Raw genomic sequence first — 72,089 nt, 5'->3', positions numbered from 1 at the left:
CATACTTGTGTGACAGGACATGATTTTCCCCCTCCTAATGTATTATTTTTGTATAAAATTGAAATCAATCCTAAAATCATTATTTATACTTTCTGAGAAAATGTTGATATTTCAAGTAAAAGTTTTTTTTTCCTAAATGAATTTGTCATGGTTTATTTCTATGCTGGGATGAACTATTAACCTGACGCTGCCAGATGGATGGAGGTTGTTTCACTTCCATACTTCTCGTCGTCTGGTGTAATCCAAGTGTGAGATGCCAAATTGACTTGAAAACACATCATTTAGACCCTGTTTTTAGCTGAAATCGTCACTGTAGCCACATGCTCAAGGATAAAGGGGGACTGCTACAGTGAAGATTTCAGCTAAAAACTGTAAATGACGTATTTTCAAGTTCAAACTTCACCCGACCTTCCACCGGCATGGGGGTGAGTAAATAATGACAGAATTTTCATTTTTGGGTGAACTTGTCATGTGTTTATTTCAGCAGACTGGGGACAGCACATTTTGTCCATGTCAAATGTCAGAGGAGAACATAATGATAATTGTTTTCTTAGTGTTTGTGTGTGTATGTCTGAGTGACAGATAAAGAGAGTGAGAATAGGTGAAAGATATACAGAGAGAGAGAGCGAGAGAGAGAGTTCCTTGCCAGTAGAGACATAATGAAGGACACAATGCACATAACCTTTGAGGCGGGCCGTGCGGTGAGCTGTGTTGGTAAATCTCTCTTTATAGCGCTCTAAAGATTTGTGCTATTGCTGCTGTGATAAGAGGAGAGCTTCTTTGAAGTTGGTGGATCTAAAGTGCATGGTGCCTTTCCAACATCAGGCACCTACGCTAAGCAATCACTCACGCTCTGTGGCAACTATAGGTCTGAAACCAAGTTCATTGAACCTAACATGTTGATAGGAGAATGCATTTCAGGCTTTATCTGGTGATGATGTTTTGCACACACAAAAAATGAGAGTTTTTAAGTTAAGGTAAAAGGCATATTTAAGTTAAATTAAAGTTGTACCCGTTTAATTCCAACAGCATATGGCCAGCTACGCATTTAATTGCTCATTTCATTATAATTTCTAAAAGCTGATTCAGTATACCTTCAGTAGGCAGTGTGGTGGTGTTGTTTGTGTGTGTGTGTGTGTGTGTGTGTGTGTGTGTGTGTGTGTGTGTGTGTGTGTGTGTGTGTGTGTGTGTGTGTGTGTGCGTGCATGCGTGCGTGCGTGCGTGCGTGCGTGCATGCATGCGTGCGTGCGTGCATGTAAGAATGTGTGTTGTGGGGACTCCATCCAGGAGAATTTCTCTTGTAGCTTATATTTTCATAAATAGTTAAACATGTTTTGGAGAGAGAAAAATATAACATCTTCCCCCCCAACAATATAGTGCTGTGTGACACACTGTGTGACACACTCAAAGATGCCTTTTATAGGTAGTTAAATTGTAGGTTGATAGGTTTAATTTTAGGTTGATACAGCCAAGACGGAAATTTATCAGCAGTTACTATATGTCTAGGCAGATTTCAATGGCCAAAGTCCACACCTTAAAACAGTAGCTCTCATACTGGGGTCCAGATTCCTAAGCAAAATAAGGAAGTTTCCGGGATATAATTCTTCTCTAAGTCATTTCTAACAATAGCAATCTCCCCAGATTGGGCTGCTTGAGGCTTTATATTATTAAATGGGGTTCCGTGGTCTAATAAAGTTTTGGAATGCCTGCCTTAAATCATCTGGGCTTATATCTGAAAAATATGTAAAAGAAACTTTTCCTTATTTAAAATTGGTCCAGAGTTACAGTAGGGCTATGTAGCAGGATGTATGAGCATATCTTGAAAACATATATTTCCTTCTTTAAAATCCAAGTTAAAACTACTACATGTATATTTATAAACTTCAAGCTCCAGTGACACAAGCATGATTTCACTCTGACACTCCTGAAAGTCATCATAGTTTCAACCAGTAACACATGCCAGGCAAAAATAACAGAACGGGGAATCAAATTCACACTGACTTTAGACCAACTTTGACTAAACAAATCTTGGCTAGATAATGAATTTTAGTTCAATTTGGTTGGTTTCAGTTGGTGTATTTCCTGCACGAGAAGGCAGAAAGTGAATGAAAGCAGTACCATACCGCTGATGTTTTAGAGCAGGCTTATAGAAATGAAGGGAAGGTGAGAGACTAGAATCCAGCTGGAATCAGAAGTGTTTGAATTCGACAACACAAGTCATGTACAATGAATTTAATCTGAGTTAATCCCCCCCACCCCCCATACATTTCAACAGGATTGATACACTATTATAGGTGCAGTGCAGCACATAAGAGGACGTCACATACTTTTGAGAGTAGATACACAAACATACCACAAGTGCAAAAGGAGTAACGCACACCAATAGTAGTGTGCCTCCTCCACCCCCCACCACCAGCACCACCACTGCCCCAGTATCTCACTGCTGAACGGAGGCAGTACCCCTCAGCACCACAGACAGTGCCGTGTTCCCACTGTAAAGCAGATACAGTACTTGACTGGGGAAGATAAGTGATGTATGTAATCAGTCCAGTTACTTTTTAGATCCCACCTTGAAAGTTATTTCAACACGATCTGTGATTGCATTGACTGAAGTGCAGAACCAATTGTTTTGATGTCATCTATACACTTCTACATAGTTAGGCTATAGGAGCAAGTCGGGAGAGTGGAGGACCTTGTTGTCTGGAACAACATGGGACATACCTCCTTCAAGAAAAACTTAATGACTAGAGATATGTGGCTTATGTCAGTGGTTCTCAAACTTGCTCACGTCAAGGACCCCTAAACTGACACAAATTAGACCACGGAACCTCATTTGATAAGATTTCGTTGCAGGGTCCCCCATCTTTGCTTTTAGATGCTTTATTGCAGAAAGTGTTTGAAACCCATGACCAAAATAGTCATACTTTCTGTCATTGTGTTACTTATGGACGGAACTATAGTGCAAATAAATTATTCCCATTTTTTCTGGGGACCCCCGCTCATACCCTGTTCTCACTCCTCCCTTCCAAAAAACGCTACCGGAGCATCAAATCACACACCACCCGTCTCAGTAACAGCTTTTTCCCTCAGGCAGTCAGGCTGCTGAACAGTTGACTCACACACACTGCAACGCACTGTCACTTTGTTGTTCACCATTACTGTACTGTATTGTATTGTGGTTTGTGTTATGTCTACACGTACTGTGTACAGACATGTCTGTATCACGTGTAGCCTACATAGTTATGTAGGTCTACACCCTTTTTCTGTCGGTCTTTGTGACCATGTCCCTGTGTATGTAAGGCTGAGGGTGCTCAAAGCATAAAGAATTTCATTGTATTATACATTGTATTATACATATGACAATAAACTACTTGAACTTGAACTTGAACTTGGAGGGTTGCCTCTGATCTTACTTAGAAGGTAGGTGGCTCAGTGGTTAACACTGTTGCCTCACAGCAAGAAGGTCCCGGGTTCGAACCCCGGTCCGTCCCAGGTCCTTTCTGTGTGGAGTTTGCATGTTCTCCCCGTGTCCGTGTGGGTTTTCTCCGGGTGCTCCAGTTTCCTCCCACCATCAAGAAAGACATGTATGTTAGGGTTAATACTCCTGTCAGTGCCCCTGACCAAGGTACTGGCAAAAGAACTGGAGTTGGTCCCCGGGCGCTGCACAGTGGCTGCCCACTGCTCCTAGTTCTAGGAAGGTTCCTAGAGGATGGGTCAAATGCAGAGGATGAATTTCCCCAAGGGGATAAATAAAGGATAACTTAACTTAACTTAGAATAGCAAGTTGTAATCTACTCATGCTTTCCGCAGAAAGTGTGTGTGTGTGTGTGTGTGTGTGTGTGTGTGTGTGTGTGTGTGTGTGTGTGTGTGTGTGTGTGTGAGAGAGAGAGAGAGAGAGTGTGTGTGTGTGTGTGTGTGTGTATGATGATAGCATTCTTCTTGTTCCGCTCCATCACCTTCAAGATTTTCCTAAAACTTTACTTTTGCTTTTTCAGATGACAACACAGCCACAAATTAAAAAAAGGGCAGAAGGGCAACATGATTAGCAACCCAAACAATACAGTGTCCCGTAAGGTAATGGGACAGTAAAGTCATATAATTACGCATTGTAGGCTGCCCAATAATAGACAAAGGGGCAGATAGGGGTTGTTAAACAATAGTGATGACCGCTGATAAGAAAGGACATCCATTCTGAACTTAAAGTTTGCACCATGTGAAACAAATATGAACTACAAAGCTGCACTGTTGGGGTTATCTCACGTGAACAGGTTTTGTAAGGAGTAACATGATTGTGCTTTACATGACATCACTGTTCTACATGAAGCGCTCTGGGGTTGCCAGCCTCCAATAGAGAGCCCCTGCTGAGGAAACCCTTGTAATCCAATGATGTTGCTCTATTTGGTTATCAATGAGCTCTTTGATTTGAGACCCAGGAAGCCTCAAAAGATCTGACCACTTCTCCTTTACTACTTTTCTCTAAAAGAAACAGAAATGTTGGGAGACTCATTTGCATGTGTTTTGGAGTGTAGAGTTCACAATACAATACGACACCCACGAAAACATCAAGTTTAATTGAAGTGTGAATGGATTACAGTACAGTATGTATAACAAATTGGTGCATTAGCAGCTTCTCAAGAACAAACAGAGGAATCATTCAGCGGGAAAGAGTTTGTTTGTTGATCAATGACTGATGATGATAGTAGTTTTGAGAGATCACTTTGTGTAGCTACCACACATACTACTACTATTTGTTTTTGTAAAGCTCAGCCTCAGACAATGAATTTGAGAGTGAAACTAATGTTTTCAATATAGGCTAATGATCATTCTGTACACAAAGAAAGTGATGGGGCAAATGTGTTTCAACAGGGGGCACCGTCATGCAATCACAGATGGATGTATTTCCCCATAGTCTATATTTCATAACAGGTTACAGCACTGATACTGCTTAATGAGAAAACACAAAATACACATTATTTATTCAAATAAGTACTATTATTTCGGTTATGTTAAGAATTTATATTTCCACTGGTTGGCTATGCAGAGATTTTACTTTTAAATCAAACTGGTGCAATTTTTTTTGTTGAATTTTAAAATCCAGCTTTGATTTAGCCCCCCCCCCCCCCCCCCCCAGAAACACATGTGTGAACCAATTAAGGGGGACATTGATGCCTGATCACCAAGAGTAATTTTAATCAATCAATCAATCAATCAATCAATCAATCAATCAGTCAATCAATCACATTTTATTTAAAGTGCAGAATCACCATGAAGCACCATTTTAGTGTTTGACGACTCAACAATCAGAATTAAGTTGTTCAAATTCCTGGCAGCCATGGTCTCCCAGGCCAGGACCTCATCAGAATCACAATCACTTTTATTGCCACGATATGCAAGATTACATACGAGGAATTTGTCCTAGTATAAGTATGCAGCGTAGCGCTCATATCAATATTCAGAAATACTGTAAATGTTGGACACTCGTGTTGGACAACCAAGGAGACCCAGCAATTGATTTGCTTCGTGCAGTGACTGAAGAACTTCAGCCGGTTTGCAGGACATTACTGGCTTAATTCTATTCTACTAGGATCAATCATCACCTCCTCCATAACTGTCTGGTTCCTCGCTCCATCTGTCCCATCAAAGAGCAAACTATCCGGGGGAACAGAGAAGATCATTGACTGTCACCTCACCTCTCTTGAGGATGAGCGTGGCTCCAGGGCAAAGGAGCATACAGGGAAGGTCATGGCTGATCCCCCACGCCACCAACAGGACATGATCCAGAAACTAACGCTGACCAAACCAAACAGCGTCAGTCAAATCACCATGATGCCACCAGGAAAGTTTCATTCTGCTGTGCTGTGTGGCCCACAACCAGCCACCACGAGGCACACGAGTCGACCACCATACCCAGCAGTTACCTCTGGACTAGTCTGTCACTTTGGAAGTTCAGATTTTAATTTTCTTATATTTGATCTCTACTGAACATTTACATGTGCAAAGCCTCTGAAACAGCATTAAAACAACAGAACAGTAAAACTCTCCATGGAAACCCAAGATACTACTACAATTACTGCTACTACTGCTACTACTACTACTACTACTACTACTACTACTACTAGGCCTACTAATATACATTATTCATGCACACTTGTCTGCAATCTGATCGAAAATATCACATTAGAAACAACTCAAATAAAGAGGTTGCCATAACTACTGTAGTGGATTGTGTTTACTATGGTAAATATATTGCCTCTTACTATGTGCATTGTGTCTGTTAATATCTGATTACTTTGCTATGTTTATAGGCTACCGCTACAACTCACCAACTCACCAAGGCAAATTAAGTACGTAGTTGTACCTGGTGATTACACTGCATGCATAATTACATTTCTGATTGTCATTAGTTTTTCACAACAAGCAATATGTAGTATAACTAATAAAAGCAACATTTTATTATAAGTAGATTTAATATAAGTAATTACTGGTATTGATTGGTAGGTATGTGATCAATTACTTTTTGGACGTAACGTCCCAGTGTACCACCAATCAAGCTGCAATTATCTTTCTTTCCATGTGAATATGAGTTAGAGTATCAATGTGAAAATGGTAGCACTGGTTTGAAAGATTGTGCTCTTGTTAGATGTAGGAATAAGATGATAGAGGAAGAAATGGAAATGTAAGAAGTCCAAAGAGTGGTAAACTGTTGGGGATGCTGAGTATAACTATACAAGGGAACAGCCAAGCAGCATTTTGGTAAACAAACCGCGTCACTGGGTGGCAACGGCAATGTATGGAGCCTGAGCTTGCGTGTCTGACTCTAGCCGGCTGACCCTGTTTAAAAACTGCGACAGTTTACACAACTTTAACACGACATGCATATATTATACATCAAACTCTTGAGCTACTTCTGCTCTCACTCAGAATGTCAAAAATATAAGCGATGTGATGTACAGTTTTTGAGATATTAACGTTTGTTTGGAACGACTCATACTAGTGAACTGTTGTGGGGTTCCACATTTCTGGGAGGCTGTGACGTCACGCTGATTCGTCCTATAGAGGTAGAGTGTTGGAGATGCTGAGTAGAACTTATGTGTGTGCTGCTGCGGTGTGTGGGGATGATGCAAACGGATCTACAGATGCGGGGCAGTTGAGGACAGAAGAGGTCAACACGAGGAGCGAGCTGGCACACAGGGAATAGAGGGAAGGGACAAAAAGACAGAAAGTGGAAGCTGCAGGGTGAATGTGGCCGTGTGTTTAGCAGTCGCAGAAGAATGGATACTACATCAACTCCAGCTGGGACCCAAGGGGTTAATGGATAAGACTACCCAGCAGGGGTCAAGGGTCAGGAGGCCACTCTCTGCCAGGGCTAATTGGTCACTGCGAACAGAGTTTACGCCAACCTTCTATGGAGAAATACATACACATGTATGGAGCTGCTTTGACAGAGGAGTCTTCCATCAAAACCCCTGATGAAGGGATCTTCTGTTGTGCTCTTGCACAGTCATGGAGATCAGTCAGGCCTCGGCCGCAACAATCAGGAGCCTTCACCGTACATCGCCACCATGCCACCTACAGTGACAGCTAGGTCAGACAGTTGAAGAGATAGGTGGCCTTTGATCTTCACTTATTTTATTCAATTGCCTTCAATTCATTAGCCTTCACATTTTTGGGGGTTGAACATGAACATAAAAAGGGTGTCTGTAGTCTACATGTACATAGATCAACAAATCTTTGCATACTTCTGCATGATAATGTCTTGAGTATTCATGAGTATTCGAATACTTCTTGAGTTTGTGACAGAAGAACCTATGATTAAAGGTTTAACATGATGATGATGATGATGATGATTATTATGCTATAGTACAGTAGTAGTAGTAGTAGTAGTAGTAGTACTAGTAGTAGTAGTAGTAGTAGCAGCAGCAGCATTATTACTACTAGAAATATTGCATGATTCATGTGCTCATTTCTAGCTCACAAGCTAATTTCCAGCTCGCACACTCATTTCCAGCTCGCACGCTAATTTCTAGCTCCGCGCACATGCGGAGTTGAGCGATTATGCCGCGCGCGGATCCCCTCCGCCTTATTATAGTAGTGAGATTATTAGTATTTGTATAGCACTTACCACACTTACAAGGTGCATAGGACATAGGATTAAGTAAAACAAAAAAAGATAAACATGCATAAACATAAGCTCAAAGACATGACTGAAATTTAAGTCAATAAAGAGTAAAGAGTTGATCCTGTGATATAGCTTGGTGCCTGCTGACCCATCCTTCTGTTTAGAGGTCATCTTTAAAGGTTATATGGAGGAAATTCACTTTTTACTGCCCAAGGAAATCAGTTTCACAACAAGATGGAATAAAACACAAGAAGCAGTCTTGTTTTTGTTTCTCTGGGAGTTTGCTTTCCCTTTTATTCACAGTAGCTATTCCCATGATGTCACATGCATTTCCTACCAACATGCTGCATTACCATAATACAGCTCACTGGCTGTGACTGTCATTGGATTATAATCACCTGTTAATTTATTACAGTCACCTGTTATTTTCCTACCAATATGGCCGCCTGTTGACGTAACAGAATGCTATGAAGAATACCAGCAAGGAATGGTTCAGTATAGGCTATGAGCATGAAATTATTCTGGTAAACTAAAGATTAGGGCAAGGGTTACAAGTGAAACCCAACAAGACAAAAGTGCAAGTGTATTTTCATTGGCCTGGGTCTCAGGATGAGTCTAATGTGCTCTATTTGCATCCCGTCCCCGGCTGGAAAAGTTTAAGAAGCCCTGGTATAGAGGAATCTTGACAGATTGATGCTGTCATGCTGATGCTGTCACAGGTTCGGTGCTGGAGGGGTTAATGATTTATGGGGGATAGTGGGATGCCCAGAATGGGACCTGGGTTAATGTTCACCTTTCTCGCTGGACCTCCTCTGGGGTCTGCCCACAGTCAGTCCAGATCCAAGCATTGGGGGGACGTGAGTGACTCGGCTGGCCTCCAGCTAAACCCGGTACACACAGCAGGGTGGGGACCCACGCTCCCCTCTTAAAGGCCTGTGAATGGATTCAAAGAGCTGCGGAGAAGAGGAGGGATACGGAGAGTGACGAGGCCTAATAGTCTTTCACGAGTGTCAATAGAAGCAATCAACAGCAGTAAAAAATAATCCCAACAGTTTCCATGTGCTTGCATAAACAACCTCAAACACAATTGATAATAATTATGTGACATTTTAAAGGACTTATACACAGCCCACTCACACTGTTCGACACTGATTGTGACTACTATGCAGTTATGAAAGTGAATTAGGACTAGCCGCCCAGTAGCTGATGTAGGATGGTGGAATACATGCAAAATTCAAAAATAGGTTGGTGGCAGTTTGTCAGTCTGCATTGCTGCCTCTGTCATGGATATGGACTCTGGACCATTATGTTGAGCAGACCTCCAGTATAGAAAGGGCTGAGGGCAAAGCAGGTGATGGATAGCAGTGAGGCTTGTCATCTACTCTCATTAAGCTGTAAATCTTTCACAACACCCAGTCAGACAATGGGAGAAGGGCTGATCAGTGTAACCCCACCTTGTCATTGGTGTAACAATGAAATTGCCAGCTGAATCCATTTATGCCAGTCAGGCAACACAATGGCATCAATACTGCAAGCAACCAGTAAAAATGTTGGACACATTACTAGGGGATTAATGCAGGTGCCATGCAATACAACAAGCAATTAAAATATAAATGTATGTAACATATTAATGATTGCAATTCAAAGAGACACATCTGATGACAAAGCTCAAATAAACTGAGCAAGAAAGGGGGATAAAACAGACAGCATGTGCAGCACGGCACAGACAGTGGGCCAGGTGCATAAAGATGCTGCCTGTTTGACAGGGGAAGATGCTGAATAGGCTACTTTGCATTGTTGTTATTATGACCTGAAAAGCTCATAGATAAATAGATCTTTCAGTGCCGTGTTTTTATGTTTGCCATGGACAGTCAATTTATATTAAACATTTGTTACTACATTCCCTATAATTGCAAAATCTAAAGATATATGGCACAGAAAATTAAAAGTTATATATTCGCTGTGCCCTATAAAGAGATGTCCTATGTGTTACCTAACGTTATAGGTCTATGTACAGGGCCTCCTAATTGAAGCTGACACATAGGTTTGTCACTATTGTTTTTTGTGTGCTTTCATACTGTATGTACTAGGCCTAGGCTCAGCCGCTGTGCGGCCTCGCCCGCAGCTTGGCTGCTGCATGGCCTTGCCTGCCCTATTGGTGTGCGCGGGCGTGTGTGTGTGTGTGTGTGTGTGTGTGTATGTGTGTGTGTGTTGCTTACTAAATGTTATTGCATCAGTGATGTCACAATGCCTCCTTGTGTGTGTGTGCCCCATTATGATATCACTGATGACATCATCAGTATGTGTGTGTGTGTGTGTGTGTGTGTGTGTGTGTGTGTGTGCCCCCTATGACATCACTGATCACTCTTGTCACGATGTCTCCTTGTGTGTGTGTGTGTGTGTGTGTGACATCACTGATCAGTCTTGTCACAATGTCTCCTTGTGTGTGTGTGTGTGTGTGTGTGTGTGTGTGTGTTTGTGTGTGTCCGCACCCTTATGACATCACTTTTGACATCATCACTGATGACATAATCACTGATGACATCACATCATTAGCTAATTAGCCTAATTAAAAAATCCAGCTCCGTCAGGTCACCCACACGGGTGCCCTTTACACACCCTGAAGGTCAGTCCAATCGCACGTAAAACGACATAGCTGTGGCCGAACACAGAACTTGAAACAAACGGAGCCCACATACTCGTTGTATAATATAGATTACTGACACTTATGTTGCACAGCCTTGCATCATTGTTTACTTCTTTCCATTAGACTTTTATCCCTTTTATTCAGGCCGGGCATTAGATACCAAGCAGGCCAGGCCGATACGGGCCGACGTGCGTGCTGGCGTCCGAAGGGCGGCGGCGAAAAATTTGGGCCGTCTGAAGCCCAATTTGGGCCGTTTGAAGCCCAATTTGGGCCGAGTCCCATTTTACAATGAGATGCACTCACTTTAACCCTGAATAAAGTAATAAAACCACTAGTAAACCAGTAGGCGGCGCCTGGCTTGCTGTTCAGTGAGTGGCCTGACTGCAGGCATTTTTTTTTTTTTTTTTTTGCAGGCCAGGCCAGGCCAGGCCACCGGGCATTTGCCCGACGTGCCCGATTATGCAGTCCGCGCCTGTTTCCAAGATGCTGCTGTGGAAAAGCGGCTACAAAACCATGTAGTTTACTGACACCCTCTACTACTGACATGCAGATAATCAGTTCCTATGCATGCTCCTGGTAGAAACTGCCTCCTAACAAGTCTCTGAAATACTAGTAACTATGTACTTTCCAGAGGACGTATGCGTATTATTATCAGACTGCAGTGCAGACATAAACAATGCATAGTTTTGTCCTTGGGAAGAGTCTCCTTGTGTGGATCAATGAGTGAGTCCAGATTGATGAGTGAGCCCATGGCTCGTAGCTACAACAACACTGACATCTGCTGGCCGCGGACGCGCATTGCAGTAAACCGGAAGAGTAGGGTAATAACTGGCGTCACGGGCGTCACCGCTGACGACATCTTTCTACTAGTGACTGCTGTTTATCAAGATGGCGCTACGGCCAGGATCTGGGGGAGGCAGCAGGTATTTTAGTCTTTTAACGTGAAATGTGTCGAAAATTGTGCTTATTCATTAAATAGCTGTTTATGACACCCACTTAGCGACACGGTGAGTGCCCAGAACGATGTCAAAGACAGTAGGAAGGGCTGCTTTGTTGTCGAGGCAGGGTGATGAGATGGCTGGTAGTCAGGTGTCAGAGCTGCTTGTGAAGCTAGCTAGCTGCTTCTGCTGCTAGTGTGTGTGTCGGGGGGGGCATAGCTGACTCCCCCAGCAAGCTTACCTGTCCATGTTGTGTCCACTTACCCACGCTGTAACGATCCAGATGTTGATAAATTATACGATGACCAGTATACAGTGATTGTCATTGCAGCTAACGGTAGCCAGTGTATGACATGGTATTTGCAGAATAGAAATGCACTTCATATAGTAAGCATTCAGCTAACCCATTTCACGACTGTCACTCGGTTGGATTCAGCCTTTCCCTCAGGCTCTTCCCATATAGTCAACAACTAACGTTAGCAACTGTAGCAAGCACCAATACAGGCCTTTGGACGCCTGGTGGTGTCAGGCTGTTTTCACAATGGCCTTATCAATCCTTACTAAGAGGATTTGTTTCGGATGGTATTTAGTAGCGTGTTAGTGCTGTCAGGATTTCAGAAGGTGGTGATGATGGCACTTGAATCTGCTCTCATCTAAAATTGTCTCTCATACTCCAGCTGATGATTTCATTGCCCAATGCAAGGTAACCTGTAAGGTGTTTCAGGCTGCACTCTGCAGCACCACTCTTTCTCGACTGCTTTTAGTGAAACAGTTTACTCACACGCCATCCCTACCAGACATACTCGACTACATCCCAGGCCAGCAACTTCAGTAAATCCCAAAACTCATGTTGCTGTTATTGAAACAGTCATGAAGTGCAGGCCCCAGAGTAGATGAAAAGGCCAGGCTCATGATTCTTTCACAAGCTGAGCTTTAGCTTGGCCTGAGAGTTTGAATAATAAATATGTTCTGGCTCGACTGGCCAGGTGATACTGATACTACTACAGCTGAAACTAAAGAAGCGAAGACTGTAGATTTAGTATTACCTGAGTGTGTGACTTTGGCAAAACTGCCTGGAAGACAAAGAGTGTGATGTAAATAGATTCAAATGATATATATATATACATATATTTGGCTGCTGAGCATACTGTAGATGTCTGATCGGCAGTTGTTGACTAAGTTGTGCTTTAATGTGTCTGGCTCAAGTCAGGTGTGTTGACCTGTGTTATGTGGACCGAATGCTTATTGCCTATAAAGTTTATCTGCCTTAAAAAACAAACTTACTTGAAAACTGATACCGAAGGCCGATCAAATCCATTGCCTTTACAGGATCTTGGACAAATGTGATTAAAATATGTTATAGCATAATTAGATATATAATATCCTTCCTTAATGTTTAAAAATGCATAATGAAAACATTTGTGGCAGAGCACCTGCTGCCACCCAAATTTTTTTTTAAGCACGCATGCTTGATGAATATGCTTTGCTTTGTTTGACTTTTTGATGTGTGAAGAGTGAACACATAGTTTTGCATGAGATTGGTAGCCTCTTGCCTGATACAAATACCACATTTTAGCCTGGTCGATCTGTTCTCTCCAACACATCTGTTTTCATCATGCTTTCCTAAATATTGCATCTTTGATATGGTACAGAATGAACAATCCCATGAGAAAAAGGTTCAGGTAATGGTATAAACTAAACGGTGTCTGCACTGCAGGCCAGAGTGGAACGCCAGGAGGTGGAGCAATAGTGCAGTGTACAAAAGCCCTCCACACCTAGCTTGTAGACTACAGCTGTAGTAAACCTTGCAGCTGTTTGGACACTTAAGATAGGTTTTGTGCTAAATTGACCTAATAAATCCTGGTAAAGTAACATTGAAAACTAAAGCTGTTAAATCACAGTTGCAGTGGCTGGCTGTATTTTCCCGCTGGAGTCTGTGACAGAGATGTATGGTATATCAGTCCTGTTTGGCCAACTGGTGGCTCCAGGCAGCTCACTCTTCAGACCAGGCGACAATATCTGAACTTCATGTCAAATGAGCTTCTGAAAAACATCCTCCTTGTCAACAGTGTCTCAATATTGCAGTGTGTGTTGCACAACTGGTACCATTTCTGAGCAGGAAACGTAATGTTTCTAAATATTTACATCAATTTATTGTGCAGTTGGCCTAAATGTACGACATACATGTAATGGAACCTATGGCAGTCTGAGCTGGGGTTATGTTTGGTCACATGACTAGTTAGTCTTTGCCATGTTGCTATTTGGTAGCAGGGCAGAAACCTTTGTAATTCCCAAATGAATGAATGAGCTCTCATCATTCTCTGTTGGTGCTTCACTGGCTCTCTCTGGATTGCTATTGGCCAATGGCCACTTTGATTGATCAACACAGGAACCAAATCAGACGTTGTGTGGTGTAGTTAGAATATGAGCATTTTAAAAGGGCGGCCTATATTTCCTATTAAATGGATTCTTTACCTATCTACTTCAATTAAAGGAACAGTTTCAGAACGACTAAAATGATTTTAGTTTATGGTTAGTTTCTGACCGAAGCACCTGCCATCGCTGCCTGAATCCCAGTCTTTCAGAATGGTTTGATGATGGCTGTTGGATGGGTACAGAGACAAGGAAATGGCCTGGCTGGCTTCTGCAGCTGCTATCTCTGCTGATCTCTCTGTGTGTGTTAATCTGCTAAGCCAGGGCTTGTTATTTGCTGCAGTACAGTGGGCAGCAGTGCTATAGTGTTCCTATAAAAGCTTTTTAAGCTGCAAATCTTAGGGTGAGCAGATGTGAGAATCTCAATCTGAATCGCTCCAAGTCAAACGTCATCGCTGAAGATCAAAACCCATCATGTTATGTTAGCATTTTGTGTAGATGAACCTTCTTGCTTAGGTTGAATGTCACTGTCCGATCACTTTGTTCGATAGAGTGTAGCCAAACCTCCTTTTGTCTGTTTGGCTAGCCTATAGTAGAGTTTGTTGCCTCTTTCCCTCGAACAGCTGCCAGCAAGTGGGAGAGAGAGAATGTGCAAGGCTAGTGATTTATGCCTTGATGTTTTACATTTACAGCTACTAAAGTCAATATCGAAGCTGCCAAACTTAAAATATTCACTCACCTATTTGTGATACTCAATTCAGGAGTCAGATTTCTGGCCTGCAGCGACTGATCTTTCTCCGGGCCTAGACCTCTCTTCTGTTGACCTCTGCAGCATCAATTTCAGTCTGGCCTCTGGAGGACTAATTTGTTATAAATTATTAGACTATAGCCAAACCAATTAGGTCTTGGCCAAGTAATGGAGTCTTCCTATCTCCTGAATGCTTGTTACTCAGCCTAGACCTGAGAATCTTTGAGAGTTGCCTCTGCCTGTGGAAACAACTATATTTGATGTTCCCTCACCTGCCTGCTTAGTAGCTGCCTGGTGCCGTTTCTGCTGCTGTTCAGCTAACATGTTCAAATCTCAATTGATTAGAATAGGAAAAAAAAAATCACCTAATGCGCTTGGTACTTCCCGATAATATATACCGTAAATTCCGGACTATAAGGCGCACCGGTCTATAAGCCGCACCTGCAGAGTTGACTGTTTTTTACATATATAAGCCGCACCGGTCTATAAGCCGCGGGTGTTTTGATGTTTAATTACCATATGTAAGGCTTCGTGCACAGAGGGGATTGTCGGGAAAGAGATGGCTGTTTGGGGAAGCTCCCATTTATTAACATTTCAACAAAACAAAAGTCAGGTCACTAATCCCCAGACAAAATCACACATTGTGAGATGCTTAAAAATCACCATCGGCGGGAGCATGCTGTGCAGCCAAGAACACAAGTGAAATTCGTTCTCTCGTGACCTGTGGTTCTCAACGTGATGGACGATTCACCTTTCTTGTTAACAGTCCTAGTGAGAGGCAGGTCGAACGTCAAAGGCACTTCATCCATATTTATGATCTGCTCCGGTCCGATGGAATATTCCTTGATCTTTCTTTGTGTGAATTCGCCGAAGTTTGTAATTTTCTCCTGGTAGTCGGGAGGGAGTTGCTGACACAGTCGTCCGCGCCCTGACGGACAGTCCCTTTCGTCTCGGGTTTGTGCATGATCCTTTGCTGCTGCTGCTGTTGTTGTTGTTCCTGTCTCGCTACTGTCTCAGACATGGCTTTCAGGCTCAATCGCCGCCATCGTCGTAACACAGCCAGTTCTCCATCTTTTGAAGCATGATGTTAGATTACAACAAGCTAGTTGTGTGGCTTAGCCTTCCAAAATGTTGCTGTTAGTTTTTTAGAATGTAATACATAGAATTGGGAATGTTACATTCAATTTCATTCAGACTGTCTTTCAGGCTCAATCGCTGCCTTTTTCCCCCCGGAGCGAGGGAGGAGGGAGGGTGTTTTACCGTAGTGGCTGAGAGAGAGTAGTGGCACAGTGCTCCAATCAGGTCGCGAGGCACATTTTTTGCAACATCATCCAATCAGGGTCTCGCTCTCATAATGTCTGTCTTGCTCTCGTTCTGCCTCATACCAACATCCATAGATTTTGGAGGTTCCCGAGTGGCCGTTGGCTGGAAAAATCCATAGATAAGCCGCACCGTTATATAAGCCGCAGCGGGCAAAAAAGGCCAAAAAACGGGAAAAAAGCCGCGGTTTATAGTCCGGAATTTACGGTAAATGAGGCTATCAAACCGCTTTTAATTTGCAGAGCAAATGCTCACGGAGAGGCACATTGTGGAAATGCTGCTTTTGAAACAGCTTGTTTGCTGAACTATAAATGCCATCTGAGCAACAGCAAAGTTATATTGGATCAATGTTTCTTCTTACCTGTCAGATTTAGTGCTCGCGGTCGATGCAGTGTTTATTCATGCGGTCTCTGAAATGCACTGAGCTGGAACAAGAAGTTACACACCCTGCATTCAGATGTCTAGTCTAACTCAAAACAGCAGAAGACCAAAAACACATGGCAAAAAAGGGTACAGAAAAAAAGGCATCCTCCAGGCAGTGTGTGTGTGCACAATTCCAATAATGTAATAGCACGATATCGAATAAGAATAACAAGCAAACAAGATGTATTTCTTATTATCTATATAGCACAGTCACACACCCCAGGCATCAATGTATAAATGGCAATAATAAATAATAAATAATAAAACAAAGTCCAAAACCCACAGAAATACCATGAGAACTTCCAAGTTTCAGATGTCATTCAGATTTGTGCCATTGCAGTGTGACTGTTCTAGGCCTAGGCTAAGGCTAGATGTTGAATGATGGTTCATTTCATAATCACAGCATAGGAGGACATGCTGTTTCTGTAGCTCACATCATGAGTTCAAAATCTACTCACAGCCTGCATGGGACAGAAATGTGTTGCATACATGAGACTAGTTTGAAGCTCATAATAACCTCTTTTTCCTTTTCTCCACCAGTTTTATGTATCCTATTGGAGGCGGCATGGGACCACCACAAGGTGAGTCATCCTTCAGTCAAGATGCCTTTTCTAGATTCCTCCAGGCTAGCCTTTTCATATCTGCCTGTATCATTCTGAATTGATACAAATTGAACTTTAGACTGGATGTACGGCTTGATTTAGCAGCTAGTGCCCCCCCCCCCCCCCCCACCTGTTCCCCCCTCTCTTCTCTTTCCTTCCAGGGCTTCCATAGACAGTTTGATTTGATCTGCAAGCTACTGCTTTCCCTCATTCCTCATTCATTGTATTGTGTCTCACAACTCCATGCGAGTGGTCCTCAACTTTTTAATGCACTTTTTGCTGTTTTTTATACCATATTTGTTTGTTGAGGAGTGACACAAAAATAAAGATATACCGGTATCTATCTATCTATCTTCAATTTCAATTGTCTGGTGGCCCAAACCTCAGCCTTTACTGCATTCACTAATTGACTAGATTACAAGTGCATGGTAGTAGAGTGGCCTAGACTGTAAAGGGGCTGGCCAATGCCAAAGCACTAAACAGCCGCAACATGTTTTTTTGCAGCATAAGATCAGCATCGCTTATTATGTGTCTTTAAGCATTTGAGCGTATATGCCAATGTTGTCCATGCCTGTACATTGCTTGGCTCAGATGTACGATCATTTAGCCATATATACATATTAGGGCTGTGCCGATTCACTTATCTCCCGATTCGATACTATCACGATACTTGGGTGCCGATTCGATATATATTGCGATTCTTAAGTATTGCGATTCTACGATTATTGCGATTCGATATTACGATTTATTGCGATTTTTGTTTCTTTTTTTCTTTTCTTTTTTCAGTTTGTTTGCTTTTTACACTAGATTAGAACATGGGAAAAGTTGAATCATACACTAGAGACTGTATATTATATATCATGAGTAGGGCTGGGCGATATAGTTAAAAACAGGGGCGGACTGGGATCATAATTCAGGCCGGGCATTAGATACCAAGCAGGCCAGGCCGATATGGGCCGACGTTTGAAGCCCAAAGATGCACCCACTTTAACCCTGAAGTGTAATTATTACTTAACTAATAAAGTAATAAAACCACTAGTAAACCAGTAGGTGGCGCCTGGCCTGCTGTTCAGTGAGTGGCCTGACTGCGGGCACAAAAAAAAAAAAAAAAAAAAAAAATTTTTTTTTTTTTTTTTTTTTTTTTTTGCTTTTGCGATTATCGATTCTGGAATAAAAGATCGATTCAAAAAATCGTGACATTAAAAATCGCGATACTTAGGTGAATCGATTTTTTCTCCCACCCCTAATACATATATGCTCTTCATATTTGGGTTTGTTGACTCTGTAGTAACACATAAACCATACACGCACTATTGTGACAAGCGTCTCTCAGGGGGTCATTACATGCTCCCGTTGGCAATGTAATTTTCGGGAGACAAATCACACTGCACGCGGCCTCCTAAACAAGCCGTTTATTCAGCCTGGTTGAGCCCTAACAACACGGTGAATCATATGGAGGCAGGACTGGCTGCTCAGCTCTGGCTGGCTGCTATACAGCATCTTAAAAAACAAACACAAACTTTCCCATTTTCTCTTTGCTTCACTCTTCCTGTGTTGCTCCGAGCTGTCACAGTAGTCACCAAAAAAGAGAGAGAAAAGATTTAGATGTTGCTGAGCCCATGGCTTTTTCCAACTGTCCAGGAAATTGATTTGCAATCCTGAATCTAGTCTGAGGGCTTTCATCCTAAGTTACTCCAGACTTGTATTAACTTTTTTCTTCTCTGAATGTTCTTTTGGGGCTTACTGTCATGCTTCAAGTAATTTAATATTATCCCAATGGTTTTTGGTGCCAGTTTTTATATGCAAATGTTTGCCTGATATATGCTAATGTATGATCTGTGTGTGTGTGTGTGTGTGTGTGTGTGTCTGCAGGCATGGTACCCATGCAGCAACAACAGCAGCAGCAGCAGCAACAACAGCAGGGCTTCCCAATGGTCCAGGTCATGCAGCCGAACATGCAGGGCATGATGGGGATGAACTTTGGGGGCCAGATGCCTCCTGGTGCCATGCCTATGCAGGTGAGATTGTGTCTGTGTCTTTAATGTTGATCATGTATTGCTTAGGTGTAAGGCTGTCAAAAGTATCGATATTATTGATAAGTATCAATACAAACATTTGAAACAGATACACTACTCATTTGCAACAGGTTTCGATAGTATTGAGCGGTATCAATACTAAAAATTTCATACAATACAAAAATCAAATAATCTGCATTATATATCGGCCATCGGCCATCATGCTCTCTAAATATCGGCATCGGCCATTGAAAAACCCATATCGGTCGACCTCTACTGGCAGTGCTCATTGCTACCGTGCGGCCTCGTCGTCGTTGCCGTCCTCCTCATCGCTCATTTCTCCTGTGCCTCGTTGGTTTGCCCTTGAGGTCTCGCCCGCTGTGCGGGCTCGCAGACGTAGCTCGGCAGCTGTAAGGCCTTGCCTGCTCAACTGGCTTGCGCTTCGCTGACATGCGCAGTTGTGCAAGAGTTTATTAGACAGTGCTGGGTTTTAGGGCTCGTCCCACCCTCTTAGCTTCCATAGTGTTACATATTGCCTTAAAGATCAATGAAGAAATGGAAATTTGTCGCAGACTGGTAACATTGAATACAACTTTTGTCCGTTAACGTCGCTTTGAATTGCATTGATTGCACCATAAGAATGCTAATTGGTTTTCTGAGCTGTTGTTTGTGTGTGTGTGTTGTTTCAATCAGGGCGGGATGGCGATTGGGATGCAGACCCCTGGGATGCAGTTCATGGGCCAGCCACAGTTTATGGGCATGAGGGCTCCAGGGCCCCAGTATACTGCAGACATGCAGAAACAAATGGCTGAGGAGCACCAGTAAGACCTCTTTACCCTCATATCATGCTTCTGTATGTCTGTCAGGTGGAATATGTATTTTCATTCATACTCCCATCTGTCTCTGTACAATATAAGGCTTGTAACCAGCTTAAGGAACTGAGCAGAAGAAAAAGATCAGAATGTGTAATAACTAGGAATCTCGCACGCTACGTGAGGTCGATTCCTATGGTGGAGACTCTGGACTGTCCAGACAGACCCCGCCCACCCACCTAGGCGGTGCCATCGGCTCATACTAGGAAGGATTTATTACATCACTGATCACAATTGCTCAAGTGACATCGCTAATGAATGACATCACAATTGCTTGAGTGACATCACTGATAACATCACAATTGCTCAAGTGACATCGCTGATGACATCATAATCATGACTGACACCACCACCACAGACGGACACCACCCACTTAGGCAATTTTAATAAAGAGAAGAGAGTTCTGTTTTTACAGAATGTAGGATAAACAGTGGATGTATAAATCCAGAAGCAGGCGGCAACATAAAGGGTGCCAACTGCCATAACACACCACAGAAGAAGAAGAAGAGATGTTCCAGAACAAAAACCTTTATTTTTAAATAGTATAACTATTGCTGAGCAGCAGGTGTGTGTGTGTGTGTGTGTGTGTGTGTGTGTGTGTGTGTGTGTGTGTTACCCCTTTGCTTACACAGTACTACCTATGCTCTGTCACTGTGTGCTCTGTAGAAAGCGTGTGGACCATCAGCAGAGGATGCTGGAGGAGGACAGGAAACGGAGGCAGTTTGAGGAGCAGAAGCAGAAGCTAAGGCTGCTCAGCAGTGTCAAACCCAAGGTGAGCCTCTCTCTCCCCACCTAACCAGCAGTCATGATGTTTCTGTAGTTGCGGAACCCCAAACAGATCTGGCGTGCCGAACACATCCGGTACTCGCACCGGCATACCCAGTGGGGTTGTGCTCGTATCTAGGTGGGTTTCTATCCACCTGTTTTTATGCTCATTTTCAATTTGTGCATTAAAAAACCTGAGAGAAAATGGTGTGTGTGTCTGTGTGGGGATTGGTGTGGGGTGGGGGGGGGGGGGGGGGATGGTTGAAATAAAAAAGATTGAAATATTATATGTATGTTTTTACTCTTAGGGGAGGTGGAAAAGCTAATCTTCTGTTATCTCAGTTCAAACTCGTTTAACCAAATTCCACAAAAAAAACATGCAGTTTCATGTTGCCTTGCTTACTGGCAACAGTTAACGCATGATGAAGGCTTGTTAAGAATCAGTAGGATGCACTCGTTGACATACACTAAATACACTTGTAAGGTCAATAAGCTGCACATATTTAGGCACAATTTGAAGGTTTTTAGACCGCCTGCCGTGGTGTGTTTTAACGGAAGAAGACTGCGTTTTTAACAGGCGGATCACTTCTAAAATTGACATTTTATGCACTTACTGTAACTGCTTGGTGGATTATAAAGTATGTATGCTGAATTGAAGAGTGGTGCCTGCCTGGTAATCCATTTCATGGTGTAGCTTTGTGGATCATCAAGAAACTTTCAATTAATAGATGTTTTTCATAGAGCGCAGTCGCTGCCTGTGAGACAGCTCCTAATTTGCATAACAGGGGTGGATGGAATGGAAACGCTCATAATTTCACATTTTCTTTTGCATATTTTCTGGAAAGTCAGTTAAAATTGGCGATACATTTGGATAGAAACCCAACTTGTGTTACAGTGAACTGCTCTCTATTGTACTGTACTCAGACAGGGGAGAAGAGCCGTGACGATGCCTTGGAGGCAATCAAAGGCAACCTGGATGGTTTCAGCAGAGACGCCAAGATGCATCCCACTCCTTCGTCGCAGGCCAAAAAGCCAGGTACCTTCACTCGAACCCTTTTAGTGTGGTCCCCTGCAGGGCTTTTTCCCTTTTGTGCCTCTCCATCAGGAGTCCATATCCAGATCTGCTCCCTGAAAATCCTCCCTCACAGAATCATAATTGGATCATCAGAGGCAGGTCGGCATGATGACCGGTCGGTCGGCTGGCAGCCAGACGTGTCAAACTAATGCGCCTCTGTCTCTGAGTTTAACATGTCGAGTACAGATTCCTGATCACATTCTTTTATCATATTTTCTTTTTCAGTTTCTGAACTCATCTGTCCTGTCATTAGTGTCATTATGCTCACTATTACGCAGTTTAATTTGACAACTGTCACTTCAGAACTCTTTACTCTTAAGGTCCTTACACATCGGGAGCGTTTTTTTCGTGCGATTAATTCGCACGTCAATAATATTTTCCGAACCTATATCAGGCAATGCAATCGTGCATACCAACGGCGAAGTTTCGCTGAGCGTTATTGCGGCGTTTATTTTTTCGAACCACGGTCGATTTTTCATAAATTCGCTTCCGACGTGTACACATCTGTGGCTGTGATTGACAGGTGGGTCAAAACTCGCATCGCAATTTCGTGCCATATATTCGCATCGCTCTTGATGTGTAAGGACCTTTAGTCTTGAAACTGTAGATTACCCTCACTTACTTCTTTATTGTGCATTTCTGAAAATTGTAGGTGTTAGCCCAAAGTAACCAAATACTTATAGGTCATTATTCTGGTGTTGAGGTTTTCAGCTAAATAAGTTACAATTTAAAATATTGATCATCAGTATTTCACAGTGAAATAGCATTTCATTCCCCACTCTCCCCATCTAAATATGAATGAAATTATGCCAACGTTTTGATTCAATTTGCAACACTACAATTTCTGGTCTCGCACCAAATAGTCTCACTCCTGCACTGTGCAGGCAGCCTCTGATTCATTCTCCGTTGTAGCGTGTGTCATGTGCTGTGCCATCACCATCAATTATCTCTTCATTTTTGCAGAGTCATCGCCATCACACTCGTCTGTCACCCCTCACTCACTCCCCCCTGCTTTCCCCGAGGACGACGACGAGTTTAGTGACTTTATTCAGGGGCCTGTAGATGCCTCTGTCTCCTTCCCCTCCTCCTCTTCCTCCAACTTCCAGCCTTCATCCCCTTCCCTCAAGGCAGGTCTGTCTTCTTCCTCTTCCTCCTCAATATCTCAGTCCCTCTCCGCCTCTGTGCCCATTCCCACTGCCACCCAACACTCTGCTGTCAACAACAGTTCCCAATCGCCATTCCAAGGTAACTTTTTTGTTTTTTTGGTTGCTTTGTAGCTCCGCCCTCATCTCCACAATTGATAGTCATTAACACTGTCAGTGAGTCTGGAGGATTGGTTGATTAACAGTGCTGCTCCTACTGTAGAATCTTTAGACTTTTAGCCCAGGATTTTGGTTTGGTCTCGGCCTGCTTTGCTGTGTGAGAGCATGCAGACGTCTCGGCAGATGGCCCCATTACCTCAACCTTAAAGCCACTAAACATTACAGACTAAGCAAACAACAAAGGTGTGTGATCCCGGGTCAACCAAACTTGCTTCATCATTAGAAAACAGACAAACGGAGAAATGTGTGTGAACCATTTGCAGCTGAATCATCCATTGATTTTTGACTAGGAAATTAGTTTAAGGACAAGGTGGGCGCACTGTGGGTCTGCGTGTCATCCGAAGTTTAATCTCTGGGCTGAGCAGCTGTGTTCCCTGCTTTGTGACAGACCCATGGCCTCTATAGACTATCACTGACAGACCCATGGCCTCTATAGACTATCACTGACAGACCCATGGCCTCTATAGACTATCACTGACAGACCCATGGCCTCTATAGACTATCGCTGACAGACCCATGGCCTCTATAGACTATCACTGACAGACCCATGGCCTCTATAGACTGTCACTGACAGACCCATGGCCTCTATAGACTGTCACTGACAGACCCATGGCCTCTATTCACCTTATGTAGAAGAGACCGTCTGGCTTGAGAGACTAACAGGAAGTGTAACTTACACTTCCTGTGACTCATAAACCTAGTCTGACTCATAATGTGAGTCAAACTAGGTTTGACCAGGTAAGTCAGACTAGTTTGAGCAGGTAAAACAGCTGGCATTTTAAACAGGAAGTCATAACACAATGGGTCAAGTGGGCGGGGCTGCATAATGTGAATAGACTATCACTGACCGACCCATGCCCTCTATAGACTCTCACTGACAGACCCATGGCCTCTATAGACTCACTGACAGACCCATGGCCTCCATAGACTCTCACTGACAGACCCATGGCCTCTATAGACCCACTGACAGACCCATGCCCTCTATAGACTCTCACTGACAGACCCATGGCCTCTATAGACTCACTGACAGACCCATGGCCTCCATAGACTCTCACTGACAGACCCATGGCCTCCATAGACTCTCACTGACCGACCCATGGCCTCCATAGACTCTCACTGACAGACCCATGGCCTCTATAGACTCTCACTGACAGACCCATGCCCTCTATAGACTCTCACTGACAGACCCATGCCCTCTATAGACTCTCACTGACAGACCCATGGCCTCCATAGGCTCTCACTGACAGACCCATGGCCTCTATAGACTCACTGACAGACCCATGGTCTCTATAGACTCTCACTGACAGACCCATGGCCTCCATAGACTCTCACTGACAGGACAGACGGATCAACTCCCCCTCCCCACTCCGCTCCAGAGAAATCCAGCAGGTAGGCAGCCTCAGAGTGCTGCATCAAATGTCATCCCCAGTCCTTTGAGGAGTTTGTGACCTAGTTGTGTAACATCTGGAATAAGCAGAGTAGTTGGCTTTGTTGTTTCCCCACTGACCTGAGAAGTGACACCTGAGGAAATGAGGAATGCTGTTGTGCAGCTTCATATTGGAAATAAACCAGGTTTTGCTGACTCAGATACTGTAGTATCAGAATTGCTTCTATACGCCAAGCATAGGGTACATAACAATTTTGACCTGGGTCATTTGTACTGACACATTAAAAGACTGTTACTTAATACAGGATTGGTGCACAAAACGTAACAGGACCTCACATATAGTTCAGACACGATGTACTGTATGACCGTATTAAAACAAACGTGCCCTGCTATGGATAGCTGGAGACTAAGTATGATATCAAGAAGCTGTGTTCCTCGTCCACCCCCTCTAGGCCCGTCCCTGGAAGAGAAGCTATTCTCCTCGTGTGATCTTACAGCTGCTAAGAAGGCCCAGGTTAGCTTTAAACCCCAGCAGTGTTTGGCTGAAATGGGTCGTAGAGCTCAAGTTGCAGCCCAGTTTCTATCCAGCACCAAAGCACGGAACTGGGCTCACGCCTCTGAGGACTTGAGTTCTGTCTTCTTCGCCAAAGACATGCAACCCGAGGCCCCGGTGCCGGCGCCCGCTGTCCCCTCATCCACTGCCGACTCGTCCCCTCAAACCAGTAGTGACAGTGGTGAGAGAAGTGCCTGTTTATTAGCCTTTCACCGCCTCTCTCGCTCTCTCTCTCTCTTTCTCTCTCTCTTTCTGTCTCTCTGGCTTTGCTGCAGTATTAACATACCATCAAGGTAGGGCATGTGTTTATCGCGTTCTTTCTATCCTGGGTCAATCTTTCCACTCTTTCTAGACCTGACATCATAATTCTGTGCCCTTTACACCAACCTAATCTCTCCCGATTTCTTTGGGAAATAATTGAATCGTCCCAGATTCAGAACTGGATGTGTGATTTGAGACTTTCTTGTGATTAATAGCGTATCACGTTATCGTAGCTGACGTGATGCTGAATGAGATCACGCTGATGTTTTCTTTGCCTCCCGGGTGGGTTTTGATTGTGAGGTTCCCCCCGCCTGGTGTCATTACATCCTGTCCTAAGCCTCGCCTCTCCTCTCCACTGTGCCAGTTTCATACCTCTGTTCCTTCAGGCCAAATCTCATTAGAGAGGCTTCCTCTCATGTTGGCCCTCTCTCCTGCACAACAACACAGTGTGGAAATGGACTGTGTGTGTCTGTCGAGGTCCTGGGGTAATACCTGCTGACTCAATAAGCTGCCGTCTGTTCCCTTGCTGTGTAACACCCTCCCAGAGAATGACCTCTGGCGCATGCTGACTGCTTTGGTTTAACAGGGATGCGCATGGATTGGCCGCTGCCACTGCCCCCCCCCCCCCCCCCCCCCAAATGTACTCCAAGCCTGATTCTGCATGCCACTCTGCTACTCCTCTGTGCTCTCATTTGTTTTTTTCTGTGTCTCTGTCGCCGAGGGAAATATAGCGCCTCATCATGGAGACCAGGGAGATTAGTAATAAGATTAATTGAACTGCCCAAGACGGTGGAGCCTGTCTGATGTGAGGATTATGTGCAAAGTAGCTGCTAAAGTAAACATCTGTCTCGCAGATATAGTGTTAGGGGCTAAAGGCAAGCCGCAGCATTTTCAAAATCCTTGTTAGTTCATTTATTTATTTTTCTTTGCAAGTGCTTGCATGTGTATGTAAATAACTAAGTAAGCCTTTTAGTCTGTTGCAAAGAGGATTTAGGTCAGTGTCAGAAGTATTTTTTTATTACAAGGCAAAGCCCAACACTTCTCCCCGAGGCACCGTCGCAGCAGTCGGTAATGGCTCAAGGACTGATTTATAGATGCCTGGAGTAGCAGGGCGCTGAGCGAGTCAGTGAGGAGAAGCGCTACATCTGCACAGAGTCCTTGGTCCAGACATCAGGGGCATGATGCTATTCTAGTTTTTCACTTTGATACAAGGAGGGTTTCGGCTGCCAAGAGACTTGGCAAACAGCAGGCCAGGACGGAGAGCGTGCTGTAACAACTAACCCTTATGTGTGTCTCTTTGTTTGGGACAGCAGGTGTTGGTGTGTACCCCCAACAAGAGCACATCCAGCCCCTGCTGCCAGGCTGGCTCTACAATGACAGCCTCATCCCAGGTACGTATTTGCATTTACATTGTACTGTATACATACATACATACATACATACATACATACATAGAGTACATACATACATGAAACAACACTCCTTTTGCTTTCAAAGTTGCTTCATTGCTATCCAGTTTAATATAGTATTTTGTTGGTATTGTCTTGTCTGTATGTCTTTAGCGTACGTGAATATGTTCCTTTGTGTTTCTGCATCCTCAGAAATGTTCAGAAAAGTCCTTGACTTCACCATGACTCCGGCGGGGATCGACACAGCCAAGCTCTACCCCATCCTCATGTCATCAGGCCTGCCCAGGGAGGCGCTGGGGCAGATCTGGGCAGCGGCCAACCGCACAACCCCCGGCATGCTGACGAAGGAGGAGCTGTACACTGTGCTCGCTCTAATCGGCGTAGCACAGGTAGACGCTGGCATCCGCGCAAACGATCCACTTAGAACGACTTCACTAATCATCCCCCATGGTTTCCGCAAAGCCTTGCCATGAAACTCCACATTAAAATCAGATGGAGTTATTTGGCAATGGGGCGAAAGGGACAGTGCCGTGCCTCGGCATGCCCTACAGCTTGTGTGGTATTGAAAGCTGAATATTTGGCTAAAGTCCCCCTCAGTCATCATCCTCAGCCTGAGCCTGTCACCACCGACACCCCTGAGAGGATGCTAATCTGTAGGCAGCTCACGACACACTGCATGCCACAGCTTCCATGCATGGAATAATAAGACCCTTTTTTTGTGATGTAAATGTTCAAGGGGGTTAAAACACCCACCAAAGCAACAAGGTGCTTTCTTTTGTCTGCTGGAAAAACAATCTGAATCTCCCTGTTGACATCTGTTAAAATGGAACTTGACTTCATTGAATAATTTATTATGCAAACATCACAGTCTCCTTTAGATGGTTACATTGGATAGGGTCAGAATAGCCCTGATGTCCTGATACCCTTGAATTATGATTAAATTGCTTTTGGCAGAAGAGCGTCTTCACTAAGGCTGCCTAATGAACCATTAAAATCCCACAAGTCAGTTGCATCAGAACCTGTGTTTTTATCTCCAGGCTTTTAGCAAATGATACCTGAGAGTCGATGACAGGATAAGTCAATGCTACGTCCTTTCCCCTCTGTTTCAGAGTGGGCTCCCAGCAATGAATGTGGAAATCCTGAGTCAGTTCGCTTCTCCGCCAGTGCCCAACCTGCCTGGCCTGGCCATAGGCATGGCCCCTGTCATGACCCAACACCAGCAGCCCATGATGACCCAGCCCCCGGTCTCCATGGCCATGCCCACACCAGCACCACCAGTCATGGGCATGACACCTGCAGCTCCGCCTCAAGCACTCCCCAACAACAATTTCGTCACCAATTTCCCCCCAGTACAGGTAACAACATATCCAAGCTTTCACTTCTGCCATTTTCTATACATCATAAGGCTCATCTTTGGGACATTCACTAAGACACTCATTTGCAAATTATTTTATTCGGGTTGCCAAATAAATTTGCTGAATTTCTTCTGTAGTATTTTATTTAAAACTTATATCTTAAATATTGGTTTGTTTTACTGATGAGAGGGGGGAAATGAGAGCTTAATTTATCTAATTTATAAAGTATTTAAAATGAAATGTGTACTATTTTGCTGATGAGAGGAAAATGAGAGCCTTAACTCCGCCTAAATGCACAAATTATTTTCATTTATAAAGTTTTATAAAGTTGAACATGTTTTCAATAACACGTGCATAAAACAAAGTTGTGATTTATCAAACATATTTCGAACTTCGCATTGGCTGGTTTATGTGGTAGAAATCATTAATTATCTAAGCCAGTAAAAGATATTTCTTGGATTTCATTTACTCTCATTCTGTCTGTGGGAAATAATGTGGCTTCTTGCTGAGAAATGACCTTTAGTCCTCCCAGACAGATAAACATGAATAACCTTGTGGATGTTCCCCGGTGTATGAATACATATTCCTCATGTATCTATCATTGTAACATGTTCAAATCAGAACTCTGGTTTTCTATTCTTTTCATTCTACGACAAACAAATGTTATGTGACCTTGCATGTCAGCACTGTTCCAGTATAAAGACATGAGACTGCATGATGCGCTTGCTCTTTCTGGGAATAGTTTGTCATGTTTGAAAAGTGGGTCCCTGCACTAAGACATTCTTCACTTAGGGAACCAAAGCCGAGGACGACGATTTCCAGGACTTCCAGGAGGCTCCCAAGCCAGGAGCCGGAGACCAGGCCTTCACAGACTTCCAGGGGGGGTCAAGTGGAAGCTTCCCCACCACCATCGCACCTCAGCAGCAGAACAGGTACACGCTGACACAGAGACTCGGCGCACAGGGAAGATGTTGAGTTTATAATGAAAGAAATATGCAGTTTCAGGACCCGGAATTGTCTTTCTATCTGTATTCTTCTTCTCCATTTGGAGAGAATAATATGTAAAGAGTATTTCGGTGATGAGGCTCTGACATTCAGCGCTTGGCGGTTATTTATAGGTTAGTCATTCTGCATAGTATTAGGCCATGTCCACACGGAGACGACTTTAGGTGTATCCGCTAAAGTTTTTTGTCATATAGCCGTTTCGTCCAGATGGAACCGCGTTCTGGGACTATACGTTCTGGCCGTATACGCTAATTTTTCAAAACGGGTCCCAGAGTGATTAAATCTGAAGACGCCACCCTTGCATTTCCGTGTTTACAACCCATACGCATCTTTCCTGAAACGATGACGCCATAGCCCCACCTCTCTCCACCAGCAACAATAACAATCATTGCAGTAACGTTCGTTACCAAATAATATAAAAATTTGCACAGCAGTGGGGATCTTGCAGCAAAATATAATGCTCCTCTATTACCACCGTCAGCAACAAGTGGACACGGAGAACAGCGTGTAGCCTACAACATCCTCAGGGCTCCACACAGCTGACTCTACCCATCCACCCCTCCCCTCCCTTCATCGGATATTTCCCAGAAGGCTTAGCGGCGGCTACATTTTTACAATAACACAAACAAAATCAGGCTTAACGTGTTAGATAGAAATTATATTTATTTTTAATACAACATGCAATTCTGGAATATTTTAATATTGGACAAAATGAAATGAAATGAAATCTAAACCCTGAGTGTAACCAACATACTCTCTTGCCCTATATATAGCCCTCGTAAATACAACGTGAATAGGGAAGTGAGAGGTTTGAGGAACACGCGGTTGCACTGTGATGTCTGTGATATCCGCTCGTGTCCACTCCAACAAGACTTTAGCTTACTTGACGCGACTTTTTCCAATAAAAACACATTTATGCCATGAGTTTATATAATGTATATTTATGTTGCATCATTTAGCCTGTGCTGTGATGTGCAGGAGCGGCCAATACGCTGGGATGTGTTTGCAACATGTCTAAAGATCATGGAAGTGGATGATATCAGGAATGTCACCGATAGTTAACGTTCTATATTGTAGGCTACAGGGAGACCATCAGCCCTGCAGGGCTGATGAACAGCAGCATGCTGAACAGCTCTGCATTTGCCTGTATACTGTAGGTTTCATCATTTTATTCATGGACATGGCAAACCTCCCCGCAAAGCCAAGGGTTTAAGCTGCTGCTACAGTGAGATACACATTATAGACTGTGCGCCCCTAGAGGTTGTATGCCATTATTGACGAGATTGTCTTTCTCTGTTATTCTACAGCGGTTTCAGTGGTTTCATGTGGATACACACATTTCTTGAAACGTTTCCATGTTTATGGAAAACTTTTCTGAAACGAAAAAAAAAAAGATAGCTTCCGTCTCCGTGTGGACATGGCCTTAGTGTCTCCTGCCTTGTCTGTCTTGGGAGCCGTACAATCATACACAGTCTCTTAATAGCTTGTAATAGCCTCCCCTGCATAACAATGTCTCTGGGTTTATCTCTTAATGAATTGAGTTCAGTGGACAGTAGATAAGCTCATTTTCTAAATATTCCTTTTTGAAGCCAGTGTGGAGAGTCTGTCGTGTCTCAGTGAGGGAGCTGAAAGGCAATTATCTTCTGAAAGACAAAGAGAACGCACAACTAAAGTATCTCACATCTGAGCGGCGTAGTCTTTACAATTCCTTCCCCTGTCTCCCCCACAAAAAATACAATGTAATGAGAATCCCCCATGGTCTAAGATCGCTGTCTAATTAAAAGTAAGACTGAAAATCCCATGTTGGATAGTCAGCCAGAATTGGCAGGCATAACTTATTGTCAGTTTGTCTGGCCAAGAAAAGGCTTTGAGGAGATGATATTAGCTGGAAAGCAGGCTCTATTGTTCCAATGGTCCCTTGTTCTAATCCTTCTTCTTGGTTTTTGACTCTTACATTATCGGATCAGCCCCATACATTAGCATACATGCGTACATTCTTGCATTCAGAATCAGCTTTAGCTTTAAGTATGCAAACACATACAAGGAATTGGGCTCCGGTTATCTTTGCTCTCAAGTACACACAGAGTACACAAGTACACGCATATAGAGAAAAGAAATGAGAAAGAAGGTTACACATAGTCAAGGCGATCATTCTTAGTCAAACGCATACAGAAAGAAGAGGCCGAATGAGAATATTTTCTGTCTGTATCAGATGCATTTTTTTTATCTCCCCCCCCCCCCCACAACATAATAAATAAAAAAAACACTACAACACCATGACAACACAATACATTGTTACACAAACAAAAGAAAAGAAAAGAGCAAGGAAAAAAAAACAAGAACCAGAAACAAAATGACCAACAATACACATAAAACGCATAGTAGTACAATAATGAAACCCAGCTCAATCCGGTAGGACACCCTCAACAACGATCAATGTCCCACTCCTCAGTGGAGGAGACTCTCTCCCAATTCTTGTGGTGGTGCACCCTACAACCGCCTGCAGCCACCATCGCCTCCAAAAGAAATTGGCCTCTCACTACATAAGAAAAAAATAAATCAATTCAAGTCTGTTTGGGAACTAGCTTTAAAAAGATCAAATCAGGTGCATTGTTAACATTTTTCATACACAGTGAGCTTCATAAGAATGTGGACAATGCATTGAGGGGGGTTTGAGGTTTTGGATGGGATATATGTGACCATAGAAAGGGTCCGCTATTATATGAGCATTTTTTCAGCCATATTTCAGAAGCACTGTCAAGGAACTACAAGCCTTTTTGTAAATGGTCCTTCCATGAGCATTAGAACATATCGCTGATGGTCCTTATCATTTGCCTGTGATATATTTACAGAAGAATTATCCACTTATATTTTCTGTAGTTCTGCCCAAATTCTTTTGGCAGACCAAAAAAGCAGTAATATGGGTAAAAGTACCCTCTACTGTCTGGGCTTCAGTCTCCTAGTCACCATAATGCTCAGGCCTCCAAATTGGCAGAAGAGGGAGGCAAAATCTTTAACAAGGAAATCTGTCACTGTCCAAACTTTTGGAGCTCAGTGTAAGTGTTCAATCAGCTCAGCCAGCTTACGGGGATTAACCTCTAGTATTTAACCCCACTCTCCCTGTTGACTGGCTATAGCTATTGTGTCCCTGCAGTGCACCTACAGTACCATACTGACTCCAGTGTCTGGTTCTATTGTCTCTTTGCAGTGCACCAGCCATGCTGACTCCAGTGTCTGGTTCCTCCTCGTCCTCGTCCTCGGATAAGTACGCCGTCTTCAAGCAGCTCTCTGTGGACCAGCCTGCAGAACCCGCACCCCCCGCATCAGGTACCTCACCTACATGGGGTGTACGCAGTATTAGGAACAATGTCTGCCCTCTCCATGAAATGCTCTTGACCAGGTAGATCCCGGTGAAAACAATCATCCCATGTTGATTTCACACGTTAAATCCACTTCAGTCTTGAATGGGAGGACACTGGTTAAAGAAATTTTCCAAGAATAAGTTAGATGCAGATTGTGCAAATGAGAGTGCCACTCAATGTTGGGAAGATGTTCTTAATTATTTAGTGTATTTTGCCTCTCTGCTGTAGAACAACACTTGCCTGCCTGTCAAATGTGTTTTTCCGTCCATACTTAGCCCAGTGGATTTGTTTGTTTCTTTATCCCAACCCAGATTCTGGAGACAAATACAGTGTGTTCAGACAGCTCGAGCAACCAGCCGACAAGAAACCAGTCGGTAAGAAACTCGTCCTCCCACCTGGTGCTTTGGATGAGGGCGTCATATGCATGCTCTCTCTCATAAGCTGTGTTTCCATTACAGTTTTTCGCAAAATAATTGCGATATTTCTACAACTTCGACAATGTACAATTGCAACTTGTAGGCGTTTCCATTGAAGTTGATTTGAGTGACGGCGCACACACCTGAACGCAATTCCCCGTTACCAGCAGCTGCCACAGTGATTACGCACGGGGATCTGCCCCATATCCCGTCCCCTGCATGCTCAAATCCAACCAATGGTCAATGCAAATCACAACATGAAGTTACAATGCATATAAACGAGCCTGATTATCAATTCAAAAGAAAATAAGTGGCAACATGTTGCTGGCTGCGGTGAATGCAGTGAGCGCAACAGAGGAAAAAAGGTAGCCTAATACAACTGGTCCGATTTAGAGATGGAGGGGGGAAAAGGCTGATTTGGTGCAATAATCTGAATGTCGTGTATTATAATTATAACATTGCACCTGAAACGTGTGTAATGTATTACTCACAGTCACTGTATTCACTTCAGTCAGCAGCACCGCACCGGTGTGTGCTTTTCATCCCCTCATCTCGCCGCTGTGCCAAATGCGCGCACACAGGCAGCCTGTCACCATGGAGCGATTTCTGCCATTAAACATTATCTATTTTCCCCGGCTCCGCTTTTGCACAACACTCGTCTTTCTGCTAGGTAGCGTTGCTTCAAAGTTTTCCACTTGCTGTGGAGGTTTTGCCACGGCTTATTGAACCCTTTCTCCATAATTTTCCTTTCATTTTCCGCTCCTTTTCCAAAGGAGAAGATGGGTCACATGACGTGCAAATGCAGAAAATGTGTTTCCATTACACTTTTGCGATAAACTGCTATATCGACACGTCTGAAAAACCACCTCATGAGAGCGCAAAAACTTTTTGCGATATTTGGGAGGTTTTTCAAAATTTACGTGTTTCCATTACCCAATTTCTATTGCGATATTTAGATTTTGTGCATTTCTGAGGGTAATGGAAACACGACTATATACATGCTCGATCTCTTTCTCTCTCTCTCTCTCTCTCACACACCCATGCACATGCTTGGTTTCTGCCCCCCCCCCTCTCTCTCTCTCACTCACACACACACACACACACACACACACACCACACAGATGCTTGCTTCCTGCCCTCCCCCCCCCCTCTCTCTCTAGCTCTCTCTCTCACACACAGACACATACTCTCTCTCTCACACACAGAGACACATACACTTAGCAAATACATTGTCCTCTTTTTACTTCTCTGTTCCTCAGCCAAATCCCCTTGGCCTCTCCACCAAATGACAAAGAGGCCATAGCGGGCTCTGAAATGGTCCCTGTAAGCAACAGATGGCTCGAGGACGGGAAAGACCTTCACCAACAATATCGCAGCCACCTCTGTTGTCACTTTGCTTTTCATTGATCGAGAAGAGAGTGAAATTGGCGTTACATTCCCTCAAATTAAGCATTGTATTATGGATATGGCTATCGTTTCGAAGTCAATACAATGCGGTATACTATCTTGCCATGTTTACACTATCTGCAAAGCGTTTTGTTTTGTTTTGCAAGCGTTTAATATTGATGTAGGTATGTTTCCTGCCCCTGTTTCACTAGAGCAGTTTGCGATGGGGACAACTCTCACACCTCCAGTAAGTCTTGGTTTGCGGTGACCTTTCCTTGGCACTGTCAGGCTCCATCTCTTTAATGAGCCCATTAGTTTCCTCTTTTCTGCCGTACAGCAGCAGTGTGAACAGATTCTTGATTTTAGCCCGTGCATATATTAGACCACAGTGGTTTAGCATCGGCCGAACCTCAAGAAAACATACTCGCCTTCTTCCACTGTGATTTTCCACTGCTATGCCATGTTTCAGAAATTGTGTGGTTTGAGACAAAACTATTTTAAAGTCTTTGTAATGTTCTCACGGCACAAAATGTCCATCTTAAATTTTAACTGAAAGCACTTTTTGGCATATCTGATGAGTCAGATTTTTCTCATGTGTGAACTGCAAAAAAACAAAAAAAAAAAACAGATGTTATCCTTTAAAATCTGATACAAGCCACTTTTGTATGTGGTTTGAAATGTGTGTGTGTGTGTGTCTCTCTCTCTCTCTCTCTCTCTCTCTCTCTCTCTCTCTCTCTCTCTCTCTCTCTCTCTCTCTCTCTCTCTCTCTCTCTCTCTCTTCAATACAAATAAGATTTCGGGGCATCCCGGTGGCTCACCTGGTAGAGAGCATATCACAAAGGCTTAGTCCTTCGCGCGGTCGACCCGGGTTCGAATCCGACCTGTGATCCTTTGCCACATGTCATCCCCCCTCTCTCCTGCCCTTCATGTCTATCTACTGTCCTATCCAATAAAGGCAAAATGCCACAACAAATAATAATAAAAAAGACAAACGATTTTAAGATGGAATATGAGACTAAATGACTTGTTAAGATGGACATTTTTTTGCAGAATAGCTTACTCATGTTCAGTACGTTCAGTCCCAGTTTGGTCAGCTGCATGGTAGTAGTGGGGATGTGTTTCTCTTTAGACAGTGTTGCTTTGTTTGTGCAGTGACGTGTGTAAATCTTTGGACACTGTGTGGCCCAGCAGCACATTTCCGCCGGAGATTGGAAATTTACCATGAGCATTCACACTGTGACAGAAGCATAACTAATCCACCCCTCGCTTTTCTGAAATGAGAAAATCCTGGCTGAGGCAACTGAGGCTATTTTATTTTGCCAATGTCCATTCTGTCTATCTGCCATGTTAAATGTTTTTTAATTGCCTTAAAGTGTTCTGTTTGGTTCACAGGGGAAGGATTCGCCGATTTCAAGTCTGTCAGCGCTGATGATGGCTTCACAGACTTTAAAACCGCCGACAGCATCTCTCCACTAGACCCTCCAGACCAGGCCAAGATCTTTCAGCCTCCTTTCCCTTCTACTTTCCCTACCTCTCAGTCTCTACAGCAACTACCACAACAGCAGCAACAGCCAGCAGCCTCTCTTTCTCAGCCTAAAAACCCTCTTAACATGGCCGACCTGGACCTTTTCTCTTCTATGGCTCCCTCTGCCCCAGCCCATGCCCCCGCCGAGACAAAATCCAGCACGTTCCCCTCTGTGTCTGTGCCCCCCTCTCTCGTGCTCCTACCAGGTGGAGCCAAGCCCCCAGCGGGAGGGACAGACGACTTTGGGGACTTTGCCCTGTTTGGCTCCTCCTCTGACCCCGCCCACGGTCCAGTGGTGGGAGGGGCCACAGCAGCACCTCAGGACGACTTTGCAGACTTCATGGCGTTCGGCAGCTCTGGAGGGGAGCCCAAAGGCGAGGGCAGTGTAGGCGTGCGAGAGGGCAGCGTGGCGGGGCGGGGCGAAACTATGGCTCAGCAGCGCCCTCCGCATGGCTCGGACAGGTATGACGTGTTCAAGCAGCTGGAGGGAGGACTGGCCTACGACGATGCCAAGGAGAGCTGCGGCGGCTCCTTCTCCTCGCTCAGGAGCGACGCGGACGACTTTGCCGACTTCCAGTCCTCGAAGTTCTGCACGGCGCTCGGCGCCTCGGAGAAGAGCCTGGTGGACAAGGTGGCTGCCTTCAAACAGGCCAAGGAGGACTCCGCCTCCGTCAAGTCCCTAGACCTCCCGTCCATCGGGGGGAGCAGTGTGGGGAAAGAGGACTCTGAGGACGCGCTCTCGGTGCAGCTGGACATGAAGCTGTCGGACATGGGCGGAGACCTGAAGCACGTGATGTCGGACAGCTCTCTGGATTTGCCGGGTCTCTCGGCCCACCAGCCCCCCGCTACAGGTGAGGAACTAGTGCGTTTGCTCTGGTGAGGCCCCCCATCCAGTCACATGACACACACAACCAATCCCAAGGCCAACCGTGGCCCCTCCTCCTCAGTGCCCAGTTAGGCCCACTAAACCAGGGGGCAAAGGGCAAGTAATGAGGTCCAAATTGAATTTAATTATGCTCAAACACTCAAGACAAATATAGCACTACATGAATAACATATCATATTCGATGCATCATAACTTTCATTCCACATTTCACCATTCATCTCAATATATTGATTTATTTGTTTATTAATTTATCTATTTATTTATTTGATGGCTTCGTTCCATTCTCCCTCCGTTCATTCCTTGCCATACTTCCCCCACCCGACTCCCTCCCTGCACACACTAATTTAATTGGTAATTATAATTATGAGTGACATATGTATTTGTGTGTTTTATCACAGACAGAAACGACAGGCCCTGGCCCATGCCTCTATTTATTCAGAAATGATGAGTTCCTCGCGAGGCTGTGATGGCAGTCATAGTTCATTGACGAGGTCCCGGCGAGCGTCTGTGTGGCTCGGATAAGCTCTGCGTTTGTCATGTCCGTGCTGGCGTAGCAGACATGGCTCTTCCCCTCAGTACCTTTTGTCTCCACAGGGACAAGGGACAAACCGACTGTGCGTGTTGTCGACACGTCGAGCGATGCGAATCAAAAAGCTTGAATACAGATGGTTTCGCACATTATGCCAGAGGCATTATCTGAAAGCCATCATTCACCCTTCAAACTGCTGAAATTTGGTTTGTGCTAAATCACAAATCCAATCGTTTTGAAGAGTTGAAAATGAAATGTTACCTGTGAATAGGAGACTTTCTATGCAGGAACAAGCTATTTTTAAGCTGGGCCAATGTGAATGGTTGTGACAAAAAGAGTTGTCAGGTGCACACACTAAACAGTGTAGCTGGGTACACTACACAAAAAGAGTTGTCAGGTGCACACACTAAACAGTGTAGCTGGGTACACTACACAAAAAGAGTTGTCAGGTGCACACACTAAACAGTGTAGCTGGGTACACTACACAAAAAGAGTTGTCAGGTGCACACACTAAACCGTGTAGTTGGGTACACTAAACTTATGCTGGAGTGTCCGGGTGTGAGTGTGTGCTTTTCTGTTTGTCTGTATTTTCAGAGTAGCCATGCAGTATTATTTGGATCACATGGCCCGCTAATTATGAGATGTTTAATTTCCATAATAATGTGTTGGCATTTTGTGCCCTACCTCACTTCCATGAAAGAGGAGCTCAAGTTTACCTTTAATACACTAGAGACATACCTATTTGGGGGTCATTTATGAATGAGGAATCTATATAATTTGTGTAATATTCAGGCACTCTCCATGTCACCACACCATATCTCCATGTCAGCACTCCCTCTCCTCTCCAGTGGTCATCATTTATTCATGAAGCATCTCTCCTGCCATGTCATGTCTCACGTTCCACCTCACACATTTCAGGTTGTTCCTTGTCGTAACGCAAGACAGCATTATGCATTTAGTTCATACTTGTGGACCTAACTGTCTGCATGGGAAGCCGTTGTTTCTTAAGTATCTCAACATATCAGTTAATTATCACTCGCACAAAATGGGCACATGTCTGTCGTCATATCATTTCATCCAAGGAATTGACGATTACTTTTTCTTGTTCAGAAGAAATTATACATGTAAACGTCCCCATTGCCTTATTTCTCAGTTCCTGTGCAATGGTAGAATTGTGTTTAAACAGAAATGGACTCCTCAGTACCGAGATGATGTGTTTAAACAACAGGAGCTGCAGCAAAACGGTTAGGCTACTGTTGATAAGATGGCGACGGCGCCGCCCGAACTAACATTGATACATTCCGAAGAAGCTTTGACCCTACAGCCTACAGTAATGGCTGCTCCACGTTCTGTTTCCTGTCACCCTTGTGTTCAGTGTTGTTGTTCTTGGAGAGCTCTAGGTTCAACCTGTTGAGAACATGTAGCAGGCAAAGCAGTTTGAGCACCTCACCATGCTTGCACTATGTTCCTGGACATGTATGTAGGCTAATCTTAAAGAGACAGTATTTCTTTTGTGAGGTTCCTTTTTGAGTCGGGAGCACAAAATAAATCTAAAATTTTTACTTTTGATTTCTACCATTATATATGGTATTCCAGCATGAATGATCATGTGTGGGTCTACGGCCTGGCTCTCCGAGAACATATTGGATTTAGTATTACCTTTCCTGCCTTGCTTTTTGCTGCAGTGTGCCTGCCTTTTCAATTTGTGAAATTGACAAGAACATATTATAGGATGCCATTTTATGCATAACAGTATTGCAAGTTGTTTTTATCCCAGAAAAGAAATGTATACATACAGAATACAGATTTAATAGTGTATTTTTATTACTGGAATATGAGCTCTTATTTTGAGACTAGACAGACTCCTTGATCTTGTTGTGATTTGTCAACTATGTAAATTAAATGTAGCTTATTTAGTAAGATGTTCATTAAAATATTTTAGCTTAAGATTCAGAAGTAAACATTGCTGTCCTGAGTAATACTGATGTGCTATTATTTAGGGGATCATAAGGGTTTGTGCGCATTAGCCCTGCTATGACAAACAATCACTGTAGCAAGAGAAAAAGGATACTGTCTCTTTAAATCTGTTTAGCATCTGTGATTGGACATAATCAAAGCCCTTTCTACTATGTCAGGTGTAGGGAAGGATAGCCCCCTTTGCTTTTCTGTAACCCTTTGAGTGCTTGAGAAAGATCACTTAATATGTTTATCGTTTACATTCAGATCAATGGATCTCTATGATCTCCTGTCCATATTTCGGCAATAGAATGTATGCTATAATGAGTACGGGTCCAAATAAATACCATTGCTTAGTTGTAGCATGGTGTAACACTGGACTGAAAATACCTTACTTCATAATAGCCTAATTGCAAAAGATGGCAGATCTTGAACTGTGACTCTTCAGTCGTCACTGTCCCTCCCATAGTGCAGTGTGCACAGCACACAGGCATTTCCAAACGAGCATTGATTTATGGATGCTTTACCGACTTTACCCTGTGGGGTGGGTAATGATGTCACTCCAAATTGACCTTTATACACCCTGTCCAATCAGTCATATTGCAGAGAATCCCTCAGGTCCTCAAAGGGTTAATGCATCCTTGAGCTTGTTCTTTGAAATTATCTTTTCAACCTGGCTTTTCCACTGTTCTGTATTCTATTCTCTTCCAAAAACCTGTTGCTTTACGTCCTAATAGTAACACATGAAGTGTATCTCCCCCAGAATTACTGATTTCAGTCTGTGAATGTGCCTTCTCATTCTGGTTTCTGCTTCTAGCCTATATTCCAAGATTATCTTTGTTTTACCTTTTCGCTGTTTATTTTCTTCCTTTCTTTCTGACTCTGCATGCCCTTGTATTCTAAATGAATGAAATCTAATTTTACAAGTGTTAGTTTGACAAACCTCTTGTAATGATAGACCTCTTTCACAGTATTTTGTGACCTTTCTCTTCCTCTCTCTACTCATGTTGTCGTAATAAATATTACTATTGGTATTGCTGAAATGCGTACCGTCTTATTTCCTCCTGTCCTTAACCCTGAGAGGCCATATATATACTGTAGTAATGATCTAGTGACACAAGGCTTACAGCACCAGGTCCTTGTCAATTTCACAAATTGCTTCTTGTATCTGAGGATTCTGCCAAACAATATGATAAGTGGGGTTCACCCTTGTCAGCAAGTTCATTGTGTGTGTGTGTGTGTGTGTGTGTGTGTGTGTGTGTGTGTGGTAACATAGAAATCCATCTCAAACTGTGTTCTGTATACACAACAGTACAGAGATGTAAAAACAGAAATTATCTTTATTGATGTTGTTAGTGCAGCTGCATGTCATGAAACAAAGCCTTCAAGTAGCATTTGGGTCCACAGACCTACTGCCATTGTTGTTAGCGAAGCTTGTTTGCCACTAATGAGAACTCTACATGTCACACAGCCATAACAGAGGAAAGGTCCACAGCAACATTTTGTCTCAGTGCCAGTTAGGGATGCACGATATATCGGCAATCATATCGGTATCGGCCGATGTTGGTAATTTTTTAACATATCGGTCATATCGGTATCGGTCAGATGTTGCAATGTTAATATCGGTTATCATTATCAGCCAAATTCTTCACATTGATATGAAATAATGCAGTAAATCTATGATTTATGGGCTTTTCCAAAAGGCTTTGCAAATAAAGAAATGCATAACTTTTTCAAATTCAGTGTTAACATGTGTTTTTCAGTATGTACAAAATGTGATGATCATAAAAATTTGGTTTTATACAGATCATATCGACATCGGTAAATATCGGTTATCGGCCATAACAGCAATGTTAATATCGGTTATCGGCATCGGCCAAAATTTTCATATCGGTGCATCCCTAGTGCCAGTGTTCTAATTGAGTCGAGGCGGATTTGGACTCGAGTCTGAGTCCTGCACTTGTTGGACTTGAGCAGTAATGACTTGGACCTGAGCAGTGATGACTTGGACTTGAGCAGTGATGACTTGGACCTGAGCAGTGATGACTTGGACTTGAGCAGTGACTGAGGACTTGGACTTGAGCAGTGATGACTTGGACCTGAGCAGTGATGACTTGGACCTGAGCAGTGATGACTTGGACCTGAGCAGTGATGACTTGGACTTGAGCAGTGACTGAGGACTTGGACTTGAGCAGTAATGACTTGGACCTGAGCAGTGATGACTTGGATTTGGACATTCATGCATTCGGACTCGGAATCGGAGACTAACTCGAGGACTTGTTAATTGATAAAGACTTTTTTTAGGCCCTAATCATTTAGCATAAGATATTGATAGCTATATCAATATTGTGACTTTAGTTTATTCAATTTGGTGCAAGGGCAGACATGTGTTCCACCTACATGGATTCACACTTATATTCAGTAACTCCGGATTCAGACTCTGACTCGGTCTCAGCCAGGTAATGGGGACTTGACTTGACGGACCCTTCTTTGATGACTCAGATTGGACACTGGGGACTCAAGACTCGACTGGTTCTTGAGATATAAAGAATTGACTGCAACACTGCTTAGTGCTTGATGTGTCTCAGTAAGCCGTCAGTCATTTCCTTCTCACAAACAACATGCTGCATAGACATCACAACTGCTTTGCCCTTTCAGGAGATAATTGACTGAACTGAGTTCTCAAAGAAACAGGTTGGGAGAAGCAGTACATGGCCCCATATGTATTACTGTCACAACAATATGTATTAGTCAGTTGCTAGTATGAATATGGAACATGCACCATCATAAAGTGCTGGGTATCTCAACAGTGGAAGCAACAAAAATATCTGTGATTGTCAGTCCTCACAGCTTAAATTGCAGAATATGGGCGCGGGGGGGGGGGGGGGGTTGGGTTTAAAATATATGAGATCTCATTCGGGGCTTGAACCCCTAATCAGACCCCTCGTTCCCTCATCCCCTAATGAGAACCCTTGTTCACTTTCCTTCTGCCGCATTGGCGCAAATTCCCATGAGTTGGTACATCGCAGATAGAGACATGAAATTTGGCCCATTGACAGAGATAGTTAACTTATTGGTATCCATTTCTAGGTCCAAAAATATGAACCAAATCGGCCTGAAGGTGGCGCTATAATTAAGGTTTTTACGTTAAAAGCGATAACTTAAACATAAAGTCAAATTTTCACAAAACCCGTCTACAGTATATATATATAGGTGACCATACTCTACAACTTTGTAATTTGGACCCTCAAGGACCACCTGAAAAGTTTGTGAGTTATTTCAAAAGTTGTGATTTAATTTATTTATTTTTTACATCTAGACCGATCATCACCAAATGTTTTCTGTAGTATCTATGGACCAAGCTCTTTACAAACTCTAAAGATTCGAATTTCTTAAGTTGAGAGAGCGTGCCCTGGCAGCTAAAATGTCGTAACTTCATGACCGATTGTCCAATCATCACGAAACGGATGCACACATTATTGTCACGAAAATGACAATGTGTGCAAAGCTGTTTCAAATCGTGTACAGTAGGGGGTGCCACAAATGCAAAAAGTTTATATCTCGTAAATCAGCTATGTGGATTTGTACGAAATTCGGTTTGCACGAGTCACTCCTTTCACCTCAGTCCTGGCATCCTCCTGATGTCCTCAGGATTTCCCTCCTGACGCACACTAGCTGACACACTAGTCCTCAGAACCACTAACACGGTACCATAGCCAGCACCATAGCTCCTGTATCACATCGCTAGCTTGTCTGGGAAGCTAAGCAGGTTTGGCTGTGGTTGGTCCTTGGATGGGAGACCACCTGGTGCTAGAGCAGTGGTTCTCAAACTTTTGTGGCTTCAGTACCCCCTTTCCCTGATTTCTGAATCCAACTACCCCTTTACCCATACATGTTGCTTAGAAAACAGCAAGAGAAAACCGTAGCATATAATGCAGTGAATTAATGATAACTCATTCTTTAAAGAATATCATTACAACATAAGAGAGGGAGCGAAAGAGTTGCAATTAGTGCCTCCTGAGCAGATTTCATTTCATTTATTTTCATGACTTAAGGTACTTACACATCGGGAGCGTTTTTTCCGTGCGATTAATTCGCACGTCAATAATATTTTCTGACCCTATATCAGTCAATGCAGCCGTGCATACCAACGGCAAAGTTTCGCTGAGCGTGATTGCGGCATTTATTTTTTCGAACCACGGTCGATTTTTCAGAAATTCGCTTCCGACGTGTACACATCTGTGGCTGTGATTGACAGGTGGGTCAAAACTCGCATCGCAATTTCGTGCCGTATATTCGCATCGCTCTTGATGTGTAAGGACCATTATTCATACATCGCTCAAGTACCCCCTGTAGTACCTCCACATAACCCTAGGGGTACACGTACCCCAGTTTGGGAACCACTGTGCTAGAGGCTTGAACCCCGGACCTGTCATAGCCTCTTGGGCTGTATTTGTTCTTTGTTATTTATCACCATTGATTACACGCCCTGGCATCGATGATGCTGTGATGCTGAGTTGGACAAATTGCCATTGCAGGAAACCTTATTTCACTTGCACTGTAAATACAGTATGTCACAGTTCAATACTGTAGTTGGACAGAAACCTTGCTGCCCTGCCAAGGCTCATTAGTCTAGCACCTGTCATTTCAGCATCTATGCTATTCCTAGGAACCACTGGTATGTTTGTGTTTTACAGAAGGAGACGACATGAAATTTGACCCTTTTGGAACATCAGCCCTCAGCAGCCTGGCCAGCTATGACTGGTCAGACAGGGAGGAATGTCTGGCTGGTGATGCCAGGAAGCCGCAGGGCCTGGCCTCTTTAGCCCCCGCCCACAGGAAGGAGCTGTCCTTCGGTAGCACCGAAAATATCACCAACACCAAGATCACCACCTCCTTCCCTACTGAGGACGGCTCATCGGCAGGCGACAAGTTGGAAGCTTTCGCTGACTTCGGCTGCGGTCAGCAGGGCGGCGGTGACGACGACGACGACTTCGGGGACTTTGCGAGTACCATTTCTGAGAAGTCTGACTCGCCGGCCGCCACCGCCGAGGCCGGCTCCGAGGGCAACCAGAGCGAGGCCTCTGATGACTTCGGGGCCTTCCAAGCCGATAAGCCCAAGTTTGGCAAGTCTGACTTCCTCAAGGCCAGCTCTCAGGCCAAGGTCAAGTCCAGTGAGGAGATGATCAAGAACGAACTGGCAACCTTTGATTTGTGCGTTCAAGGTGAGTCAAAAAAATCTTCCAGCTCATGTTGTTGTATATTTTGTTGTTGTCCAGCATCAGTCACTTGGGGTGTTTTTCTTCTATTCTCTTACTAAATGTGATGTTAAAATCTCAAGTCAACTGCATCCGATCACCGCGTTTTGAATTATAATTTTGATGCAGCTGAGCGATTCTAAGCCACTGGCCCTAATGTGGCATTGCAACACAATCCGTATCACTCGCCTCCTCAGCCTGTGGAGCATCTGCGCCCACCCCACCGCCACATGGTAGCTCCATCAGATCTGTAGTGAAGCTGTCAGACATTAGATGGCAGTGTTGCGATTACGGCCCTGTTCCAATGGCTGACTGGTGAGATGGATTAGTACAGACCAGCAAATCCATGAGCAGAAATTAACCGTATCCACTTAAAGGCTGTTCATTTTTTAACTGCCGTTTGCTGGTTTTATGTTCTACGAATAATTTATTAGCATTTCCTCCAGTGTGATAAAAGCTTGTTTGCCCAATAGATTCTTCTCCCTGTGCTGGATGTGATTAGTCTTAATAAGAGGGCTTTATAACCTGATCATCATAGTGGGGTGGTAGGGCGTTGGGGGTTATGTGGGCGGTCGGGGTGGGTGATGCATGTCTGCATGGGGGGTGGAAGGGTAGGGGGTAGATTACCTGTCTCTGTCCAACACACACACACACACACACACACACACACATACTCACTGTTCCCCCGCTGGAATAGTCTGGGTGTAGCATGTGTTTGCCGCGCTACCCTGCCAGGATTTGTTCGCGTCTGTGAGTCCCTATGAATTATTCATACCTGCGTTGCCGTGCGACTGTTTTGTACATAATTAGTGTTTGCCGCAAATTAAGTATTTGTTTATGCCGTTCTTGTCCGGGAGGAATTAGCCACAACAGAATGGAAGTATAAAAGCCCTTGGTTATATGATGGCAAACAAACAGGTGCATATCTCAAAATGAGCCGCCATCACCATGGGCTGCTGAATTGATATACAGTATAACAGGAATGTTTGTCTTCAATTTGGTGTGTTTGTGGTTCTCTCTTAACAGTATGACATTCTCTCTCCTGTCCTTGCCTCAGGCTCCCACAAGCGCAGCCACAGTTTGGGTGAGAAGGAGATCGGCCGTTCGCCCCCGTCCCCCGCACCAGAGCACCCCTTCAGAGACCGCTCCAACACCCTGAGTGAGAAGCCCGCCCTGCCCGTCATCAGAGACAAGTACAGGGACCTGACAGGGGAGGTGGAGGTGAGGCCGCCAAGCGCTGCTTGTCACAGCCGTGCTAACTGCACCACCTGTTAGCGCTGTCATTATGCTCCAGATGCTCTGTACATGGATTTTAGCACACTTATAGCTGGGGATTACAGCTCCTCCGATGTTCCTTTGTATTCCTTTGAGTGACTCTGGTTTGTTGTTTCAGGAGAGCGAGCGCTACGCCTATGAGTGGCAGAGGTGTTTGGAGAGCGCTCTGGAGGTGTGTTTCCGTTTACACTGCTCACGGCTCTATGGTGTGATTGTTAATTGAGACAGTGACCTCTGACCTGTGCTAATGAAGTGTGTAAACAATTCTAGGAAAAGCACTATACATCATCATCATCAGTATATAAATGGGAGCTTGGGCTCTCTCTGTTTGTTTCTCTGTCCCTGTCCCACAGTGATGTCATAAATGACATCATCAGTGAATTACTCAGTGATGTCATAAATTATATCATCAGTGAATTACTCACAAACATCAGTGAATTACTCGCACACACAAGGCTATAGGTTCAGTGATGGTGTCACTGATGACATCATCAGTGACTGATGTCATCAGCGATGTCATACATAGGCATTGTGACATCATCAGTGATGTCATTTACTGAAGCTACATCATCATGAGCTACTGTTCTAACAGAGCTGCCCAACACAGCAGCCGAGCTGCGGGCAAGGCCGCACAACGGGCCAGCTGCGAATGCGAGCTGCAGGACGGGCGAGTAGTGAGCCCGTCTAGGAGCCTAGGAATCGCGTAGCGCGCGAGATGCCTAGTAATATTAAATAGAATGATGAAGATAATCTAAAGGCACACTTGGAGCACAAACTTTCGCCACCACTGGATCATTCTCCAATTTTATGTCAACACCCCAACTATCATTATACATACCGTACAAGATAAATTCATTTTGTGATCCTGCAAACATACGGTATCCTTAGAATTTGGAATCAAATCTCTATTGTTAGTTTCATAGTTGTGGCTAAATGTTTAATGGGCTAATTGTAGAAATCCCAGATCCAGGCCGCTACCAAAAACCTTTGCCGAAAGGCTGTCTGTCCACCAGATTTAATAGAAATCCATTCATACTGTAGGTTGTTAAGATATTTGTCTCTGTCTGCTGACAGACAGAGATAAATTAACATAGATGAAAACATAACCTTTCTGACGGCGGTAATAATGATGAAAATGTTAGCAGCAATGATAATGATGATGATTATGATAACAATAATATCTATGACTTATGCTGTCCGTGTTAAGGTCATCAACAAAGCTAACAACACCCTGAATGGCATCAGCAGCTCTTCTGTCTGCACTGAGGTCATCCAGTCTGCTCAGGGCATGGAGTACCTGCTGGGTGAGCAATCACACACTCACACCATGACGCATAAAGCAGACACTCTCACTAGTATAGGGGGGTTGAGAGGCCGTAAACAAGACACCCTCACTGCATAGTGGAATCAAGAGCCTGTTAAACTAGGCACACTGTCTTCTCGCAGAACCTTGTATGTAGTCTTTTACCCTCTGAAGGACAAAGGGACTGAGAGGGAAAGATTAAATCGGCGCTGGCGTTGGCTGTGGATGCCAGCCCACATGTGATGGCTTATCTCTGCCTGGCCTGACAAGGTCCTGCTCCCTCATCTTTTCTGCTTTTAATGAGCTGTCAGTGGCAAACATGTCATAGCGAGGGACCCAAAAGGCAGTGTGCCTCTTTACTGCGACTCTCTTGAAAATCAAACCAAAAAACATCAGTGTGCCATGTTTTGTAGAAAAAACATGGTCCACAGTCAAAAAAGATGTAGGGTTTCCATTCCAAAATGGCAATCCTCTCTTCTTCTTTTTTCTAATAAATGCAGAAGAAACATGATCATGGACAAACCTTTTTGGCTAGTGCCGTCTTCAATGTGAGGCTGTGGTGTGTTTTTGTGTTTTTTTATTTTATTTGTGTCCATATGTGTGCACGCGTGTGTGCGTGTGCTTCCTGTGGCAGGTGTGGTGGAGGTGTATCGGGTGAGCAGGCGCGTGGAGCTGGGCATCAAGGCGACGGCCGTGTGCTCAGAGAAGCTCCAGCAGCTGCTGAAGGACATCAGCCGCGTGTGGAACAACCTCATGGGCTTCATGTCCTTGGCCAACCTGGCGGTGAGCCACCACACACACACACACACACACACACACACACACACACACACACACAATCCCAGATTTACGTGAACAGCTCTTCTTCTCAGTCTTCTATTATCCAAACATGTTTACACTCTGAATGTACAGACATAGAAATACACACAAGAAGGCTTTGTAAATAAGTACACTGGTTAGGTTACCAATAACACAGTTAAAATGTTCATGAATCCAGTATTGTCAGTCCATTAATTTAAATCAATGATGCATTGATTTGGTTTTAGTGTTGTTGCTGTCGTCTTTGCATAGGGTAGTGTCTGGATCAACAGGGATGACAAGTACTCTATAGATGTATTTTTCTGGCTGTCTGCTAGTGCATGTCAAACAGAAGGTCCTTATCCCCAGAGCCAGCCAAAGGAAGAATATTGCTTCTCAAATGCCAGAAGATAATACTGACAGGATATTGAGAGGATGGAGGGAGCGAGAGAGAGAGAGAGAGAATGATATGGATATTCTTTTTAATTGAAACATTGCAGATAGCATTTCTTTTTTCTTCAGTCACTACTGAAGAACAATTGCAAAAGTTTTTAGCCCACGTTTGATGTAGAGCAGCAGAGTTGTTTGGGAAAAGTTGATGATGCATGGAGATGTTTATTGTAAGCAACGCTGTTCTCACTGCTCTTTATTATAAGAAGAATAGTAATGACTATATTTTGCCCTGCAGCTGGAAGTAACACGTGTTTGTGTGTCTCTGTCTGTCTGTCTGTCTGTCTGTCTGTCTGTCTGTCTGTCTGTCTGTCTGTCTGTCTGTCTAGCCTGATGAAAGCTCCCTCGACTTCTCCTCCTGTATTCTGAGGCACGGCATCAAGAACGCCAAGGAGTTGGCTTGTGGCGTGTGCCTGCTCAATGTGGACTCCCGCAGCAAGGTTTGTACGCGCGCGCACGCACGCAAACACACACACACACACACACACACACACACACACACACACACACACACACACACACACACACACACACACACACAGAATGCCTCTTACTGGATACATTTGTACATAAATGTTGTGTTCAGCCACAGCGGATAACAACTGACATGTCTTTGACTTTGAAACGCTTTGCAGAACAAAGAAGAAAGCACTATTGGACGTCTGTTTAAACGAGTATGAGACAGTGAAGTGTCAACCTCTCATTCTCATTCCACTCTCTCCTGCTGGGGGCCTCAGGGGGCCTTTTCTCCACTTAGAGACACACCCAGCCGGGGGCCAACGTGACAGGATTCACTTCTCTCTGCTGCTCCTCTTTCACCGCCGACAACACATCTCTCTCTCTCTAGACACAACACATCTCTCTCTCTCTAGACACAATACATCTCTCTCTCTCTAGACACAACACATCTCTCTCTCTCTCTAGACACAATACATCTCTCTCTCTCTAGACACAACACATCTCTCTCTCTCTAGACACAACACATCTCTCTCTCTCTAGACACAACACATCTCTCTCTCTCTAGACACAACACATCTCTCTCTCTCTAGACACAACACATCTCTCTCTCTCTCTAGACACAATACATCTCTCTCTCTCTAGACACAACACATCTCTCTCTCTCTCTAGACACAATACATCTCTCTCTCTCTCTAGACACAATACATCTCTCTCTCTCTCTAGACACAACACATCTCTCTCTCTCTCTAGACACAACACATCTCTCTCTCTCTCTCTAGACACAACACATCTCTCTCTAGCCACAGCACATCTCTCTCTCTCTCTCGACACATCAGAGATAGAAAGCATGAGCAAAACTTGCGCTTCCAAATTTACAGGTGGCTCAATTTAGGTCACCCTTGTTCTAGGTTATTCATGGAACTGTGGTGAAAATAGTGATATATACCATTATGACACCATGGGCTCTGGAGAGTAGGAGCGAGAGGAGAGAAGTGGAGTCGTCACTTTGGCTGCTCAGGTCGGGCTTTCGCACTCTGGGAACGGTTCTTCAGGGTCAAAGGTCTTATTGAAAAGGTTTCTTTTTCTATCCCTCCACCTGATGGTCACCGCTCACCTCACCACTTTGTGCTATCACAACAATCCATGCCTTTACCTTTCCCTTCTATCTCTGATAACTATTCGCCCCGTTATTCACTCAGACTGGGACGCCATGTGCAGAATCGCCGTATGTCAGCCGTTTGCCTCTGGCGGCTGTGATTTTTATTGGAGGGAGCCATTAATAGTATTCCTGGACCCTGCGGTTGAGAGGCCAAGATTGTGGCTTTAATTGTTTCCTATGTTCCTGGTGTTGTTCAGCCAGAGGCAGATGAATGGTCCAGGCTGTATGGCTGACTGAGAGGACTCTAGGCTCAGAGCCTGATGGATGGTCCAGGCACAATATGGCTGACTGAGAGGACTCTAGAGCCAGATGGATGGTCCAGGCACAATATGGCTGACTGAGAGGACTGATGGATGGTCCAGGCACAATATGGCTGACTGATAGGACTCTAGAGTCAGATGGATGGTCCAGGCACAATATGGCTGACTGATAGGACTCTAGGCTCCCAGCAGATGTGGCTTACACATTAGTCATAAGCAGGGTGTACAGCTGATAATAGATCTGCGCTCTCTCTCGGTCCCCCCCCTCTCTCTCCCTCCCTCCCTCACCTCTCTTATGTGCTTTAGAGCCAGGCTGAAATTAATGCAGTTTTATTTTGTCAGTGTGCCACTAGCATGCAATTAATAACCCGTCTTTTAATTACATTTTTGACAGAGCCACATTGGCAAGAAAACATCAAAGCCAAAGTGAATAGCGTCCCCTCAGAGTGTGATGAAATGAAAGGAAGCCTTTAGCTGCAGCAGACAGCCCTGCTAGGTAGTGCCATTGTCCTTTAGTGAAAAGACAGTGTTTTGTTTTTTTAACCAGCGGTAACAGGTGGGTGGAGTTTGCGTGCGAGCCATGCCATCCCATGGCATCAAAGGCATAATGAAATGTGCAAAATACTTGATAGCAGACACCGCCTGCTGTCTCAGTTTAACTCAGGCTATGAATATTGACCTTACCAGTGGTCCTCTGATGACCTGTCTTTAATGTCTGTACATGTTTTTGTAGAGCAAAGAGGACAGAGATAGAACAGGTTCACAGGTTGACACTCTCTTTCCTGCAGAAGCCGGATGTGTATTTGTGGGAGGCGGTGGCTCTTGTCTTGCATCCTCTTTAGGTTCGGAGGCAGGGATGGGCAACAGGCAGCAGCCAGATCTCATCTCAGTTTGTCACTCCAAAGACAGCAGACGTTATCATGAACCCCGTCACGAGTGATACTCTTCTGCTAATGATGTTCCAGTATCTCTGCTAAATGATAAATGCTAATTTGGGCAATTACGGGGAGAAGCACCGGAAAGAATTTTCAGTCGAATAATTTAGCAATTCTGGCAATTTATATTAATGCTGGTTTCTGAAGTACCTCCAGGCTTTGGATTGATTGTTAAGTCTGTGTAATTTTGGCTTTTCCATAAGACAGCAGTGCTAACAGCTTAAGCACGTTTGTTAGACAGCTGGAGTGAAACTTTATGGCTTTAGTCTCGGAATATCTCCTCTTAATCTGTTGCATTTTGGAAATCTGCTGTAAAGTTGCCCATCTCTATCACAAGCACGCTTTAAAGGCACATTTTCTGTATTTTTCAACCTGGACCCTATTTTCATGTCTGTTTATGTATAACTAAATCATGTTAGCAGAAATCTTTGAAATCGGTGCAGTATTCTGTCTCTAATCATATAATGCACTATATAATAAGGATATGAGCCAGTGCTGGGCAGAAAATAAGCTTTTTACAGGACGTACATGCACGGTTGCCACATGCCCTATCGACCTCTGTTCCAGGCCGTTGCGTGGTGCGTTCTAGCTCAATACTGCATTACTTTCAGAAATTTCTGTTCTGGGTCACTAGTTTAACATAAAATAAGATAAAAATATGGTCCAGGTTGTAAAAAAAAAGAAATTCTCCTTTAACATGACTTGGTGCTGGCAGGGTTCTTACACAAGTCTGGAAACATATCTTTGTATATAGATGTATACCCACTTGTTGCTGTAATGAATATTTCTTGGCTATAGACTGTAGTAGTTGATTACCATATTGATCTGCTACTATCAGCTTATACATCATAGTGACCGAAATCTTCAATTCCAATCAAGAATGTAAAGTCAATTCAAGAAAAAGTTTTGAATTTTTCAAATGGAAAATGTGTAGGAGCCCGGGAGAGGTGGGGTGATATCTTGGTTTCTTTCCATGTTTCAAAAAGGTGAGCTCTTTCCTGGTGCAACAACTGAACTGTATGTTGGCATGGTGTGCTTGGGATGTGGTATGTTGTATGTTAGAATGTGCTGACACCTCTTGTGCTTACAGGCACTGGCTAAAGAGAATGACAGGAAGTTAAGGGTAATTATGCATAATTTATTTGTAATGCTTTTCAAAATATTACAAAATGTAGAATGGTAGACTTTAGCTTCAATATAGTTTTGAATCTTGTAGTGTTTCGGTAGGAATCCCTTTATTGATGCTGTGTCCCTCTTCTGTCATGCACTGGACCTGCCTACTGTAGCGGAAGCGTGGTGGGACTCTCTAGATAACCTCTCTGTTATGAAACAGTCTTGAACTAGACCACTGCATTAGCAGGAATATTTTAATAGATTTTTATTTATTTAAAAGTGGGGAACTTTATTAAAAAAATTAAATAATAATAACTTAAAATGTAAAAAATATATTCAAGAATGTTTACAAGAAATATGTCAGAATTAAGCAATCTACTGTAGGCTACACTATCAAATGTTTTTGGAAGTTGATTTTATTTATTATTATCAGTAAAACAAACTGAACAACTGAGAGTTTATATATCATAGTGCAATTAATAATTAATTCACAAGTATATACCATTTCAACTTAACAACACAAAATTCTAAATTGGCATATAGGCCTACTTCCTGTTGCAGTATTTGCTATTGCAATAACTGACAGGAAATAAACTTGAGTCCAAAGTGTTCCCTAGCAACAGAATTGTGTGTCGTTAATATGCAATGGCACATTTGGGGTGGGGGGTAAAGATGTTCCTATATCATAAAGGGTGGGCCTGACAGAAAGCTTTTGGGAACCACTGTAATAACACAACGTGTTGTCATTAAAAAAAAGGCTAGGACCTTTGGAGTCATGTTTCCAGCGTTTTGTTTGCCCGTGAAAGCGGAGTGCAAAGGAGCAGCAGGATGTTGGCCTGGGCGAGTTGGAGCTGCTGAAACAGTGCCGGGTGCTGAGTGTTCTTGGCCGGCTTGGGGGGGCCCTCTGCGGGGCGCCCCCCGGCGCCCACTGCCTTGCGCCAAACGGCAGTGACAACTATGGCCTCTGGCTTCAGACAGTTATTGTTGTTTGCACTAATGACTCTTCTCACGTTTTTGGAGAACATCTTTTTGAAATGGCTAGTCTTTCCAAATTTCCACCATAGCTGCCGGGCATAGGAAATGCATTATTTTGTTATTCTGATCAGAAGCAGGGATAACACGTTTTCCCACCGGCGATAAAAATTAATGACCAGAGGAGGGGATATCAAAAGCAGAGTGAGGTAAGTCCCCCCCCCGCCCTCCAACCCTGGCAAATCGCACCCTGGAGCCCCCTAACCTTTAGATACAGCTGCAAAGGTCACAGTGAATTAGCAGGATTGGCCTTTGTATTATGCGACCAGCTGGCTTGAAAACAGGAATACTCACATTCTTGTTTCACAGTAGTTGTGTGTGTCCAAAAAAAGCCTCGTGATGTACAGCACCTGTGGGGCTGTTTGAACAGTTAGGCTCAATTATCCTCCATGCACTCTAATGAGGGAAAGGAGAAGAGTGGGTAGAGGTGTAAGAAAGAAAGGGGGAGAGAGAGGAGTGCAGTGCAGTGCAGGGAGGTATTACACTATCTGTCTTTGTGTAACTGCCCTTTGGTTTTGCATCCCCTCGCTGCAGCATTGCCAGCTTTAGCAGTCTTAAGTGCAGGCTTGAGGAAACAAGTGGGACGAAGCACAAAAGAGCTACGAAACAATCCTCTCTATGCTTGTGAAATCGGAGTGTGTGAGAAAAGCAGAGGAAAATGTGTCGTTCAGTTTTGCCCTTCACCCCCGGTGTGCATCTGTGCACACTGCTTTTGGGCAGGTGGAGATGTGTTTGACTTAATGGTGTGTTCTGGGTTTTTGGTCTGCAGTTGCTGCTGCTTCATGCATACGTCTCCCTCTCCTTCTGTGTGGGTGGCTGGCTGTGATTCACCACACATGACTCATTCCTCTTTAGCCTCGTCTCCAGCATCACCGGGGATGCAAACTCTTCAAACTGCATAACGCTCATTAGCATCTCCTTATCGCAAACGCAGAGCCACAGCTGGGCCCATTGAAAATGCAAGCTCACATCACACAGCACTCCACCGGGGGTCAGATCGCCAAGTTCATTCTCTCAACAGCTATTTTTAGATAAGCTCGACGAAATGTGTCAAGAGAACATGCTGTAAGAAGCATAGTCCAGTTGATCTAATTGACGCAAAAAGCAAATCCTATTTTTGAAGCAGCAGGTCTGACTGATGACGTATGTCGCGCTTCTAATCCGGTCTTTTATTTATAATTGTAGTTAATAAATTAATAATAATAAATTAATTGTTATGCATTTGATTGACATTTGCTCATATATATATAGGGGATGGACATAATGATGGAAATGCTAACTTGTCCTCCCTTAATAAAACTAGTGGCTCTGTACTGATGTGGTTTGAATTTCCTGGCAGGACACTGATCAACATTTTAAAGCAGAGGTTCTTCTGGGTCGGATCCAGTTTTGAGCAATTTTGGTCTCTTTTCCCTGTGACTTTGGCTTATCAGAACATCTTGCCAAGAAGATTGTGGTCATGCGTTTCCCGCACATAGACTTTATGTCTTTGTGGTTCAAGTTTAATTTGTCTCGTGCCAAGGCACAATGTACAGTAAGCAAAGCAGTGAACTGAGGGGTCGGTCTTGGCAGCAGGGCAGATGAAACTGTCAAAATAATAATAATAAAAATATTAGATATTGCGAAAAATATCACGGCAAATGTCGAAAATCAGCCCAAGGCACCCCCCAGCCCAACCGACCTACCACCACAAGATTTGCATTCTGTGCGAATGTGCGTCTTTCCTGATTGATTGGCATCATCAAGGAGGACAAAGCACTAAAGTGCCAAGGTGTCTTTTAATGGCTTGTAAGACCTTGATAATGATCTGAGATTAAAACATGGGGCATCTTTCCATATCAGTCCAATTAAGTATATGTTTTTGAGACGATGTAATGCATCTCATTCTGTTCAGTATCATTTTTATAATTACCGCAACACTCGACCAATGCACTACTGGTCAATCGCCACACTTCCTTCTGCAGCTGCTACCTCACTGCTACGCTGCTTGAACGTACAGAGCTGACAGTTTTTAGTATTGCATCTTGAATGGTTGCCTCGCACTTTCTCTTTGCAATGTCGAAGGTCTCAGTAGTTCATTCCCCCGATGGCGTGTTCAGTACATTTACTGCCATCAAAGTGATGCGGATTCTGTGTCTCAGGTGTGATCTCTACCAATGTCGTAAAAATTATGGAGCAGAGTGTCTCGCCACCACAAGTGTCCAGAGCAGCTTAAAGGTGTCGCAGCATGCAGTGCAGTGCACGTGTGCCTTGAATTCAGAGAGAGCCTTCCACGAGCATCCCGATCATGTGATGCTTTAGTGAAGGAATCTCCCGTCCACTCATTTTGATTTAAATCTGGAACGAGAAGTTCATGTCATGTGTCTTACATAATCCAGTCAACATGCTTTTCAAAGCTTGAAACATCCATTTTCTTATCTTGTGCTTCTCCTGGATGGATTGAGATTTGTACTTTTGGGCTGTTATTTTAATTTGGTGTATTTTCTGTGTATACTTACTGACTGTATTTGCTTGCTTGAGTATTCAGCGTCGTCGTTTTTGCCGTGCATGTAATACAAATGAGAAAGGAATATATTTTCCAGTAGTTATTGCATGCGTGCAAACCTACAGTACTGCATATTATGCGTTTGTATCTCAAATTGTATTTTGCTGGAGGCTGCTTTCAAGGTTTTGAGTGTACGCCGTCAAGGGGCACATGCATAAAAGTTTAATTGCGTACCACTGCGGTTGCTATTCAGTGAAGTTCTGAATCACACTGTCAATGAACCTTTGCTGCAGTCAGGAGAAGCACACATTACCATTACCGTGCCACCAGAACCCTTGAGTGTGGAGGGATAGGATAATGTCCCATCTATTGTCCATGCCCTGTATATCTTTGCTTATGTTTGGCCCAAATGGGCTTTTTGGCTGTGCGATACATACGGATCTAACGTTTCACCCTTTTGCCATCGCTTTCACAGGCATTCAACTCGGAGACGGACAACTTCAAGCTGCTGTACGGGGGCCACCAGTATCACGCCAGCTGTGCCAATTTCTGGATTAACTGTGTGGAGCCCAAACCCCCGGGCCTCATACTGCCTGACCTGCTCTGAGCTTTGGCTGGAGCTGCCATGGCAACAGGCACAGGCTAATCGACACGGGCGCTAGGTTAGCGACCGCGCGCGGCCAGGCGTCTCACGCTGCATGGGCTCTCACCTTGGTCTGAGAGTGAGCACACTGAAGGACTTTTAAGGTCACCGGATCCCTCTGTATTTATTTGTCTTTTATATTCTGTCCTCTCTCTCACTCTCTGACACACGGGCTTGGCTGTCAAAAAAACAAGACTGTGTTCATTTGCAGATCTGGTAGTTTTGTTCAAATTCAAGGCTTTTCTGTACAATTAGGAAGTACACCGTCTATGGTGTCATTATCATCCCTTTGTTCTTTGTTTTTCCATATCAAGTACCTAAGACGTATAGGTCAGCCTTTTTAACGCTGGAATATAGTCCTAATGATGCTTTTAGGGAGATGATTTCCACTGAATATGGCAGTAAATGTTGCCAGGGTTATTGAATGGCTCTCATGTCCCTGACTTTGCACTCATCAGTGACTCAGCCATTCAAACTCTTAGAGCTGTGCAATATCATAAAAAACCACTGGCAGAGGGAGACATTTTTAGGCATAATGTTCCATTGTAAACATATCTTCACTTTTCTTTTTTGTCATTTGTTGCTTCTCTGTTTTGATGAGGTTGGCTAAGAGGAATTTTATTCATGACTCGAAAGTCTACTTATTTATTCCTGTTGAGCTGTTGAATCATAGGCCTATTATATTTACAATTGAATTGCGTTTGTTGGTTGGGTTTCTAAAAGTTCTAAAAGCTTAAGATGAAACTCCGTGGTTGTTAACATTTTAATATAATTTCAAACTGCTGTGCTGAAAGGCTGATATCTACCATATGTATTGTGTTGATTTAACTGCTTTGAATGTGTTTTGCGCTGCTGGAAGGAGAATTCAACACTGAATTTCTTGGGGTATTTAAATGGGGTACTTTCTAGGTATTTGGGGAAAAATTGTGGTTTTGCAACTTGAAGGGAATCATTTATCTAAATTGTTTGCAGGTTTTGTGTTTTTCTTTGTTGCTGGTTTGTGTGTGTGTGTACTAGCGCTGAACGTCTGGAATGAAGACAACTGTGATTCTGAACTAAAATTGCATTGCAGCAGCACTTTGTGTGTGTATTCCAGTATCATGCTGTAGCATTGTAAATATGACTAACTTTAATGTGAAAGTGATGTAAATAAATTGGTATCCATTCAATGTATGTATACTGTCTATAAGTTGCATGCCATGATATAACAATGCATTATATGGGTTAGACTGATTTTCATTCTTATTTATTTGAACACGCTTTAAAATCAGAATCATTCTTTTTGTGTTATGAAAAGTATCAATGTTATTGATAGAATTATAGCTTTCAAATGGGAGGCGGTCATGTAATTCAGGTGGCCTTTGGTCTTATTAGGCATCTTGCGCGCTATGGGCACTCTATTCCTAGGCTCGCCCGCTAGCCCTGCAGCTCGCATACGCAGCTCGGCCGCTACATGGCCTCGGCCCTCGCCCGCAGCTCGGCTGCTGCGTGGCCTCGCCTGCTCTATTGGCACGCGCAGTGCACAATTGCTCAACTTTGCATCACTTATTTATTTATTATTAGGATCCCCATTAGCTTATGCAAAGCAGCTACTCTTACTGGAGTCCACACTCCAGTCCTCACTGATGACATCACAACGAGTCCATGATCACTGATGATGTCACAATTCCTATGACGACATCAGTGATGTCATAAAATTATTTTTGCTTTATGACCACTATGCCATTGGTGCCTATGACATCATCAGTGATGTCATAAGATGATTTTGCTCTTATGACATCACCTATGACATCATCAGTGGGACAAAAATTGAAACAGATTGGCCATTTGCCCATTTTATAGATAGAAAGATTCTGCCTGTTCTTGCTCACAACCCCCCGTTCCAAATGCATGAAGATTGTTGCACATTTTCCCTCAGTCATTTTACTCAATAATGTACTTTCTCTGGGGCCAGAGAGGCCTCATCTCCATCACTTTGTGACAAAATGGAATAAATTCTCCTTCGACAAGACTGCTGGGCCCATGCTGGAGGCTTGGCTCGGCCAATCAAATAAAGACGTCTATAGGGGCCCTGTGAAAGCAGTCTCATTATCGATCTCGCACTTGTGTTCAGGTGTGTTCTCCAACATTCATTTTTATATTCCTCGCCGTTGTCTAATTCATTTCCTGCAGAAAATGACTTCCTGTCCCCTCACGGTGAGCTCCAGATTACAGAAAATTACAAACGCTGAAATCAATTACTGAATAAAGCTGTGTAGACCGGCTCCCTCCTCCCCCCTGCCTGTCATCATCTGTCTATTGTCTGCGGTGCTATACTCAAATGATCACTGGGAGAGAGGCCAGATTGGAGTGATAGTGCCTTATTGACCGCTACTCTTCAGTATCTCATGGCCATATCACACCATTGATTGAACAGCTTTTTCCTGACAAAGTTCAACTGATTGCCTGACACCCTTACTGTCAATTTGTTTCCTGCTTTAATATATACTGAACAAAAATATTAACGCAACACTTTTGCTTTTGCTCCCATTTTTCACATGTTGAAATAAAACATCTAGGACTTTTTCTATGCATCCAAAGGGCTTATTTCCCTCAAATCTTGTTCACAAAAATGTGTTTATACACAGCTTAGTGAGCATTTCTCCTTAGGCTAAATAATCCATCCACCTGGCAGGTGTGGCATCTCAAGATGCAAACAGCATGAGCATCAGCATTGCACAGGTGTGCCTTGGGCTGGTTATAATAAAGGCCGGTACTGACCTATAGGTAAAACTATTAGACCTAGACACAGTTGAAACATTCATTACAAACTGAATACAGCTCCATGGCTAGCGGTCGTCGGCCTGAGTGTTGTCCGTTCTATCATCCATCAGTTCAGACAGTGCCGGCTTTACAGATGAGTCACTGTTACACCAGAGAAAAGACAATCACTGATTCAGCAGCTCACCCAGAAACAATGACTTATTTCACCACGGAGCAAACCCTATTACCCATGCAAGGCCTCCACTCCCCCCTTCAGATGAACCTTGTCTGTGAGAAGGAGCAAATTGAGATAAAAATGTGTGTAGTTGGGGACAATGTTTTTCTTTCCAACTATATATACTTTTTTGGGTAACACTTTACAATAACGTACACAAATAATGTAGTAGTTACTAGTAAACTAATCATTAACATAGTTCATGAGTAGCTAATGAATAATTCGTCATTAGTCAATCACTAGTTAATCATAGTTAATGAGTAGGTAGTCATTAGTTAATGATTAGTATCTAAGTTCCTGAGTAGAGTAGTTAATCACTGACTACTTAATGATTACTAAATGTCAGCTCGTGAATATAGTAGTTAATCATTAGTTACTTGTTAAGGTGATATCTCACGAATGCCTTGATGGAATTTCATCAAATTTGCCTCAAACATCGACTTGAACTCAAGGACGAACTGATTAGATTTTGGTGGTCAAAGGTCAAAGGCCAAGGTCACTGTGACCTCTCGAACGCCATTTTCAAGCTTGTTAGCGCAACATCTCAGAAATGCCTTGATGGAGTTTCATCAAATTTGCCTCAAACATCGACTTGGACTCAAGCATGAACTGATTACATTTTGGTGGTCAAACTTCAAGGTCACTGTGACCTCACAAACGCCATTCTCAAGTTGGTTAACGCAATATCTCAAGAACGGCTTGATATAATTTCTTCTGATTTGGCTCAAACATCGACTTGGACGCAAGGATGAATTGATTCCATTTTGGTTATCAAAGGTCAAGGTCACTGTGACCTCTCGAATGCCATTTTCAAGCTTGTTAACGTGATATCTCAGGAATGTCTTGATGGAATTTCTTCGAATTTGCCTCAAACGTCCACTTGGACTCAAGGATGAACTGATTACATTTTGGTGGTCAAAGTTCAAGGTCACTGTGACCTCACACACCCAGTGAATGAAGTAATCTTACATAAAATTGACAAAGTTGCGTCTGTCTGTCTGTCTGTCTGTCTGTCTGTCTGTCTGTCTGCGATTTTGGTCATGTTTTTGGTCCCACATTGTGAGATTTGTGATGATTTTGGTCAGTAATGATGTCACTGATGATGTCACAATATCTATGACATCATCAGTGATTGGCACTCGAACAATTGTGATGTCACTGATGATGTCATAATGTCCATGTCATCATCAGTGATGAGCAGGCGAGGCCACGCAGCAGCTGAGCTGTGGGTGAGGCCGCGCTCGGGGCTGGAACCCTAGTCTAAAACAATCTCAATAAGACTGCATGATTCTCAGTTTTTAAATTGAAAGCTACTGCAATCATTTGGACCTTGATTTATCTTACATTGTTTCATGTAGGCGAATGGTAACAGAATCCATGGCCATTTTTCCACGTGTTTGCATACCATCAAGGTCCAATGTATAAGCTTCCTCCACAACAATACACAAAGACAAAGTCACAAAGTTTTGGTACAACTGTTGCTCAAAGATTGTTTAAATAATCAGACTGCATCCATCTTTAAGTCAGTGGGCCATACCTTATAGAATAACACTGTGTTTATCTCTATGGGATATAGACGTTATAGAGATAAGCACTGTGCCTATCTCTATGGGATTTAGATTGCATAGAGATGAACGGATGGTTATGATGTAACCCAGGTTTCCTGAGGGGACTAACCATTATTGACTAACCATTAACTAATGGGTAATTACTCTACTAAGGAACTAATAACTAATCATGAACTAATGATTAACTATTATACTCACAATGCTTAACTAATGATTAACTAATGATTAGCTAATATATTCACGAACTGACATTTATTAATCATTAACGAATGATTAACTACTCTACTCATGGAACTGACGACTAATCAGTAATGATTAACTACTACATTCACAAGCTGACATTTAGTAATCATTAAGTAGTGATTAACTACTCTACTCAGGAACTTAGATACTAATCATGAACTAATGACTACCTACTCATTAACTATGATTAACTAGTGATTGACTAATGACAAATTATTCATTAACTACTCATTAACTATTAGTTAATGATTAGTTTATTAGTAACTACTACATTATTTGTGTACATTATTGTAAAGTGTTACCCTTTTTTGTATATTACTCCCTCAATTTTACATTTTCATTACCTTTACATGAAGTGGACTGGATACCACATTTATTACAGCATTTGAAAATCTATTATCACGGTTATAGTTTCCATTTGCTGATAGGAACATATAAACCGCCTGTTTATATAAACTGTCACGTTTGTGACAGTTTATGTTGTGCAATTTATTTTAGGATTAGGACAATCTTGTGCAGTCTATTGTTTATTGTTTAAAAGGATCCCCATTAGTCTTCACTTTAGTAGAGACTACTCTTCCTGGGGTCTAAACTCTAAAGTGAGGAAAAATACTAGATTTACTTTAAATAACATCCAACGGTTTCAGCATTCATTGCCGTTTAGTGGAATCAGTTTGTCAAATGTTTCTGTAATGGAGCTGGTTAACGTGGGTTTGAAGCTGCAGCAAAAGCAGCCTGTTTATATTAATAGCCTGAGCATATGGCATAAGGAAATGCTGGATCCAAACCTTCAGACAACTTCTGATTATAGTGAATTCTAAAAGGCCAGTGTAGGTATTATTCAATAACTCAGCACAACTGCTGCACCTGTTTGTGCTGTGTTGTTGAAATAAAGTTGGAGTTAAATGCAATCTGAAGGACAGTGTGACCGTTCAAAGTCTGCCCTACTTGACACACATGCTCTCTCCGTTGAGTGGATGCTGTTAACGGCATCTCCTCCAAGTTCATCAGAGCCATTGGTTCTGCATGGCCTGCACACGGAGAGTGGCCTGCCTCTGATGTTCAGGACCATGTAAATGTCTCTGCTTACTGGTTTAATGATATCCTGCTGCTGGTGAAGGATGTGTTTACTCTGTGCTTCACTTACTATGCCGTAGGAAGTGTGTGCATATGTACTCGCATTGAAAGAGAGAGGAGGATGGGAGGGGCAGAAAATGGATAAAGATTCATTTCCCTGGGAGAAAATGGTACTATAATTTGGGCCATCACTTGTGCATCTCTCTCATGCTTGGCCTGTCATCAGACGGTCTCTGTCTCTGCGGGAAATGGCGTTTATTGTGCGGACCGGCGTTGTGGAGGTCCCTCAGAAGTGTGGGCAGAAGACAAATAGCGCTCATCAACGTCTGCCTGCTGCTCTGTAGCCACAGCAAATGAAAATGAATGACAGAACGTTTCTATGACATCTGAAGACATCTCTTGGGAAAATGGCTGCGGGGGAACATCAATAGTCCTTTGTAGAGGGGAAACAGCGTCTCCTCCTCATGTGAGAACTCTCCCTGAAACATGTCTACAGTGTTGAAGTTGCAAAAAAGACATTAAAAAGTTTGGCTTGATGTCAACAGTCACAAATGTAGTACGGTATATTGCTCTCAGAAACACTTGCGATTTTTGTTAAAGTAGTATGGTGACTTATGCAGCTGTGTCTTTAGGGTCACTCCTCAGTAATGTAACAAGCGCAAATACCTTTCAGCCACGGCACAGTGGTGTGTGACCATTCAGCCTTATATGGCAGCATGCCCGCTCCCACCACCCACATCCCCCCAGCCACTCCCCCTACCCACCCCTCAAACCCCGACTCTCTCTACGACTTTCCTATCCATAGCTATGGCACACTTTTACTCAGCCCCGCCCCCTTCCTTGACCCCACCCCCTCCACCACCCACAGCCCCCTAGCCACTCCCCCTACACACCCCGACTCTAATCTTCCTATCCCTAGCCCCGGCCTGCCATCTTCTGACCCCGGTGAGCCTGCTGGCCAGCGCCGTGGGAAAAAAACATTTTCAGTTGCACATGTGTTTCAAGTAGGGAAGACTGAGATAGCATATGTTAGTGATTTATTTTTTCTATCAAAGTTGAACACAAACAGCGGCATAAGCTCTTTTATTACATTTTAACACCATTGTCTTGGGGCATGAAGCAATCTGTAAGGTCAGATTAGTGTTTCTGCTTACAACAAGAATATAACTCTGCTGCTACAGTCATTTCCACCTTTTTTATTGTTATTATTATTTTTTGTAAAGAGTGCTGCTGGACCACAACAGTAGGCTGGTTCACCAATAGAAATACACAGGATATTGGGTTTTATGTTATACTGCACTGCACTATTCTTTCCGGGACCTCACATTAATTGACTATAGACACAAGGCAAAAATAGCAGGATAGAAAAAGTGGGTTTCTTCCAAGTATCTATCGTAGATGGACTCCCTGGAGGCGATGGACATGTTTTTAAACAGCATCAAATAGCACTACTGTATATCCATTATAGCATAGTATAGTCACAGGACGGCACATCTGCCCTGTGGTAAATAGGGACTTTCCTTGAACCTTGACCTTTAGCTGAGATCTTCACCTTAAAAAGGCAGATATGATAACATCATTAAATGTTCATTTAAAGTGCACCATAACAATCCCCCCCCCCACCATCAATATATCCCAATAAAATAATTTGTCTACTTTTTTTCTGTACAGATATAATTTTCTTTAAATGCTACCATAAATTCAGAGCATACTGCTGCCCCTTCACACTAAAGACAACCGCAAAACTGGCACAATACCATCACGTCACATGACATTATGTCGGGAAAAGGACTTTAGTCACACCACTCACAGGGACTGCGTCTCTCTTGTCACACCGCTGTCAGAACGGCTGTGTGTCTCTCTCTCTCGAGCACGGTGACCACCATCACCGAAGTGCTCCTCTTTCATCATGATTGGAAAGACAAACCAGGAGATACACAGCAGCTACTACCACAATCTCTCAGCTCGGAGTGTTTTATCTTGTTTTGGTGTCTGACATCAATGTGGTCTCGTCACTCCTTTGGTCCTAAGGATTCTGGGATTGAAGTGGCCTTGCTCCCACTCAGAGAAAACAGGAAAGGGGGGTGGAGGGAGGGGGTGTTGGTTGGACATGGAACAGCACCGATTAACAACCAGTCAACATATCTTCATTGGTTAGACTCCTCCTGTCCAAATGCACCAGCATTCGTTAATTAAGCTTCACATACTGTAGAGACAGACACTCACACCCATCTCACTTTGCCTGTCTGGCTAAGAGAACATGCATGAACCTGCAGCCCAGAGGGGCGGGAGAAGGAGCGAAAAGGGATATAGGCGACCGCCATCTCCGCTCGCTTCCCTGCTCCGTCCCTCCCGCTCCCGCCCGCCCCGCGGAAGAGCGGCGCCGCCTCGCTCTCACAGGCCCCAGTAGGGCACCAGGTTCCTGCGGTCCCTCTCGTACACGTCGGGCACGACCCCGTAGGGCGTCTGCACCATCTTAACCGAGTTTCTGCCAAACAGCTTCCTCTCGTAGTCGATGAGCTGGCGCCAGAAGCCGCCGTTGGGCCGGATGACGGGGCGGCGCGCCTTGACCCAGGCGTGGGCGTCGGCCAGAGACACGCGGTGGTACTTCATGAGGTAGGCCAGGCACAGGGAGGCGGAGCGGCTCACGCCCGCCGCGCAGTGCACCAGCACCGCCCCCCGCTTACGCCCCACGCTGTGGATCTTGTCGGCCACGCTGTCGAAGTACAGGGAGATGGGGGAGTGGGGCATGTCGGCCAGCGGGACCTTGACCAGAGATGGGAAAAGTACACACATTCTTTACTTAAGTACAGTTACTTATGTAAAAAAAAATACTGGTAAAAGTGAGAGTACTGATTCAACTTGTTTACTCAAGTAAAAGTAAAAAGGTACAAGCTCTGAAATGTAATAAAGTATAAAGGTCAAATGTATTTCTACCAGCTGTCACGTCACATAATTTAATTCAAAGGCTATTACACTTTAAAAAAAGATCCCCCGCTCCAAACATGTTTTAAGATGTATAGACCCCTTATACAGCTTGTCAACATGGAGCTGCGCGCGCATCGTGTAGGCAAAAAGCCCGGAGCCGCTCATTGACACAGACAGAGCTGTGTGAAAGACGCCGCTGTCAGGACTGCTCTGTGCTCATCTGCGACACACAGTTAGATTTTAGTTTTAAAATGCAGTTCTCGGCTTACTACCACAGCTTATCGCCTAGTGATAAGCAATGTTATGCATCGAAATTAACGTTGGTTAATGGGATACGTCTTACAGACCCATACCATACGCACTGGCGCTGTCAATTCGCCAAGCCTAGAGTGGCCAGCAATACATATATCGTGCATTCCTTTATAACTGGGGATAGCGTAGATAATTATTCTGTAACTTGCAAAGATATATTGTTATGTTGATAATGCACACAACTCAATAATGACATTATGTAACGTTACTTGGTCGTTCTAACCGAGTGATGTGGCTGAGCAGCCTACAGTTTCAGGCAGCTTACCTGATTATGAAGAGCACTACATTTCGGGCATTTTTAATGATGTCCTTGTTCCAATCAGTTCAACTCAATAATGACATTTGATTTAACGTTACTTGGTTGTTAACTAATCGAGCGATGTGGCTGTCACTAGCAGCCTACTACAGCATACCTGATATGAAATGAGCGAGCACTGCAAAGTCGGGCATTTTTAACGATTTCCTCTTTGGGCTTGCAACCAACGGTTAGCATTAAAAGCAGTATGAGTTGACGGGATTCAGTAAAACTTTAGTCCTTGCTTTGTTGATAGTGTAACAGACTGTTCAGTGTTGTGTTGTGTTCTATTGCGTGTGTGCGAGGCTGTGTATGTTCCCTCCGGTTGCCGTAGAACAGGATATGTGGGGAGAATAAAGGTGAAGCTGGTTATAACGTTACAGCCTGGCTCTATCGTTTATTATTTTATTAACCAAGTGTGAATAGGCGGACCCGAATACTCTGCTACAATAGCTTTCCGATTCTGGCATCCCACTGTACAACATGAAGACATGTCTTGCTCGAATAGTTTTCGGACCACTGGAAAACTACTTGACAGGGCTGCGCGGAGTCTGTCTTTCTGCCTCCGTCTTGCGCATCTGACGCTGTTTGTTGTCATTGTGACGTAGGCGTATAATTGGTCTATAAGCATTCAATTTGATTAATAATTTGTACGATATGGTTTAGGTGCCAATAATGTGTGAAAGCTTTGGAGAACGCGAGCCGCGAGAGACATTGTTTTTGTCTGTCGAGCATTCAAACGAAAGTAATAACTAGCCGGTTTTGAAAATGTAAGAAAGTAGAATGTACAAATATCTGTGTCCAAATGTAGGGAGTAAAAGTAAAACGTCATAAAAACAAATACGCAGTAAAGAACAGTAAAGCACTAATCCTACTCAAGTACAGTAACAAAGTATTTGTACTTCATTACTTCCCATCTCTGACCTTGACATACTCCACGTGCGGCCAGTTGAAGTTGGGCAGCTCGATGGTGGCGTTGACCACGCAGGTGATGCCCTTGGACAGCAGCAGGCTGCGGTTGGAGGCCACGTTGCCTCGGCTGAGGAAGAGGTTGGGGGTGATTTGGGCGATGCCCCCCAGCAGAGTGCCGCTCTCCGCGAGCAGCCTGGGCACGGCCGCCGGCACCATGGAGCTGCGGTGGTGGTGGTGGTGGTGGAAGAAGCCGTGGCTGCGGGAACCCATTGAGGAATCAAGTGATTGGGAATTTAAAATAAGAAATAAAAATAGACAGCCAATCTTCAGGAGCTTGGAGTCATAGTAGTGCAGCGGGACCCGACAGCTCCTGATACGCCTGAAAACACAAAGACAAGATTTCAAATTTCAATCTAAATTCATGTTTTTCCTCTTTCAACGACGGCTGACAGACACAAATACTTAACATGGAAGAATGCCATCACTGCTATTTGCAGACTCCAAAACGCCGGTGTTAAATTCCTTCTTTTTTATGGCATTGTGCTGAGACTGTTATGCTGTAAGTCCCTAGCGAAACTGAGCCTTCTTTCGACTTTAAGACCCAAAAGACCCAGTAAGGCCAATCAGTCAACAGATACAATAGGTGAATTCAACACACTGCTGTGAAGCTGTGGCCAAATGATACATTTTCTTCACATTACAATTAGACCAGTGGGTTTTCCTTGTACACATTCTTACAGGGAGTGCATCTCTGAGTGAGTGAGTCAGAGACTCCATACGACAGTCTGGACAGCTATAGGGACGAATGTATGACTCTCTATTCACAGATGGAATTGCATCTGTGCTGCAGCCTCCCTCTTTGACCTGCTGCATACTGAGCTGTGCCTCCCCCTGCTATAAGAGCACGGAGCCCCTGGAGGCTCTCACACACACACACACACACACACACACACACCTCATCTCATGTTCATCCATCCACAGCCGCTGCGTACACATCACATCTCTCATCTCTCTCTGGCTATTGCCACACTGTTAATGTCATTTTGAATGGTACCAAACAGGAGGGTGGAAGGTAATCGCATATGATCAGGTCAAAGTGTGGAGATAAAAACACGTAATTTAAGCTCTATATTTGCTATACTATAATGTTGATATTCCACTTTTCAAAAAGGATAATCAAAACAATTAGTATATCAGCATTATCATTTTCTTTTCTTTTTTTGAACTATAATATGAGTGAGAGGATGCATGACACGGTCCAGAAGACACCAAAAACAACAAGATGATATTTGAACTCCAATGTGACATTTAATGGTATTTACAGTGGAAAGAGCCAGCTGTGTCAATCAGCAGAGGGCCCACAGCTCCAGGCACTACTTCACACACTGTTGCACTCGTCATGCGTCATCCACACCTTGTGCACAGGTCTGGCCGGCAGCGCTTTCTCTCTCCTCCTCTGACACAGTCTGCTTAACAAGCCACACCTCCTCTGACAGTCTGCTTAACAAGCCACACCTCCTCTGACACAGTCTGCTTAACAAGCCACACCTCCTCTGACAGTCTGCTTAACAAGCCACACCTCCTCTGACACAGTCTGCTTAACAAGCCACACCTCTCTCTCCTCCTCTGACAGTCTGCTTAACAAGCCACACCTCTCTCTCCTCCTCTGACAGTCTGCTTAACAAGCCACACCTCTCTCTCCTCCTTTGACAGTCTGCTTAACAAGCCACACCTCTCTCTCCTCCTCTGACAGTCTGCTTAACAAGCCACACCTCTCTCTCCTCCTCTGACAGTCTGCTTAACAAGCCACACCTCTCTCTCCTCCTCTGACAGTCTGCTTAACAAGCCACACCTCTCTCTCCTCCTCTGACAGTCTGCTTAACAAGCCACACCTCTCTCTCCTCCTCTGACAGTCTGCCTAACAAGCCACACCGATCAACCGCATTAAATATGAATTAAACTGCCAATCTGTACAGAAAAACCTGAACATCTACTGTCACCTGATAGCTCAAAGTGGCTGTTGCCTAAGGTGACATGCATGCACGCATGCACACACGCACACGCACACACACACACACACACACACACACACACACACACACACACACACACACACACACACACTTCAAGAATTATCAATTCCAAAGCACTGGTTGGAAGAAACAGATTTATTAAATGTGTATGTTATGTGTATAACTGAAAATAAAGTAATGTAACAGTGATGTCAAACAACAAATTTACACCAACTCTCATCGTGTAAATGTTACATCTCAGTGGGCAAAAATGAAAACGACAGCTGTCAAAAGACACACACAGAAAGTCTTTACTCTTTACCCACATGGAACATGTTGTTTCATGGTTCATTTTCCTGGGTTTGATTTGCCAAAGCCTGCGTGGAAAATGGGAAAGTCATGGGGTTGCCTGTGCAGAATGGGTATCCCTTGCACTGGTAGTATTTTTGGGTCAGGGTGTCCATGGCACCATGCACCCGTTAAATATCATTGGTTCATAACTATGCTGGGAGAATATTCACTTCCGACTCAGCTTTTTTTTAAATAGATATAATGGTGGGTCCATAAGGCTAATAATAGTAAATGGGCATTAAATGCAATATATATATATATTTATACAACAGTTAGTTCAGGCCGGGCAATTTGATTGGACAAGAGGGATCCTACCAGTGCCAATATGTAAGGGATAATGTATATTGAGGCGGTGATTACGGGGGAAATAATGACCGACAGGTGGATTGAGCCCGACGCGCCAGCAGAGGGCTTAATCGTTCACCTGAAGGTCATTATTTCCCAGTAATCACCGCCTCAATATACATTATCCCGCTTAGAACACGGCCTACAACTAAATCATTCAATAATCTGACAAAAATAATTATTCAAATAGATTTTTTAATAGCGTTTTCAACGACAAAGCGGTTTCATTCGTAATTGGCACACAAGACACCACAGCTGCAACTGGTTGGCCTAATTAGTAGTGTCTTGCTGACAAAAAGCTCTTATCAACTGATTAATCCAGGTGTGGCAGAGCAGCGGTCGGTTGTCGAGAAATAATGACCGGTGAATATTGTTGATTGACCAATCAGAATCGAGTATTCGAGAGAGCCGTGTTCTAAGTAAGGGATAATGTATACTGAGCCGGTGATTACTGTGGAAATAATGACCGACAGGTGAATGATTTAGCCCGACGCGCAGCGGAGGGCTTAATATTCACCTGAAGGTCATTATTTCCAGTAATCACCTGCTCAGTATCCATTATCCCGCTTAGAACACGGCCTACAACTAAATCATTCAATAATCTGACAAAAATAATTATTCAAATAGATTTTTTAATAGCGTTTTCAACACAAAGCGGTTTCATTCGTAATTGGCACAAAAGACACCACAGCTGCAACTGGTTGGCCTAATTAGTAGCGTCTGCGGACAAAATGCTCTTACCAACTGATTAATCCAGGTGTGGCAGAGCAGCGGTCGGTTGTCGAGAAATAATGACCGGTGAATATTGTTGATTGACCAATCAGAATCGAGTATTCGAGAGAGCCGTGTTCTAATTCATGATAATGCACTGGCGCTTCACTGTGTGTAGATCACTCCGCTTCACAGCTGCCCTAATCAACAAAACGCTTCACAGCTGTAGAGTAGACAGTAGTAAAGTAGACAGCCTGCAGTTAATTAGGCTGATTAGGCTACATTTTCGGCAAAGCAGAAAGCTGAGGGAACTATTTTTGTTGGCGGAGGAATAAATAGAGAAATCATATATTTTCTCAGCTTTTTGTCATTTTTTTAATCAGCTTTGTATAATAGAACTGTTGTATAAAAGCAATATCACACTCGAGGTCGTGCGGTTGTTGTCTAATATCGGCACTGCTGTGATTATCTTCGGCACTCGGCCTGTGGCCTCGTGCCTACGACCGAATCACAGCAGTGCGGATATTAGCCAACAACCACACTCCCTCTCGTGTGATATTGCTTAAATATAATCTTTTCAGACCCCCCCCCCCCAATAATTGCCAAATCTAAATTGCAAACTAAAAGCACTTAAAATGTAATTGAAACAGTAGTAGCACCCATTAGCGGCCATACTCATTCATGTCACAGTTCTACTGGCTGGTACAGATACAGCAGCCTGCTATCTACTGGAGAGATGAGATAGGCCGTATTTTTACAGGGTAGCAATCCTTATCTCCCAAAGGGTCGAAGCTGCCTTCCCTCATCATCACCTTCACATCAGCAAAAAGATCGCTTCCTTTTCGAGGAAGTTTCTTATCTTGGTTCTTATGCCCTCTCCTGCTATCGGCCACAGCTCTGCCGTCTTGGTACGGCCTGTTCCTCCCTGCTCTGCCGTCTTGGTACGGCCTGTTCCTCCCTGCAAAGAATGATACAGGAAAATACAAAATAAAAACTGCCCTCTGTGCTCAGGCACATCTCCTGCTTGTTCCTGGCTGCCAGTCGCTCTGCACCTTGTCTCTGAAATGGTTGCCATGCATCGCAGTATGGTGCAGCTGATTCCACTTTCCTCCACACAGTTGCCATTGGTGATAAGACAACGAATACAGTGACACTGGCTCCGGGGCACTTGGTAAACACGGACACCCGCTGTTACCCCAAACCACTTCAGGAGGTGGTCAGAGAGATGATGGAGCCCAGTGTGAACAGATTTTCTGCAATAGTGTTTCTGATTAATCAACACATAATATAATAGCTATGTGAGGGAAACATTCTCACAAAGCACTTTGTTATTTTGTGCTGTAGTGTGTAGAAAATGTTAAGAATTTCTAACGTAACTCAGTATTTACAGCAAAAGCTGGAGCAGTTGTGCAGCACATGGTTTAAACTTTTTAGGAAACGTAGTAATGGCGTTGAAGTATGGAGAAACAGATGTTAGCCTACATTTGATATGGTAATTACCAAAGTTTTGACGTGAACACATTCTGCAGCATTGCAACTTCGAAAATGATTTACTACAAGGGAAAGTTGTCACACTGGTAACATTTGCATTTCACAAGCTAAAGTGCAATTCATTTTCATTGTGCTCACTGAAATACATTGTCAATGCATTCATCCATAGGCTAATAGATAGCCTACCATTAAGCCGTTTTCACACATGCGCTTTATACCGGGAAATGACCAGAAAGCGGTGTAATGCCTTCATGTGTGAAAGTTGTTTTCCGGTATAAGCGCGACCCCGTCATCGCGGACATTTCACCAGTTCGGAGGTTGTCATAAGAGCGGTATGTCTGCTTGATGTGTGGGCGTGCCGATTTCCCCCCTCCCCTCTCTGCTCGCTCTGGCCAGAGTCCTTCAGTCCTCCTCCAGTCAGCAGCCCGACAGGGACACAGACAGCGAA

The 72,089-nt window shown here is 43.7% G+C and overlaps 2 protein-coding genes across 5 annotated transcripts; one reads left to right on the top strand and one right to left on the bottom strand.

Annotated features, from left to right (window-relative positions):
• Window positions 1–11,654: 11,654 nt before the first annotated feature.
• Window positions 11,655–57,582, top strand: synrg (synergin, gamma; the record flags this gene model as incomplete). Of its 4 annotated transcripts, XM_083637542.1 has the most annotated exons (24): window positions 11,655–11,689; window positions 17,109–17,149; window positions 19,043–19,188; window positions 19,879–20,006; window positions 20,724–20,829; window positions 21,747–21,858; window positions 22,861–23,142; window positions 25,059–25,340; window positions 26,731–26,811; window positions 27,022–27,218; window positions 27,939–28,184; window positions 28,977–29,116; window positions 32,398–32,516; window positions 32,863–32,925; window positions 35,746–36,729; window positions 43,947–44,474; window positions 45,565–45,728; window positions 45,901–45,954; window positions 46,990–47,086; window positions 47,720–47,868; window positions 48,663–48,773; window positions 48,969–49,007; window positions 52,237–52,269; window positions 56,252–57,582. In XM_083637542.1, the coding sequence occupies 24 exons, from the start codon at window positions 11,655–11,657 to the stop codon at window positions 56,381–56,383; spliced, it is 4,269 nt and encodes a 1,422-aa protein (XP_083493668.1). In that variant the 3' UTR covers window positions 56,384–57,582. The 4 variants fall into 4 exon arrangements, with proteins under 4 accessions (XP_083493668.1, XP_083493669.1, XP_083493671.1 ...); XM_083637543.1 differs by lacking the exon at window positions 48,969–49,007; XM_083637545.1 differs by lacking the exons at window positions 22,861–23,142; window positions 25,059–25,340.
• A 7,076-nt stretch (window positions 57,583–64,658) lies between these two features.
• Window positions 64,659–67,004, bottom strand: dusp14 (dual specificity phosphatase 14). Its single transcript, XM_083637372.1, has 2 exons — window positions 66,744–67,004; window positions 64,659–65,050 (listed from the first exon to the last, which is right to left on the bottom strand). Exons 1-2 carry the CDS (start codon window positions 66,999–67,001, stop codon window positions 64,679–64,681), a joined length of 630 nt encoding a protein of 209 aa, XP_083493498.1. The 5' UTR covers window positions 67,002–67,004; the 3' UTR covers window positions 64,659–64,678.
• Between the last annotated feature and the right edge of the window lie 5,085 nt (window positions 67,005–72,089).

This window comes from Poromitra crassiceps, assembly GCF_964638095.1.
Source record: "Poromitra crassiceps genome assembly, chromosome: 5".
NCBI classification, from domain to species: domain Eukaryota; kingdom Metazoa; phylum Chordata; class Actinopteri; order Beryciformes; family Melamphaidae; genus Poromitra; species Poromitra crassiceps.
Note: the sequence above shows the minus strand (reverse complement) of the source record. Positions and strands in the feature narration are given on the sequence as shown.

What these genes read in the sequence shown, in the direction of transcription:
- dusp14 (XM_083637372.1), bottom strand. Translation starts at nt 67,001, where the DNA reads ATGGGTTCCCGCAGCCACGGCTTCTTCCACCACCACCACCACCACCGC. An exon ending in CGCACGTGGAGTATGTCAAG is followed by an intron (nt 65,051 to 66,743) that starts GTCAGAGATGGG and finishes TCTCTGGTCAAG; the next exon opens with GTCCCGCTGGCCGACATGCC.